The sequence below is a fragment of the Rhinolophus ferrumequinum genome, chromosome 4 (genome assembly GCF_004115265.2).
Source record: "Rhinolophus ferrumequinum isolate MPI-CBG mRhiFer1 chromosome 4, mRhiFer1_v1.p, whole genome shotgun sequence".
NCBI lineage: Eukaryota > Metazoa > Chordata > Mammalia > Chiroptera > Rhinolophidae > Rhinolophus > Rhinolophus ferrumequinum.
In genome coordinates this window covers 34584325-34656413 of record NC_046287.1, presented here as the reverse complement: position 1 = coordinate 34656413, position 72089 = coordinate 34584325, and positions in this window count along the sequence as shown.

Here is a 72089-nt window from a genome sequence, read left to right as displayed (position 1 = left end):
GTTATTTTTATAGTTTCCGTAGAAGTGTAGAAAATGCTACTCAAAAGAGAAAGTCTTGTTCCTCAAATATGCTTTTTAGTAAGCCTATTTATTTGGAATACTTCCACATTTTATTAAATACACTTAGATATAGGTTTATTATGGAACAATAAAATTCTTATATTTTTAGAAAAAGCATTTGTTCAATTCAATGTGAATATAGGTTTTATAAATAAATTTCATAACTTTTTATCTACTTCTTATTATTCACTAAAAAATAAAATAGGGGAAATAAAACAGTATGCAGATCATTTCGGATTGGCTCAGAGATCATTTAGAAGTGAGGAAACTTTGAATAATTAAATAATCCTACGTTATCCCACCAACTAATTCAATATTAAAATTATTTACAGTGGTAATAGGTTTTACCTGATAGCTAATGAATTCAATACATATGGAAAGTGGAGAGAGGAACTGAATATTCAAATACATTTTTAAAGAATACATAGTAACTATTGAAAGATAGAGAAAGCAGCTATTATATAACATCATCAAAATGTTAGATTTTGAATGTCTGACATAAATTATAAACTGTTCTTGGCACTTTGTCTGAAGTTCAAAGGGCTCTTACTAACAAACTTGTTCCATATCCAGTTTGAAATAATTATGCGTGATGATCATAATACCTATTGTTACATAATACTATCAGTCACAATATTGCATAGAAGCAAAGAACTGATAATTACAATAATTATAATACAGAATTGTATGTCAAAAATAGAATCAGGGGCTTTTAATTTCCTTATGTACACCTCTCTTTATGTTTCAAAACTGTTAATTTAATCACATGTGATTACACAAAAATTGGATTATCTAGTGTTATCAAATTAGATTTACATAAATCAGAGATTTTACCAGTCTCAAGCTTTATTAATTTTTTTTAATTATTATTTTTTAAATTTATTGGGGTGACAATTGTTAGTAAAATTACATAGATTTCAGGTGTGCAATTCTGTATCACATCATCTATAAATTACATTGTGTGTTCACCACCCAGAGTCAGTTCTCCTTCCATCACCATGTATTTGATCCCCCTTACCCTCATCTCCCACCCCCCAACCCCCTTACCCTCTGGTAACCACTAAATTACGTTCCCCAGATTAATTTTCAAACCCCGTGGCCATCCTGTGGTCACCGACTGCCCTCCAATCCCCTCACCCTCAATTAATTTTTTAAGAGTATAAATAACTGCAAGCCGCAGGTGAAAAAAGAGAGGAATAGGACTGTTAATACAGCTCCCCAGGTCTATTCTTGTACGAGAATTCAACTGACTCCAGTTAAGACATGATGTTCTCATTGGTGTGAAATGTGTCTTTTCCATTATTAAATATCCCTTTTTTTTTACTCAGTTCCATAGCTTAAATAAGATTTTTCAGGAAACCACGCCTTATAAATTATTTCATTCTAAGTTGTTTGATGTAAGTATTCCTAGGTCAATCTGCTGGGAATATTTAGCCCATAGATTAGGATTCTCCCTCCAGGAAATATCATTAGTTTATTTGCCAAGAATTCTGTCATTTGTATGATTACAAGGAGATTGAATAAACTACCTACCTCTTTTTTTTTTTCTTTCCCAGAAGTGATTCCATAATAAAAGGAGAGGTTAGATAGCTATACTAGTACTACACAAGTTGGGACATTGGCAGTGTGTAGAAAGCAAGGTTCTCCAGAGAAAAACAATGAAGCCAGTAAGTTGAAAGGCCTTAACAACAAAAATTGAATTTTCTGGAAGAAAAATTCTGCCTCAGAACACCAGAATTCACTCCATCTCAGTTCCCAGTCTGTGGGACTGCCTACAGATTTAGAATTTTCCAGCTCCTACAATCACAGGAACCCATTCCTTAAAATACATCTCTTTTCAAAGGTCAATTTTTGCTCTTCATATCTTTCAATTAATTGAATATGTCCCACTTACATCATCAAAGGTAATCTTATTTAAATTCAACTGATTATAGATGTTAATCATACATACAAAACAGCTTCACAGGAAAACCTAGATTAGCGTTTGGTTAAATAACTGGTTACTATAGCCTAGCCATAAAACTTATCACAGAGTGTGGGCCTTCTACTAATGCAAAACAATCTTGCATTAAAGAATTATTTCTGCTTGATTATGAATCCACTAATACCACTTGATGACGGATTTCTACTGGCAAGCCTGATTTCATTATATGATTGGTTAGAAAATATTTTGTTCACTGTGTTCAGGTATAATCATCATCAGACAACTCTACTGGTGTCCAAGAGATGTTTCTTAAATATATTGTCTATTTTGTCCAGCTTTGCTCTATGTGGCATATTGCATTTTTCCAAAGAGGGCCACAGTAATGCCTCCCATCTCACATATTTTCTATAATTTGTTCATGGCAATTTGTCCACTGAGAATAACTTAGAGAAAAAAGCTATTATATAATTTAATAAAATATTGGTATTGAAATGGATGCCATATCTTGATGTTAAGATTTGGCATTTAAATAATCCAATTCATTTTTTTTAATGACATGTCTTTCTTTATGTTTTTGTTAGATTTATATTTTCCATTACCCTTAAAACTTAATCTAAAATTTTCAATATCCTTTCCTAAATTAATGGACTCTATTTTAAATTTCACCACCTCTGAAGTATCTGGCTGTTCTCTGGTTGCCTGCACTTTATTTTTAACTTTACCACTCCATGTGACTATGAAAAGCTCAGAGCTTTTGGCTCCTTATGACATTCATCTCACGAACTGACAAATGGCTCAGGGAAACTGACTCCAGAATGTTAGTTTTTTCCAATGTTTTTTACTTCTCTATAAGATTTTGTTTTCCACTGCATTTCATGAAAAATTTTTGTTTGCTTTTTGATTTTATTATTGCTTTATATCAAACTGCTTTATTATAGGCAGAACCAGATTTTCTTTTTCTCTTTGATGTTAGTCATTATTTCTTAAAACTTAATGATGTGTCATTTTCTGCCAACGTATACAACAAAAACATTATAGAAATGAATAAAATTTTTGCGTATATGTTGTCAGTGGCTTTTTTATGTAGCTTTTTAATTTTTTCCCAAATCCATCCTGGCCAATGAGTTTTTCCATAGGGCATTTAGATATTTTCAAGTAGGGAATCATAAATCTTAGTGTAGTATAAATACCTGGCTGACTTGTTCTGGGTTATGAGAAGAAAAATGGGACTGAGATCTCATTCTTTACCTAGTTTCCTATTTAACCTTTTACCACAAAGCTCTCTTCCATAACTACATTTTTATTTTATTTTATGAAATAAACTTCCAAAATGCTTTTAGATTTGCTTATTTATTTTCACTTTGCTTCCTTTGAGGAGGCATTTAAGATTCTAACTGATACTTAAAAAAAAAAAAAAATCAACATGCCTATGTTCTTTCCAAATTTGAATTCCACCTTTATGAATTAAGGACTCGATACCTCCAATTTGTGAGTACTGGGTAGCAGGAAAAATAGAATGTCACTTTGGCAAACCGCCTACCTTCCTTGCCTTGCCACTCCTTGTCAGCTAAGATTAAATCTTTCTCTATGTCTGATAACTTTATGTATCGACTTTATATACTTAAGATTCTCATGATACCCCTTCTGCTATCTTCTACACATACATGTATGCTGTTGGTTCTTGACCATTATTTTTTGTTTTACAACTAGTTATGGCAGTAAGTTCTGTGAAGGAAAAGATAAATGCCTATATATAATCATCCATAATTAACTGCTTGTCTGCCTCAGACTTCCACTCAACTTTTATAGACCAAAAAGAAGAGCAAAATTACAGAAAAATTTAATTTTCAGTTATACAGGCAATAGTCATGTCATAAATCATTTTATAACTGAGTCCACATTGAAAATATGAATCAAAACTATTACAAAGAAAATGTGAATCAAGTAAAACACGCAGTTATGCAGAGGCGTTGTGTTCTGTCTTTTCTTAGATTTGGTATTTGTGTACTTGGGATCTATTAATTATAAGGCCAAACGAACAGCTAAAGTTGTTTACATCTCCCCTGCCATCTAGAGCCCATAATCTGAACCACCTGCTTATCTGTCACATACCAAGTCAATGTTTCTACTGCTCTAAATCACTCCGACCCAATGAGAGACCACCCCTATAGGGCAGAGCCCATTTACATTATTCAAACTACACAGTCCCAAGCTGATTTCCCTGCCTTGCCGAACCATTGGTGCAGAAACCTAAATAAAGGCTCTAGCCTACACTTCCTCTCATTCCTCCTTTCTATTTCCTGACCAAATCTGTCGCTTCCCCATGTATACCTGCATGGCACGGCATGTTGTGCTTACTCCTCCTGGGAAATGAAAAGAAATTCTCCTCTCCAAAGCATTAACCTCCTCGTGTAATCATTCAGTCACCACTATAAATTAATACCCTTGAGGATACCATGGCTACACTGTCATAACAAGAAGGATCGTGAGCACTGAATCCACTTCAAACAAAAACCAGTTTTCGGAAACTGGGGTCTTTCCTAAAACAGAATTTGTATATACTTGTTCTCATGCATATGAAAGAATGATAATAATACCATAAAGACCTTGGGATATAGTATTGCTCTTTAAAATGTAATTAGAAACCATTTGTCAATATCTAGTTTAGAAACACATATTGAAATAAAGATGTTAAAATTCTAAAATTAGGATGTCTCCAATACTTTTTATAACCTCAATAGAAATCATTTTAACCATTGATACACTATGCAATGAAACATTTGCATGAATTTTGGAAATCCGTTTATCTCTTCCAAAATACAAATATATTTAATATATAAAGTCTTAAATACATAGTATCATTATTTCATTCTTTAAAAACCCTTCTTCCCTCCATCAATTTTCCTCTTTTATTGTATCTCCCTTTATCGATAAGGGTGTTTTGAATGTCCCTTATAGAATGATATCACTGGTGACTTCAAAGGGACTGCACTGACCAGATTTACTTCTTTTTGTTTCTGATATTTTACTATTGTTTGATAATTTTCATAAGCCTGAACTTCCTATTAAAAATAAATTGATTGTATTAAGACAAAAGATATCTTCTTCAAGGTGGTTATTGAATTTGGGAATAAGGGAGAAATGGAAATAACATTGAGTTTAGTATCTTTGCAAAGTAAAACCGGAGATGAATAATTAAATGACACTACATTAATTATTAAATGCAGTTTTCAAGAGGTAAATATCATCACAATTGGTAATGATGATAGAGTAACAGATATGCCCTTAACTCCATGCTAACTGCTAAAGTGTCATTGGGCTAGATTTAGGTAAGTCCCAAAAGTTGGCTACACACACCTAATTAATGCCCAAGGATTTGGAGCAATACTTATGACTGATGCTTATGTGGTAGACGCTTATCAGCAAGACCAGTCCCATCTAGAGATGCCCCATTGAGGAACACAGAATGAGTTTACTATTACTGCTCTTGACCTCACTCCATCTGCTCTCGCTCTCTCTCTCTCCAGTTCTAGGCTATTTTACTTGGAAACATATGACTGTCGTTTATTGTAGAACTTAAATTCTGATGCAGGAAAACTGTGCCACTCCACATCACTGTGACCATCCTTCATGCTGCTCAGAACAGTAATTCTACAAGGAGGCATTTTCCAACACCAGAACAGAGCAAATATATATGATCAAAGGTTTATGTTTTTCATTAAAAGAGTTTCCTCATCCAAAAAGAGCTCTGCCAATTTGAGTCACTACAATTTTAATCTTGTCTTTTTAAATTTTATCTTTCCCAATGTAGGAAGAACACTGCTTAATATTGCTGACAATGGACCATGTATTACTAATCTGTGGGACACACATACATATTTGTAGAATTTAGTTGCTGGCTAGATATAATTTTATCCATAATCATGAAAGTATAAATAGAAATTAGCTTTTATAATATAGTTCAGTCTTTGAAGATACATTCTAATATTCCATTGTCAGAGAAGATATGTAATTTCCTCATTAAAGCAAAACTACATGGAATGAGTCTTTAGCAGTAGCTACAGAAGCCAGTCACTTATAAGATACTTTGAATAGCTTGAAGCCACTAATTTCAGATCCACTTGTCTGACATGTTATGAATATCTTGACTGTCCAAAAGGGAGTGCAAAATACACCACATAAGCTGCTGCATTCTTATTGGGATATCGAACAGAGAACTAAAATATGTGATATTTTCTAAATGTTCATGTTTCCAGGTTATGGTATAGATATCTTATTTATCCTTACTTTGATGACTTTAAAAAAGTATATTTTACTTTAAATGAAAACAGATACAGTTGTTGAGTGATGTCACAGAGGAGAAATGTGAGACAACGGATATAATGATAAGGTCCCAGAAAGTTCTAGGAAAGGGAGTTAAGGTGGAAATAGTTTGGAGTACCATGTAAGTGGAACAGGTTTCAAAGATTGAAGTGTCAGTCGATAGGAGCTCCTAGAGAATTCTCTGTGAGATAAATATATTAGTAATATCGGGCATAGGTGGCAGAACAGTGCCATATAAAAAGGCAAATGTGTTTTAGAAGAGTGGATTAAAGGCTTTGGGGACATTTTTGTTAGTAAAAGAGAAAGAAAGAGAGAACAAATGATGCAAAAAACACTGCAAGAAAGTGAAAGAAAAATGGAAAGACCAAAAGTTTTGTTAAGAAAAGAAAATACAATTTTCCTATGGGTAGGGGTCCAGACGATTTCCATATTTGTCACAAAACATGAGATAGGTATGACATGCTTCCTCACCAGTGTTCCTTTCCCTGCTTTATTTTCATGTACTTATTTATTTATTTATTTGTTTTTATTGCTTCCTTTACCTCTACTTTTTCTTAAAATTTCTGGCATTTGGTCTATACCATTTGGAAATAACTGCTGCTACTGAATTTTGTTTAGAGAAAGTGACAACACACATCTGTGACTATGACATTTAACCCACTAAATAGAAAACTAAAAGAGCATATTAACAAATGTCATCAGCAACCTAAAAAACAAGAAAAGATTGGCTTAGGGTATATTGAGAATATTTGAAAACATGAATGTACTATAAGCTTGCAAATACTGAGTGCTTATGAGGAATTACATTTTATTAATATTCTATGTTAATCACTGTAAGAGAATAGTGATAAACACTATATGTATTTTATGGAATTATAATTTTGGTAATTAATTCTTTAAACTTGCTTACCACTATAGCTTCTCTGATTTGCAAAATTATTTTATATTCCATTATAATTATGCATTACTGGGTGGGGTTAACACGTAATTTATATTGATTTATGTCAGAAACTAAGTGATATTATTTCCATGTCAGTAATGAAATAAATCATTGAGAATCAACAAAAGTTAATTCTGTTGCTGAGGTCTTAAATATTTGTTTGCTATGGAGACAATGTGCATGTAATTCAAATATCTCGTTCCTATAACGTAGAAGGGGATTTAATCCTGACCACTGTCTCATCCATTGGGCTTTAGGAATACTTGCTAGGTAACTTCATTTATCTATCGCAAATTTAAACTTTAACGCAGACTCACTGAGCAATAGAATTTAACACTTTGCAATAAACTGGGATTTTAAAAGGAAGCAAAAAAAATGTTATTATATGTGTATACAAAAGAAACAAATAAAGGCTGGTCATAACCTCCTTACTTCCTACTTCTTGGCACTCATACTTGTGTTGGAAGATTCTCATAGATCAGGAATTCTCTTTCATGGGAGAGATGTGACTCTCAATGAAAGAGTTGCTTAATAAGAGAGTGCCTTCTGAACTCTCTCTCAACTGTGCAGAACCTTATGTATCTTAATAGGATAGAACCTGAAGTGTATTTGGTTCTTATTTTATACTAATGTGATTAATGTAAAGCCAACTACAGCAGCCAATCCCTGTTTCTAGGCTCAGAACACTATATCTTCTCTCAAATTTTAGATATTTAATGTTAAAATACCTTAGGAGGAAACAGCACAGATGTGCACGGGGCAGCTCTTATTGTCCTAGTTTCTGCTAATATTCCGGGTAGAAAGAAAACCTTAAGAATGATTTACTCAACTGCTTCCTATCACTTAGCAACTTATAATTGATAAGATATTACATTAGTCTGATTTAATCCTGCTGCAATTTCAGTTGGCCTATTTATTAATCTTGCCAGGCCTGACAGGAAAGAGCTGACACAAACAAATAGTCTATTTAAAGATAATTTCATGCATTTACTATTTACAGCCGTAGACGAAGAGTTGAGTAGAAATAAAATTGATGGTGAAACTCTCAGGAACTAACAATAGCTAGAAGCTATTATCCTATCTAGCTTCACAGAGAAGAGACTCCTTTTATCAGAGCTCACAGTGTTACAGTCACGGAAGTGGGGACACTCAAGTGACACTGTGGTCATAGGCAATGCAGCCATTGACAAAACAGTGATCCAACCTAGAGCATGTGGACTATATAACAAGCACTCTCTCTCTCCCCTTACCCTTTGGCCAAAACTGTAACCAACGGGCAAGGGATCTAAAGGTTAGCCTACTAGGGCTCAGAGAAGTCGAAAGGGGCAAAGCATAATTCTGCGCACCAAGCTGAGTGAAGTCATCATGGAAATGTACTAAGTTCACACACACTCTATATCTAAATATTAAACATTTAGGGTAAGAAAAGCTCATACATATATTAAAACTATTTTAATTACAATTTATTTTTCAATGTTAAATGATGGCATGGTGAATTTTAAGGAACATACAATTTACAGTTTCAAACAATTTGAGAATTTCTTATGTTCATTATAATTTCAACAACAGTTGCCTAACAGAATGAAAAGAACAGACTACTTCACAAGCTACCTTAGATTCCTTTCTTATAAAGAGAATGAACAATGATATATATATATATATATATATATATATATATATATATATACATACACACACACACATATATATATACGTAAATTGCCAATAGCGCTTTAATATTAGATAACAAATATTTTAGATTTTACTACATTTTAAAGTCAAGTAAATATTTTCTAAAGGACCACATAGAGTTCTTACAGTAAATTTAGAGACAGTATATATATATATATATATATATATATATATATATATATGTATATGTATATGTATATAGATATAGATATAGATAGATAGATAGACACAGTATCTATACATATACTGTATCATACAGTATATGATATACTGTATCTAAATTTACTGTAAGAACTCTATGTGGTCCTTTAGAAAATATTTACTTTAAAATGTAATGAAATCTAAAATATTTGTTATCTAATATTAAAGTAGCGCTATTGGCAATTTACTTTAGGAAAAATGTCAGACCCAATGCACTGGATGCCTCTTACTGAAAAATGATAGGATGCTGCTAAAACATAATTCATAACTCATAAATTAAATGAACCCACATCTGAGAATATTGAGCAGCAACCACATGAAGATGGTGTGGTTGCTTAAATGGTATAGGATGTAGAAACGATGAATGAATAGAGGGAAGCAAGTAAACCCACACATACTTTATATGGCCACTAAGGTTTTGGACTACACTTTCAATCTGAGACAACCCGTCATTTCTTTTCCAAGCAAAACTACTGTTTCCTCCAAACAAAAACTACACCCTGTGTACTTTGTATACAAAGTTGTTCCTCTCTTCCACTGATACTTTTATTATTCGTATATGTATATTGGTTACAAGTTTTATCCACAGTAACTTCTCTTTCACAGAGAAAACTGAGAGATGGATCACTGTGAACTGTCATACACCAGCACTTTGTAGCAGAATGGAAGAGCTTATGAACACACACTTCACAAGTTTTTATGGAGCTACGTGTCCCTTATATTTCAACTACTCTAAGTGGGAAAAATGAACAGGGACACTAACAACCCAAAATATATGTATTCTATAGAATAAAAGCAGTACAATGTATATCATTTGTAATATTACAAAGTTTTCAAACAGATGATGCTTACATGTAATTATATATTACATTTTTAGAAATGAATATATAATTGTATTAAATATTCAAAGCAACCACTTTAAGTTCTTGTGGATTTAGCACGTCTTTAAATTCAGGACAAGGTGTTTGCTGTGTTTCATTTCTACTTCTTCTTCCCCTGCTCTTCCCCCTCCTCCTCCTCCTTCTCCTCCTGCTTCTTCTTTTTCTTCTCCTCTTTTCTTCTTCTTCAGCAGTGATGTTTTTGCTAAACCACATAATTATTATGTACTCAAAGCTAAATTTTTGGGAATGGCTTCAGTATGAAAGAAAAAATAAAAACAGTTAACTATCATCAACTGCTTCTGTTACCTTATCTATAGCATTTATCTGTTTCTATATGTTAACAGAAGCACATAAGAACCCTGTAAAATCTGTGAAAATATTATTTAAAGTAATTTGATTACTTTAAAAAAATAAGCCTATGCCTTTCTTTTTTTCAAAAAAGAATTCCATTAATTTATGTTGCCATTAAGGTACAAATGAATCTCAAAGGAAATATTAGAATTAATTTTTTTTTCAAGTTTATAGCTGAGATATTCACAAGCTATATCTAATAGTCTATCTTGGGAACAATTACTGGTAATGGGCATCCAAGGGAAATTATTGCCTGCTGCTATGAATTAGGAGTACACAGGTGGTGTTCATCAACTGGAATGGGACGGAGGAGAGTAGCAGCAAAGCCAAGAGTGCTTATGCCTGATTTGTGGAATCATTGTTTGGGGATGCTTCAAATATCACTAGGCTACTTATAAAAATGACCTATATAATTTTCATGGAAAACAAAATGATGTATAAAACAAAAATTTAGAATCATGCCTTTACTGCGTGACAGTGTAATGCTGTCATGTTTTGGGGGAAAAAAAGCACTTTAAGGCAGGTTTCTGAGTAAATACAGCAATATTAAATTACTGTTAACAATGGATATTGCAAGTCACTTTGGTTTATATGTGCATGGAATTAATAATATTTAGCAAATTGCATTAACTAGTTACATTCTGGTAAGTGCTGATAAATATTTCAGGTGTCCAGTGAATATATAAATAGCACTATTAACTTAACTCCACTATTATTGTTATTTATCACACTATTTAGGGACAATTACAATATATCTTCAGTAAATTCCCTTAGTGTAATCATTGACTCAAAATAAATAACCACACAGATGCTACTTAGTTGGTTGTTTTTTATAATATTAAAATACCTGAATTTAATCTGCACAAATTTTGTTTATTGGAAATATACAACAGAGAAAATGAGTTTTTGAGTACTGTCTAGTTATATGCATGATTAGCTTAAATATTCCTGAATAGATGTTTTAATAATTACTTGATTATAAAAAATATTGAGAGAAAATATTGTAGATAAATATCAATTCAGTCAGCTAATTTAAGTTAAATAAAATATTAAATGCTAACTACATTATCCCTATGAGTCCTGATAATTTTACTTTAAATATAAATTTGAATTTGAGAAAAAAGTGAATACACACAATATACCATATGAGAAATGAAAAGAATTGGGGTATTACCACAATCAAAAACAAACAAACAAAACCGAAACTGGAAGGTCCAATTACAATCTGATGTTGATTCCCATTTCTTTCTATAATCATAACCAGTCAAACATGCCAAATACAGCAAAACTAATTAAATTTTGTTTTGAGATCTAAGATAATTTTCAGCTGCTTTCCAAAGACACACCAAGCACATCATGAAAGGAAACTATCTCAAAATATGATGTAAAATAAAAGAGAAAAAATGAGAATGTTAAAAGAAATTCAGATGGGCTAAGTAAAATTTTAAAATACAGGGGAAAAACATTAAAATTTCCTGAGCATAAATGGTTTTGCATGATATTTGCTAAGTTTCATCTATGATAAGTCATCTATATAGCGCAATAGCATGTTGAAAAATGAAAATTACACCTTTGCCAGTAAAATAATTTACTTTTTTAAAAAAGGTAAATAACTTGAAAGTTATCTGAGTTGTATGAAGTCAATTAAATATGATTAAAACAAAATGCACTGAAATATTATTGCAAGAGAAAGACACCAACTTAGTGACACAGTATGGTGGTTAATGAATTTTCTCAGAATTGCTTAAAGTACTGCAATGGCTATAACAAGATTTAGTCAACACTAGTGAAGGATCTTGAATTAAGAAGGAACAGAAACTTCCAAAAATCTCTTTGACTACCGGAAGTGGAATTTACTTGCAACAACCCTGTGATCTAATGGTAGCGATCCCATAAAATCATTACAGTGCTTCAATAACAATAAAATCTAAAAAGATATTAGTAAGATAGTTTTAGATAAATACTAATTTATCAGTGAATGTTGAGTGAGGAAAGAAAATCCTCTGGTTACTGATTAGTTTGGGATACAATGAGGAAAAACTGAGGGTTGCTAGATGGGCGGGAGGGGTGGGGGGTAGGGGGGAGGGTGAGGGGATTGGAGGGCAGTCGGTGACCACAGGATGGCCACGGGTTTGAAAATTAATCTGGGGAACGTAATTTGGTGGTTACCAGAGCGTAAGGGGGTTGGGGGGTGGGGGATGAGGGTGAGGGGGATCAAATGTATGGTGATGGAAGGGGAGCTGACTCTGGGTGGTGAACACACAGTGTGATTTATGGATGATGTGATACAGAATTGCACAACTGAAATCTATGTAATTCTACTAACAATTGTCACCCCAATAAATTAAAAATAAATTTAAAAAAAATCCTCTGGGTATTTAAAAGAAAGGAAATTTAACACACTGGTTATTGATGTGGTAGGTTGAGATCTTGAATCAATTTCCGTGAAGCAATCCAGCGTCTAGTAATATGATACTTTTTGACTCTTAGGGGAGTGACAAATGGAACATGTAGTGTTATAGGAGCCAAGAGACCAGAGTCGCGGCAAAATCTTGAGTCATGCAGACCTATCTTTCGTGAACTATGCTGTATAGACTGAAAGTTTGTGTGTGACCTCCCTGCCCCAATGCATATGTTGTAGCCTAATGCCCAATGCAGTAATATTTGAAGGTAGGACCTTTGGGAAATTATTAGGTCATGAGAGTGGAACCCTCATGAATGGGATTAGTGCCTTTACAAAAGAGAACCCAGAGAACTCCCACGCCTCATTTCCTATGTGAGAGCACAGGAAGAAGATAGCCATCTATGAACCAGAAAGCAGATTCTCACCAGATACCCAATCTGACCTGTACCTTATTCTGCCCATGCTTCAGAACTGTGAGAAACAACTGCTGTTCAAACCATCCAGACTATGGTGTTTTTAATATAGGGGACCCAACAAAGACAAACTACAACCACAGACTTTACACAGCTACTGCTAGAGATACAATGAAAGGTAAAGAGGGAGGGGAGAACCCATGGGCTCCTCTGCCATATACCCCCTAACTTGTCACACCTGTCTCACAGTGATCAAACACTGCCAGTTGCCAGCTGAAATGGGAGGAAGCTAGTCATCCTGAGATAAAGTGCAGAGCAGGGAAAGAATAGGACGATAGCCAGCCCCAGCAGAGGTATAAAGAACACACAGTATAGGAAAGGGCGGAAAGAAATTTGAAATAGAGTAGTAAGGGAAAGCCTTTCTTAGCAAAATATATTGAGGTGATCCTTTCAGGGGGTATCACAAATTTTACTTAACCATTCTTTCATTGTAAGATTGGTTTCAAAGTTCTGTTCTCCTAAACTGTGCTGTACATGAACAAAACTTTTGTTTGTTTCCTTTAATCAGTCTCTTCCTCACATAGAATGACTGGTAATTTTCTTTAGGATCTTCACATATATCTTATGTGATTTATCAATTCAAACTCCAAATGCTAATGTAAGAATGTGTCAAATGAAATATACAATATGTTCATCATTGATTTAATTATATACAACCCCCCCTCTAGAAAAAAAATATTAAAATTATCCCCATAAAGAATTGAAGACACTGAAAAAAAATCAAATAAATGTTAAAAATAATTGAAGACTCTACCTCTTTCAAGGCTCTGAAATAAGTTGTAGATATGATATTTATCCTGTCCTGAAGATAGTATTGTAGATGAAAATGTCAAAAGATAGTTCTCTATAAAATGACATCCCTAAGCTTAGTTCTGAAATACCTGTAAAATTCACTATGGTACAGGAATCTCTTTGGGAAAGGTTACAAAAGAATTCACTAGAGTCAAAGAACAATGGCACTTGAGCTGTTCGACTATTTCACTAAAACGACAACAAATAGAGTATTATTAGTTATTTCTATTAAACCTAATGGTTTTGAATTCTCTCTTATTAGAGGGAGGTGAAAGATGTGGTGAGACACATTTCTTTCCTTCAGCAGTAACAAATTTGGATTTGTCCTGCAGATTTAACCAATAACCACAGTTGACCTTTATCTCAATGTATTGCTCACTGTTCATCCATAGTAAAACGTGCCATGTTGGTAATCACTTTCTTTTGAAATCATTTTAGTTGTCAAAAAGGGCAGGTTTTAAAGACCAGTAACAAACCCTCTTAGGAATCCTTAGGGGCTTTACAGAGTCTGCCTTTCATACTATTCAACCTTTTACTTACAAAGGGCTCTTTTAAACTCCAAGTCTCACGCCAACTGCATCAAAGAGAGCATGAGACAATGCCTTCTGCCAGTCATTTCCTTGCAGTTGTTGAAGGCACTCCCCATTACGAACTGCATGTTTGAAAATAAACCTGCTGAGAGAATGTCAGTTTTGTAAGTCCCAAAAAAGGACTTCCCAATAAGTGGGAATTTATATCATTTGGATGATATTTATGCCCAAATTGGTGAAACCACATGCTATAGTCAGAGGAACAGGATATGATATAAATCCAAAGGACATTTATTCCTCAAATTTCCTATAAAATGTTTTCTCTTAATTTCAAATATTCCATGGAAGTAGGTTTATTTTGCTCTTTTGGGTTGGCTTATGATTCAGGATTCTGTTTTTCATATAGCCAGATTTTGACTGCAAGAAAATTTCAGTTTGTGGCAGAATAATATGTACAAATCAAGTCGTGAAGTAGAAAAGACTAAGGCTAGTGTGGGGAGTGGCATCGATGGGCCAGTTTAGGGTAGAAGGTAAGGATTAGAAACATGCGCAGACCATAAAGTAGTCTGTGTGAGTTTTAGGACTTGAGCCCAAAGACTGAGGTTGGATTTTACTCAACAGCTTCTATGAATTGTTAAATGAGAATTGGCTACAATTCAAATTGCTAACTATGGACAAATACATTTTAGTTTGTTATGACTATGTGCTATATATGACTATAGCAATGACACATAGAATGTATTACTAAGGATCTATAAATGCATCATATAAACAGATCAGAATTATTATAACTCGGAATTTTAACTAAACTTTTCAAAAGAACTTAGGAAGTCAATATAGATAGAAACAGATAGTCTATTTACAATTAATTTATGAAACCAAACCATTGTAATGGAGTTTATAATAATCAATACTAGCTTCATTTGAAGTACAATCATGCAAGGCTATAGTTTGTCAACAAATATCATAAGAGGATTAAGACACTCACTCTATCTCAACACCTCTGCAGACACATGAGAAAAACTAACATAGAGGAAAACTCAATATAGTTTAATGATTGCTGTATAGAAAGCATATGGTAAAAGCAAAGTTGCCAATAAACTAACCTTATTTTGATCAGGTATTCTCAGAGAATATTTGAACACATACTCAGTAATTTTTACTCCACATATATTAATCCAATATAGGTCAAATTGCAATGATACATTAGAGGTTATTACCTAAATTTTCTAACTAACCCCAGTCAGATGTGACACTACATTAATCCAGATCGTTTTGAAATTTATCTCTAATCAATGTTTAAATGAACCAGCAGTGTCAGACTTCAAAATAGTTAGATGATAATCAGCAAACTTATTTATATGAAGATGTTTGTGTGATAATGAATATATTTTTGCATCGTAATGTATTAATTTATTTTTTCATTCATACACTGGGTGCCAAAAAAATGTGTACACATTTTAAGAGATGTTATCTATGTTCAAGCAGCACTTCACCATAATCAGAAGTATCTGGATGCTGATGGTAACCACTTTGATCACCTCTTGCAATTGCAGAAGTCAAATGTGACTTGTATTCATCTCTTGTTATCGATATATATTGAGTATTACAATTAATACTGTTTTTCCTTTCTTAAAACGTGTATACACTTTTTGGCACCCTTTGTATTTGTAAGTTAATTCCAAAATATTTATTAGGCACTCTCTACAAGCTGGGTACAATTAATGTATTCAAAAATGTACTTCCATGTAAGTGACAATGGAAAATTGTGTCTCACACAAATATCCATGACTTAATCCATCCAATGTGTTGACTTTGGATGAATTATCCATGAACATGTTATTCTGAATAACTTGCCCAAAGAAGCTGAGATCCAATGTATTCAATTTGCTTATGCAGTATTAAATTAAGGCAACTATCAATAAGACTTCAAGGAACAGGATGCAGTCATCTTGTTATATTGACTTCAACAACCCCTCAGGTAGAGTTGCTAAACTTGGCAAATAAAAATGCAGAATACCCAGCTAATTGGAATTTCACATAAAGAATTGTTTAATATAAGTTAATCCTACATATTACATTGAAAATACCTATGTGAAAAAAATATTTGTTGTTTATATGATATTCAGATTTAAATGAGTATCCTGTATTTTATCTGAAAAGCTTATTTGCCAGATCTCCAAACTAAACTAGCTGAACAATTCACGTACTGCCTGAGTCTATCTTGGAAATCCAAGAGACTTTCTTTTAAAGTTCTTGTATTGATCTTGCCCTTGGCCCAAAGTATCAATCCAGGTAAAGAAGGATATATCAGCAATGCATAGACTTTTCCTTGGCTCAGGAAGAAATCTAGGGAAATTTGCCATCCATTGTAACTATGAACAGAGAATTGAGATTAACCTGAATAACTTTCATGGCCAAGATGAGATCAGTCAAAGAAAGGGACACATTTTTTACCATACTTTTAAACAGCAATAACTTCCATGATAGAAATACCTGCTGGCAGTTATTAGAAAAAAAAAAAAAAAGAATGAGTCAGTTATCACTCCAGGAAGCTCCTTAGAGTAACTAAAAATATCATCATTTTGGAAAGATCTCCATATTCTTCAGAGATTCTACTGTGATATTTTTTTTAAACACTTAAAGTCTTTTGTGACCACTCCTAAGGTTCAAGTCACTATATGTTCAAGAAAGAGAGAAGTTAATGTCTGATTTCTATAGAAGAAATAAAGATCCAAGATATTCATGCTACCCCTGAGATGAAAGAGTCAGTCACACTTTTGAGAATCTCCATAGTGATACCTAATCATTTTGGGGGAACAGATTGGCAATACGTCCAATTCAACCTTCCAGAAAGGTGATAGGTCTTAGGATCCCCAGTTCAGTTTTAATAATTGAGTCTGGTTCTTGTTTTTAGAGAACCAACATGTTTTGTTTTTCCACTATTATGACAGATGATATTTGTTTGCCCCAAGGGATGACATCCAAAGCATTGATTTGACAGGTGTTTGGTTAGAGGGGCAGGAACTGGGGCTATTGTTTCCTGTTTCTGAAAGTCTTAAAATTAGGGGAATGATGATAAAATTATGATCAGAACTGTCTGGCGGGGGATAGAAAGCTTAGTGGTCATTTAAATTTAAGTTTCATGAAACATGTTGGAAGAAATAATCCAGGGTGTTTTCCTTAAGGAGGAAAGGTTAATACTGAAATACAAAGATCACTAATGGCCCTCTTTCTCCTGTATCTCCCAGGGATTAAGGTATTGCTTCCCACTGACAAAGTTATTGTTCTCACTCTACAATCATTAACTTGATATGTCTTATTCAAGTAGCTAAACATTACCCTTTTCTCAATCATTCCTTGCTTGTATCTTAAACTTCGTTCTGGATTAATCAATTTCAATTATTTGCAAGGGCATTTTTATAAAACTATTGATATCCATTAGGACCAATATAGGAGAACATGATGAGCAGTACATACAAACAAGATGTTATCCTTAATAAGACCACGTCAATCCAGTAAGAGAATCAAGATAGAAACAGAATTATGTTTGAATCCCCTCGGTCTCCATCTGGCTAGGCTATCACCAGTAAAATGTAGCAACCAGGCCAGTTTATGGTTGGTGTTAACGCAAAGATAGATGCATCATGCCCCAAGTTGATGATGGTGGGGAATCTCAAACATTCAACATTGGTTTAGAGAACACAACACCATTTTTGTTCTGATTATTACATAGGAAGATGCCTGGAAATTATTTCTTTCTGTGGATATCCAAATTAAACAACTAAACTGCCTTACTTATATACGTGAACCAGGAAGAGATAAATGAGTTCAAGGCAGAAATAATTTTAGTTGATTTAGAAATGTAAGGAGCATAGAAACTTCCTTGAACATCATGACTATAAGTTTATCGTTGATTGTTTTCTGCAAAAAAAGATATAGCTTTGTCAGATCTAAAATGGTACTGATAGCTGAAAACATGACTCATTAGTTTAGAAGATTCTAACAATGTTCTGGAGTTTGTTGTCAGATTGGAATAATAATACTGTAAGTTAAAATTGGGTCTACAGAGATGAGCTCTAAAAAGAGGTCAAAGTTGAAGATTATCCGTCAAGAGAAGACAGGGACCACATTCCATGCAATGTGGCCTTCTGTAGTTGTCTATATATCTGAAAAAAAGGTAATTCATAAGAGAATGGAAAACTTACCCAATGTTATTCAAATAATTCTTACAGTAAGTCTTCTACCCTAAAAATAAATAAATAAATAAAAATTTTAAAACAAACAAACAAACAAAAAATCCCCAGTTCTAATGTTAAAACCAGACGAAAACTTAAGTAATGTTACCATAAAAATGTATCAGCAAATGTCCACATTAAGATGGAACTCTCCAACAGGTCAACTTTTGGCAGAGTCCCAATTCTTGAACAAAGTAGTAGATCCTTCATCAAAAACATAAGTCTTTTATTTTTGCTCAATCTATGATGGTGGATCATTCCCATGTCTCATATAATAGTGGATCCAAAGAGCAATAGTAGCCATCTAAGTAATATAGGTTTAATTTGTACCTTAATTCCAGCCAGATCATCAGAGAATGGGTTCTTATTTTGGGATTGTATAAGTGTGACACACATGGTTATATTAGCAGCCATAATTTGTTTCCAAAGTTTGTGGTCCCAAACACAAGTGACTTTAATCTGCTAGGCAATCTGTAACTTTCCAAGTGGCAGATCAAACAGTTAGAAAATACATATACTCTAAATGTCAGTAAAAACATAAGTTTTTTTTCAAAGGGGTAATGTTTAAAGCAATGAAAATGGCCTGAGTTCTGCTTATGGAGAAGAGTGATTCTATACATTTTCTATTCCATGGAAGTGGCCACGAGGTTAAGTATCCATAGCAGCCTAGTGGACAAAATCTGGTTACAATTTAGACAAACTAATAGTACATCAGACACAGGCATTTGGGAACATCTGAGAATCATGGAATCCTTTGATTCAATAGCTTTGCTTTCTGCAGTATATTTTCCCAAAAAGATAGCCATTTTTTTTTTTTCACATGAAGCCAGTGCTACTGGGCTGCTCACTGTTCAACCAAATCAAATTCCAATCCTCTGTGTCTATGCAAAACCTTATATGAGGCAGCAAGGCAATCATTACTGACCTGATTGTTTCTGTTTTGGGAATCTCTTGATTCAAGAGCTGTAACATTTTGTTTTCTGGCAGCAGGATTGTAGGGTTTGTGCCTTATGGTTAACATGGGTTGGCTCACACAGTAGTCATATTTTTTGAGGACCCTATCTTATTCTGGGTCATTTGCTACTACATGGTCATGAAAACTTCTCTCAATATTTTATCAGGTTTTAATATAAAAGGAAGGTAAGTTTTTCAGGGTGAAGGACTGACAGTAAGAATTATTTAGATTTTAAGTCATTCTCTTGGGGGTCATCTTTTTGTCAGAATGTAGACACAGTTCTTCATCAGCGGTTTTAAAAAAAGTATTTTTGTTTGCTTGTTTGTTTTTAATTGCAGGAAACTCACCCTGAGGGAGCTAGAACTTACTAGCAGAAGAAAGTGTCCATTCAAAATACTCTGAGCACATTTTTTTGTTACCTCCAAATGGATCCAAATTTGGAACGTTAGACTGTAGGAGACTTTGAGCCAGAAAACGGCCCAGATGTTGCCATTTTTTTTTTTTTTACAAGTACTATGTTCTTTTCTTTCTCATCTCCAAGCAAACCAACATATCTATGTAAATGTCATCTGAAAAGGTATGCAATATTAGTAATGGACATTACAATGGAGATATCTTGATGCTGACTGCCAAATTGTTGAAGAGGTCCCTACCACCTAAAACATAATGAGCGACAAACAAGCTATCATTCAGACAGTTGTCTGATCCTAGTTCCTAACGATTCACTTGTAACCACCACCCTGAAATATTCTCATTAACAGCCTACAGCATAAAGCTCCATTTACTGCTCTGTGCACTGTACAATTCAATACTTCCATTAACCATTCACATATAGACTTCCCTCAAATCCTATTCATTGACTCACAAGGACTTCATCCTTCCTCTTCCAGAAAGCCATAAACTTTAAATGCTTTATCTTTCTTCCAAAAGTATCAAGAATTATGAAAAGTTTCAAATTTTATCCTATTTGAAAGTTAACAAGTTACTTGTCATGGTTTAATGGTTACCAGCAGAAGGCATATGACTCCTGGGTCAGAGACAAAGGACTTTATCACTTGTAAGCATCAATATATTTGCATTGGTTTCTTTTGCTCAACTCTCCCACTCCCCGACCCCCAATCCCATGAAGTGACACAGTTGGACCCAGATGTATGATGCATATGGAATGGATTGTTTTCAAGGAGAGAAGCCCTGAGCTTAGGAGACCTGAAAATTTTATAATGGCAGAAAGCATGTTTGTCCTTTGTGCTGCACAAAGACAAAACATCAATCATCCAATGCTCTTTGCTATACAATTTTTCTTGAAAAGACAGTTTGGAAGAAAAGCTTGCAAGGTGTAAAGAAACATGAGAGATGTGTGAAGAATTAAGTCCCAACATATGATTCTATGTTAAGCATGCTGTAGAATCAATATGAAATTACTTGTCAAAAGGTTTATTGCTTCATAAATATGTATAGTAAGCATTATATTACCCTGTATATATTCATTATTTTCAGTATGCTTACATATATCAAAGCCTTGGCCTGAATCCCCTGTTGTAAAAATTGAAGTATAAACCACATTATAGTAGGCTCTTACTAAAAGCCTAAGTGGTGAAGGTGAGAAAACAGAAAAATCATCAAGAAAATATATATACCAATTTAATCATGGTATTACTATGATGGCTACTACTTCAAAAATGAATTATCACACACACACACACGGAGAGAGAGAGAGAGAGAAAGAGAGAGAGAGAGAGAGAGAGAGAGAGAGAGCGCAGATCACTGAGAAGGTGTGTCCTATCAGTGTTTCTCTTTAACTTCTATTATGGCTCATCAGTTTGCCTGATATTATTTTATATTCTTGAACATTTTGCAGCTACATACAGTTGCCAGATATCAGAATTTCACATATGTGAGATTTCACACTAGTCTTGTAGAGTGTTTTTATTTTGCCTCAGAATTCATAACAAAACATATTTATACTGCAAGCAAACATACAAATTTGAAAATAAGTTCTCAGAACTTTTTAAAATGAAAAGCTAAACTATGCTCTTAAAATATCTTGATATAGCTTCTATAGGTAAGAATGTAGGGTACACGTGATACATTTTTGAAAATGCGAATAGTAGCTAATATTTATTGGTAACTTTATAGGCTGTGTACTTCATTATGTAATTCCCATGTTTTAATTCTTTATCATAAGACCATAATGTGACGCTGATGCTGACTGCCAGATTGGTGAGGAAATCCCTACCCAACCCACAGTGAGCAACAAATGGGCACATTTCAGGCAGTTGTTAATTCCTTACTTTATTAGCTACTTATTAGCTATTGAATTTAGCTATTATGTTTTCCTTATTTATGGCTATTACTTTCCTACCCTAAAATTAACACACAAAAGCACAAGAAATCATAATACTTATAAAATGCAGTTTTATCTGACTCCAAAACATATGTTTCTCTCCACATATTACTCTATGAAAAAAACTATAATGTTTTCAGTAAATGTTAAATATTTTGATTTATCAATAAATTTTTGCCTAAATATGTTTTATTTTATTCAATCATTAAGAGTGATCAATTTTTTAAATATAATTTATATGCCATGTTAAACTAAAATGTATCTTTAGATACAAAATAGAAAACAAATTATGTAAACTAAGTTTAAAAAATTAAAAAGGTAATTTTCTAGGATATTAAACAGATTATAATAATTATTTCTATTTCAGTAATGTGAGGCTCGGGAGTCTTTAATATACCCAAATCTATTACACCCAGTCTCCGGGCCTCTGCGATTAAATTATCAAGGCAGAGATCCTGACTTTCAAGCATGGATCAAGTGTCCCTCTACTTTTTTCAAGGGGGAGGAAGGAGACAGACTGAAAACAGATGCCAAGCAGGCAGCCCTTTACTTTGATCAAGCATCCTCAGAGAAAGGCTGAACAGATATGCCAATAGTGTCTATTACATTAATATTAATCTAATGTATGACAAATTATGAGAATAAGTAGAAGAGCAAAAATGTATATGATCAGAAGTATTCTATGAAATCTAATAAATATGTACTTTGAGGTAAGAGTTTCAATTGTTATCTCTCAGCAACTGCAGAAAAAGAGATTGTTTCGTTTATTTTATTTTATTATTTTTGTTAATTAAAGTTTATTGGGGTGACAATTGCTAGTAAAGTTACATAGATTTCAGGTGTACAATTCTGTATTACATCATCTATAAATCCCACTGTGTGTTCACCACCCAGAGTCAGTTCTCTTTCCATCACCATATATTTGTTCGAGAGATTGTTTTGAAAGTAATTCTACATTAGTAACAGAAATATGTTTGAAAGCTGTATTCAAAGACCAGGATACGTGATTCAATGACTGTATATCCACGATCTTAGTATGCCCTCATGCTGTCACTGAATCAATTGCAATGTCTACATTTTCTATTTCAAAGGAGAATTTTCCAAATTATTTCACAAAGGGCCAATTGACTTCAATGGAATTGTTTTTTCTTGGATGATGAATTTTACCTTAATTTTTCAAATTTCAGTAAATTTCAGTATATTAATTTTTAAAATTTCAAATTTCAGTATCAGTATACTGATATTTTTCAAATATCAGAATTGTCTCTCTACTTAGATCTGGAATAAGCATTGCTTTTCTTTAAGTTGAGTAAAATATTAAGTCTTGATATGCAGATATACTGTTCGAATCCTTGTAAGAAGCAACCAAACTGAATATTAATTCTAGAATTATACTATGCAGATTTAAATTATTTTTTCTTCTTTGCCAATGTGTTCCTTTGGAAACATATTTTATTTCTTTGTGTCATAGTTTCCTCATCTATAAACTAGGGTAATAATGATGCATCCCTTAAAATTGTATGTTAGGTATTGATTTTGTTTCTATAAAAAGTTCATGATAAAGAAATTATTTTATTTACTGAAGAATTTGCCTAATTTTTAATTCTTAGAGATTAAATAAATTTACTCCAACTTTGTGTATAGTGGTGCATTTTCTTGTTTTTATTTAGCCATGATGATTAAAAATTACAATGTACAATGATTTGTTAGATTCCTTGAGGAGAGATGTATTCACTACCATTGATGATTGATTGAGTAATTGAATCTCCCAGAGGTCATAGCTTAGCACTGAATCCATTAGTAAGATTTTAAGAAATCCTTGAAATTCACTTTAGTTCGAACTTAAGGAGTAAACAAGTGACTTGAAAGAGTTAAAGCCCTTTAAAAGCTCATGAAAAATAATCAAAGTTTTATAGGTGTTTTTCAAAAAAAACCGAATCTCTTAATTTATAATAGAGAATAGATAAAGAAATTTGGATGGGAAAGACTTGTATTCTTTGAATACCTGGCAGAAAAACCAGGGAGAATAAATAAAACAAATAACAGAATTGGGCTGCAAATCCCACATAAATGTCATTACTTAATTTTTGCTTGTCTTTTCCAATTAACATACTAGTTTAAAGAGATCCGATAATTGTTTGTTTGTTTGTTTGTTTGTTCCATGCTATAGGTCCAATTTCTATAATGTGACCTAGTACATGACAGGTACTGGGTAAATACTTATCAAAAAAATGAATTAATCTTTGCTCTTGAAGTTCCTATAAATAGGTAGACCCTGCATCAGACAGTCAATTTGTAATCAGACCTAATTTCATGTATCTATTTCAGTAGTCTTTACATTTCTTTCATTGAAGTCAACATTTTTCTTAATATGAATATAATTATAAAATAAATGACAAAAGGCTTATGTTTAAAAATGTGTATATATATACACATACATATGATGCATATATACACATATATGTATGACGATATATATATATATATATATATATATATATATATATATATATATAGCACAGATATGTACATCATATGTGTCTCATTCATTAAATTTACAGGTAAATAAAATATTGTAAAATTGTATGTTGAAAACTTAGAAAACATACTCCAGCACTTAAGACGATATCCATGTTACTTTTGGTACATGATAACATAGAATTATTTACATATTAATACTATGATTTGTTGTTGACCATTTCTGTGGAATATTACCAAAGACAGATTTTAATGTTTTACTTTCTTTCAGAAGTAAAGGAAATAATGTGAAAATACCAATATCTACATGCTAATTATTAATTTCGAAGTATAATATAAATAAATGTAATGCCAATCAACTAATTCATTGCTATATAATCATCCTTTTAAAGGAGACAGTCTTCCTAAAACATTGTAAATTATTAAATTAATCTTAATGAGGTGCCACAATTCAAGAGCGTAAAAACATAATGCATGTTTTATGAATCTTAATAATATAATCAATATTAGTATAAAATATATTTTTATTATGTATATATTTATTAATCTTATATATGAATTATGGAAATACAATGTGTATTTTCATTAAAAACTTTGAGAACCAGGTCTACCATGTTATCATTCAAAACTATAAAAATATATTTATTATGCTTTTGCACACTCCTTACAATAAATTATTAACATTGTTGAAATAAATACAGATATTTTCTTAGGTCATCTTAAATACTATTACTCCTCACTTAGAAAAAAATATTCTAAAAAGTCAGATAAGTTTTGATTCCTCAAAGCAGAGTTTGACTGTGTGAATCAACTAAGATATGTATCTGGTTACATAGGAATATAAGTTTTAGTGATTATGTGATGTGCCATTAATATTTCTTTCTGCATACAATGAAAATTTATCACTGCCTCTTACAGGATGACATGTGTTTGTAGGGGCGAGTGGTTGTCTCGATGGAGAGTGCTGTATGAAGAGTTCAGTGTTTATGACTGCTACAAGAGGATATTCCTCAGTGGCAGTGACTAGATAAGCCATAGTTACAGGAAGCTCTTCCTGTCATGCGCACAGATAGCTTCTATATTTGGCTTCTCTATTCACCAGCATGGCCACTCTCTGACTTCCTGAATTTATGACTTGTGCATTTGATGAGCAGCTCTGGTTACAGTCCTTTTTTATCCTCTGGTCAACTCCTCAGTCTCCATGATGGCCCAGCAGCTAGATAAAATCTGCTTTCCAAATAGAGTAGACATTTTGCCACAGAAGATATGGGCTTGTGTAACCGAAATAAAGGGGGTTTGTTTTGCCCATGCATATCAAAGCCAAACAAAACAGGAAAAGGGTTTGCAGCAAAGAAAGAAAAAGTTTACTTAAGGAAATTATGCCAAGATCAGAGACACAGGTGAGATAGCACTCAAAGACCGGGTTGTCCAGTGGCCTCAAGGGCATAGGTTATATAGAGGAAAATTTATTAGTCATGGTCACTAATGGAGTTGGGGTTGTGGCTCTACCGATTGGTTAGGGCTAAGGTAGGAGGTAGTGGATTATTGCATCAAGTCCTGATGTCAGTCATTACGTCATTTTGTCTGGTTTCAAAGGGATACCTGGAGGGTTTTTCTCTTTCATAGGTCTGGAGCAAGAAAATAACTAAGGTTAAGATGTTATCGTTAGTTTGACCAAAACTCTGTTTCAATAGTTTGACCAAAAACTCTGTGGTCAATAGACCTGGGATTTGTTCCTACAACTGGTTGATGCTGACCTAAGGGCTTAATGATGAAGGGTGTGCTCGTGTAGGATTTGCAAAGGTAGAAGGATATGGAAAGAAAAGAAAGTGAGTCATGGTGCTAGTAGACTAGACAATGCCAGTTTGAATCAAGGAGAAAGAAAAGAGAAAAAGTCATTATAAAAAAGGGAAGTTTTGTCACACTTACAGATGCTCCAGAATTTTACGAGTCAATGTGGTGACTCCATTATCAAAGTTTGACATAGACTTCAAAGAATATCCTCATCCACCACTACAAAGCATCATTGGATAGCTGGATGGCCCAAATTTCGAAGGAACTTTACTGCAGCCAGGCCTGCTGCAAAACCTCCCTTACAATGGGACGCACTTAATTCTATGAGGCTTTGTTTCAAGTAATGCATTCAGTGCATCAGAGCATTATTCCAAAGTATGAGTACTGCACTTACAAAGTATAAAAAGACAGCAAGGATGTCCTAGGGCATAAAGTGAGAGAAAGTGCATTACAGCTCCGTGTTTCATATTGTCTCAACCTATCAATACCAATGTTGTGGCTGGACCAGCCTTTGTGGTTCTTATTGTAATCGCAAGATGCCATTTAGCAACAACTATCAGGAAACTTTGAAAATAGACAGGGTTTTTACCTACAAGACATGGAAATTACACTGCATACCTGGGGCGACACAGTGAGTTCTTAGGGAGGGAGGGAGAGAGAGAGAGAGAGAGAGAGAGAGAGAGAGAGAGAGAGAGAGAGAGAGAGAGAGAGAAGGGGCCTAGGGTTGTGCTATTATTGAAGTCAAGGGGAGGGGCTTAGGTTTCACAGGCTCATTCTTTACTGGTGAATTTATAACATAAGTGTGGAAATTTAAAGCATGGGAAGAGCAAACAAAACAAAACAAGTAGCCGGATTGATCAGTTACTGAAATCAGCCAATATCTCTAAAATAATACAGCCTCAGTAGGGGAGGCAACATGGCTCTTTATCTAGTTTTATAACTGGCAGTGTGTTTATTTGAGATAGCCCACTTTGTTGTAGATGCCTCTTTGAAATTGATGCCTGAGTAAACAAAGCTTAAGTCAGGCACTTGCATTACAAAAAGAAAAGGAAACAAAAAAACAGAGTCAAGGCTTACACTACATCCTGTTAGGCTGAAAATGTGGCATGGTGATGAATAATGGCAGCAATGAGAGTAAAGAGTGGATGGAGATTGTCTTACACATGGAGGCATTATTATTCTTAAATTTTGTTTTCAACTATTATATTACTTCCTGTTGCTTCATTGTATCCAGAAATTTTATTCCACAGGTACAATTCCTCGAACAAAATGGATTGTCTACAGCTACAGTATGGCATTTTGTATACCAGGTCAGACAATTAAGTTTATGAACTCACCCTAGAAAAAGTGCTACATACCTCATTGCTGAATATCACTACAGTCACGTTCAAAGTACTCCCCTTGGGAAGCTATGCTCCTATGCCAGCACCTAGTCCACCTTTCAAAGCAATTTTGGAACTCTTTATTTCTGGAATGGCCATCAGAGCTGTCATCGTATTACACTTGATGTCCTGAATGTCATCAAAATGTCTTCTTTTCAATGTTTCCTTTATATTTGAATAAAGAAAGAAGGCATTGGGGGCAAGATCAGGTGATTAAGGTGGATGTTCCAATACAGTTATTTGTTTACTGGCTAAAAACTGTCTCACAGACAGTGCCATGTGAGTTGGTGCATTGTTGTGATGCAAGAGCCATGGATTGTTGGCGAAAAGTTCAGGTTGTCCAACTTTTTCACGCAGACTTTTCAGCACTTCCAAATAGTAAATGTGGTTAACTATTTGTCCAGTTGGTACAAATTCATATTGAATAATCTCTCTGATATCAAAAAATGCTAGCAATATTCTTCCAACAAGTTTACAAACTTAATTGTCAGAACTTCCTGTGTGTGTGTGAGTGTTTGTGTGTGTGTGTGTGTGTATTTTTTCTCAAGTTTCATCACATTGCAGTTTAGATACTCCTTAACTTGCACTGGGGTTACATCCTGTGAAATGCAGTATAACTTGAAAATATTATAAGCTGAATATGCATTTACTATACCTTACAGATAGAACACCATAACTCAGAACACGTATATTAGACTACAGCTGGAAAATCATCTTGAGTTTCATCTCAAGAGTAATTGCCTTCCTCTTCTCACCAGAAGAAGAGACACAGAAAGGGCATTTTGTAGACAGATTGGGTGTGAAAACACAAAACACAGTATCCAAAAAATGCTGGCAAAACAGTACACCGAAGAAGATTGGTTATTTACTTGCAAGATCACATGGCAGAGCGGGGAGCTGGAGTTCCCTGGAGCTGCCCAGCATCGGAAGAGAGCATTGCATTTTGTATCACTAACCTGAGAAAAGATCAAAATTCAAATTTTGAAGTAGTTTCTCTTGAATGCGTAGAGCTTTCGCAACATTGTAAAATTCAAAAATCATAATTGAAACATTTTCAGTCAGATACCATCTATACTTTGAGTCAGATGACACTGATGACAGTTTCTCTACTAGAAGTAGAGATGTGAACATTTACTACACTCTTACCTACACAGAGACACTATAATGCCTTAAAAATGACTTTTTATTTCTATCCCACGTATTTATTTTCTTCTGTTCTGGTTCTTCTTTTTTTTATCTTTGTAATGAAATTCATGTAACATAAAATGAACCATATCATACTGTTATGTAACCAGCACCTCTATCTAGTTCTATTCATTTTCATTACCCCAGTAGAAAACCCCATATTCATTAAGCAGTATTTCCCATGCTTTTCTCTCTCCGGCCTCCATAAACCATCAATCTGACCACTCTCCATAGATTCACTTATTGTAGATATCTCATATATATAGAACCATAAAATATATGACTCTTTGTTTCTGTCTTCTTTCACTTAGCATGTTTTCAAGTTTAATCCACATTGCAGCATATGAGTACTTCATTACATTTTTTTTGATAATGTCCCATTGTATTTATATACTACTAAAGTAATTAAATAAGAAGGCCATTAGCTGGGGTTGCTCTAATACATTGTTATCCTATGGAAGCAAAATGAAACATAAGCAAGGGCCAATGCATTTTAATGCAAGAAAATGAAACTTAAAAATAACCAATCACAAATGATTAAGTAGGCTTTCCCAAATAAGGCAACTGTTTACGCAATAGCCAATCAAATAATTTCCTTGTTTTTTTTCACATTTTTCTATTAAAAAAAAAAAGCGAACAAATACACAAAAAAAACCTCTTCTGTAGCTCCTGTCAATGCAGTACTGTTATACTGTTAATAATGATTATAGGAGGCAATTTAGGTTTTACAAACAAACTTTATTTAACACTTCATGAATTGGGCTGTCTCAGTTCCAAAGGTCAAGGTAATTGCAAAATGGTGTAGAAGATGGGAGCTTTTATAGGATAAAGAATAAGAAACAAAGAAAAGAAAAAAATGGAAAATGGATAAGGGACAATGAAATAAGTATAGAGCCTAGAGTTGGCTTGGCGCTGGACACTGTCTGGATATACTATGTTTTTGGTCAAGCAGAGCATTTACAGGGACATGAAAGTTATCTAATTTTCAATTCACTGACATGGCATCCAGGCAGAAGTGGCTCCATCATGGGCCTGGAAATTTTTGGTTTGGCACTACACAATTCAATTACATATTTGCTCAAAGAAATATTCACCTAATTAAGGACAAAATGAAGTGTAAAAATAATGTTAAGCTATTTAGAGTAAGCATATTTTTTACAATGGTCTTGATATTATTATTCTGATATTGGCAACACGTGTTGTTGAAATAAATGAGTTATCGTGTGGGTATCATTAGTAATTGAGATTGTTGGCATGGGAAAAAGAAGGAATACAGGTACTACATTACATAAATAAATCAATATATTTAAAGGTAGAATTTTAAAGAAACAAACAAAAGTATATCATAACCATTAGGTATGACATATAAAGATTTCAAAACAACTTTTCATTAACTATCTAGTTTCATAAAATTAAACCATTTAACACAGCATTATCTGAAAGACTGGCACATTTTATTTTACATTTTTATAAATAATTTTTATTTTCGTAACATCTACATTATGATTTAATAAAAATGATATATTTCTAAAAAAAATTGTTCTGATGAAATGATATGTATGTTCTTGGCAACTTGCTGTCATGACTATGAAGTCTCCTGACAATTTTTAATTCATGTAACCGTAAAACGCATTCCTACATCTAAACTATCACAGTCATCATGCATATTACATTTCAAATTCCAAATAATTATAATCTGTTGCAATGAATCTTTATTCAGCTTCTGTCTACAAACAAAAGATGTTTATTTTTGTAGCTTATAGAACATTCATTGAATTGTTGTCCAGCAATAATCACCTAAATGTAATATCTATTTTGAATATTTCAAACATTGTTTCTGTACTTAATATATTTTGAAATGCAATTTTAGAACCACTGACAAATTGAACTGGAATAATGATTCTCAACTACCTTCTGATTTACTGTTAATTTCTCATCTCATAAGCAAAGAATGTTTTGTTGCTACAGAAGAGGTTTTTTTTGTTTGTTTGTTCGCTTTTTTTTTTAATAGAAAAATGTGGAAAAAAAAACAAGGAAATTATTTGATTGGCTATTGCATAAACAGTTGCCTTATTTGGGAAAGCCTACTTAATTATTTGTGATTGGTTTTGTTTTGTTTTCCCCACTGGATTATCTGTAATATTACCTGGTTCATAACTACTTTTCTATCAGACTTAATTTACTTATTTTTTTAAGCAACTGTAAAATCATTGTTTTTGCAACAGGAGCTGCAATATAACAAGAAGACCCAGGTGGTCCATGTGTGGAATAAAATAAATGACTAACAAGGTAGTAAATAATGCATATTTTGACAATGTTTGGAAAATAAAACCTGATGAACTTTTGTGTCATGAATCACAAATAGATAATATATGGAAATGATATAATAGGGTAGGAAATATTGGCTCTACACATTAGCTCTGCATATTAAACAAGAGAAGAAAATCTCATGTCAATCTAATATGTGATCACCTATACTGACATTTAAAGAAACGATAATTTAACCCTATATCACTCACAGCAGTTAGTCAATTTCTTAGCCTCATTTTAGAGATATCTCCATATGTGGAATAGAATTAGATTTATGGGAAATTCCTCATAATTCTGTTTATTTATAAAAGCATGTAATATATCCTCACTACCCCAACGCTAGTTGCTATTGCCTATTTTCAAAAGCTTACCATAATTAATATGTATGTATCTAAAGTCTGAAATATTGGGTTAAGGATTGTTGTTCATCAAAAGATATTGTTTTTACTACAACTGTAAGAGTTGATTTAACTGATTGTTCAAATATTCATAATGTTTTTATTGATGAACAATTTCAAATATGCCTTAGTAACTTAAAAGTCATAATCTTGGCAATTAATTTCAAAAATTAAGTAATGTTTAATATATTCACTTTAGCTAATTCTTAGTAAAATCAATTAAATATTTATCATTATTTAAGATTGTTTCAATAGATAAAAACAAAAGTCATCTTTATACTTTTCATGGGAAATTTTCTTTCAGACTCAAAATAAAGTTGAAGAACTTTAATAATTGTTCCTTAACATGATTTTATGTTAATTCATTAATATAACTGCTCTTTCCAGCTCCTCATTGCATAAATTTATTTAGAAGAATAATATACTTTTAATTTTTCTAAAGGGTTAGGTAGGAAATCAGACTTCCCAAATTCAAATTATGAATTCATTAAAACATCAGATAGAGCATGCTTGTTAATTTTTCTGTAATTCAATTTCCTCAACTTTTGTATGGGTATATGAATAATATTTATCTTACAGACGATGTATTATGCAATAAAATATATCAAGTTTGATACCGCCAGCTCTAATAGTGCTTAGCACCTAGTGTATACCTATTGAATAAGGAGACATTGACACACATTAAACACACACCCACACTCACACACACACACATACATAAATGCACATTTAAAAATAACCTGAATTGAATAATCAATGAGAATGGAAATAAAACATATCTATAATAGAAGAATAATGAACATTGATTAAAATTCATGGTTTGAGGCTAATGAGCTAATGATATAGAAATAAGTGAATTACAGCCTGTCAATAATTGCATCAAAAGTCTGAAATTGAAAAAAATGTTTGGTAATTAATCTATTTTTGCTACATTTATTAGCAAGAACATATCTGCAATTTAAAACCAAAGGAAAACGATTCATATTCACCAGGCTAAGAAATTTTTAACAATATTCTAAGTTATAGTGAGTGTGTAAACCAATGAGAACTCTTTAGCATTGTTGAAGGAATTGGAAACTGGCACAACAAATTTAAAGACCAATCCAGTAATGTCTATTAATGAAGGTCGATGTATTTTGTGAAACAATTTCATTCCTAAAAACATGTCCCAGAGGAACTCTTCTATATCTATATGAGAAGATGTGTGCAAAGATATTTATATAATTGTTTATAAAAGCAAAATTAAAAAAATGGAAAATATGTAAGCGAAATCTTACTCTCAAGGCTATGCACAAATATGTTAAAAAGAGTAAGGAGAGGCTTGCTCATTGTCATAACTAAATGCAAGATAGAATTATCTCTGGGTAGTAGGTACCAAATATGAGAATATGATTGGAGAGTGGTACTCACAGAAAGTGCCAGCTTAATTGTTATCATTGTATTTCTTCAGCTGACTGTTTGGTACATTATTATTTGTTGTATTAGTAATATCTTCATATAGTCTTTTATTCTGCAACATATTTAATAAAAATAATAAGATTTCCTGAAAGGACAAGTTTTTTTGCAAAACTACAAATTTAAATAATTAAGGCAAAATTATTAGTTTTTTAAAAAAATATTCACACTATTTCTGAACCATTTATAAGTTATTTTCATTTCAATGGAAAGAATAGAAATTGAATAACAAATAAAAGCATATGGTAACTGCTGTTGTTATAGAAACCTGAACTTATAAACTATTTCTGGAAAGAAGTACTACTTACCAACCTGTCTGAAAAGTAAATGTTTTACTCTTTTATCTTTTGCTCAACCAAGTATGTCAAGATAAAAAGCATCATTCTGCTCAGATTTCACTTTTCTGGTTTTAAATAAGCATAATACCTTATGCATTTTATTCCATAATATTTGCCACATAATTTTCTAGTTAAGAATTATATCAATTTTCAGCATTCTGTTGTATAAAACCTCATTATGCATTAGAATTAAATGGTTCTAATAATGCACAGATGACAAGTTAATGTAGCATCTGCCCATTTTTATGGCACCCATTAAGTGACACTTTAATTGTTGGTTAGTTTTATTATTCATTAGCAATAACTTCTATAATATTTTTACAATCAAGATTATCATCAGCATAATGTATGAGGTCATATATGAGTTGATTTTTCCTCTCCACAATAACTAAATAACTTTAGTTTTCTCAAAACCTAACTATTAATACTATAAGTGAACCTTATTTTATATTAAGATTGAGCATTAAATCATTTTCTAAAGATTCATTGCTGAGCTTAAAGAAATAACACTTTTCTATCTATCTACCTATCTAGAGATAGGGATATCAGGAAATATATATGTAATTTGACACAATGACATTTTATTTCAGGAAATAATAAGCAAATTATACCAACATTAACATGGAGAGATATTGTCTTTGTCCTTCCAAACTGCTATTACAAAACACCACAGATTTGGTCACTTATTAACAATGTACATATATTTCTCAGAGTTCTGGAAGCTAAATATGAGACGAAGGCATCAGCATGTGCCTGTGGGTGAGGATTCTCTTCCTGGTTCATAGCTTGCACTGTCTCATCATGTCCTCACATGGTGGAAGGGCAAGAGTTCTCTGTGATGTCTCTGTCATAAGAAAACTAATCCTACTCTTGAGAGCTCAACTCTCATAACCTAAGGTGTTTCCAAAGGCCCTACCTCGCAATACTATCTCATTAGGCATTAATAGGTCAAGGTATGAATTTGGGGTATGAACATCCAAATTACGACAGATATCAAAATAAGATTTTTTTTTTTTAATGCAAGAAAGATATACTAGAGAATCAATGTGAAATATATATAAGACAATCATAGCATTTTGTTTGAAAGAATAGGTATTACATATATAAAGCTACATATTATTTATTTGGGAAAACCTGTTCTACACTTGTAACTAATGTGCTTCATTTTTTTTTTAATCTCAAAAAATCTTTCAGAATAAAATATAAGTATTTTCTAAAAAAAAAAATTGCTACAACTTTGGTGCAATGACACATAAACACATGTATATTAAGGAATGAACATGGACCATGAGAATAATTGCACAAAAAAATTACATTAATAATAATTTAGTTTGATGAATAAAAATTATCACACACAAATAAACAAAAAATAACTTTAAAAGAAATATTTGATTTTACAAGTAAAAACAAAATCTAATATGAATGGCTGACTGTAGTTAAGAAACCTTTCTTGAGAGCTACTGTTATCCCATGTTATAAAATAAAACCAAACCAATAAAAGACAGATAATACTAACACAATGAAGAAGAAGTAGAAGAGGAGGAGGAGGGGGGAGACAAACAACACTTTGTTTTATTTTGGGAGTAAAGAGAACTGCATGTCTCAATTGGAAAATATATGAATTGTTTATATTTATGCAGGTAATAATGCATTTTGTGTGAGCAGGAAGCAATTAAAATAAAAGCAAAAAAAGGGACAATTTTTCAATGTGGAGGAAAATATTATGTTGAATCATTGTTGGTATTATAAGTTAGTAAATGAGTAATTCAGTTAATTAAATATGGTTTATGATATGGAACAAAAAAACCCCAGAAATTTACATAAACAATATGAAGAGTAATATAAAGCTTTTAAAATACAAAACTAATTATGATTTTTAAAGTATAAGCAAATATCTCAGTGTAAAACCCAGGAGAGAATTTTAAGATTGAAATTTGTTTTTGTAGCCTGCCCCCCTTACACTCAAATAGCCTTAAGTTTGGATTCTAATGATTAAAAAGATAAACAACAAATCAAATGTGCAGTCAAGCGTCAAGAGAGATCACAGAAACACAAAACAAGCTGAACCTATGAAACATGGAAACTCTGTAAGAGAGAATCAACTAATCATACACCAAAACTATACCGAAAAAAGAAGATGTCCAGGAAATCAGAGTAGATAGGGTAAGACAAAGCAGGGCAAAATAATTGAAGTTTCATTGTGTGCCAATGGTTCAAAATCATTATACCATTGATAATAAAGCTATATAGTAAACAAAGCTTGATTCACATTGCCTAGTTAGTGTGTGTTCTGATAAATAACTTTGTTGAAGACAAAAAAACAGTGAAATGGAAAGTAGACAAAATTAATTTTTAAAGAGATATCGTGGGATTAAAATCTAACATATACATTGCTACAATATATTGCTATTATATAGATGAGTATACATTGTTATGAATGAATAATGGAAAAGAAACACAAATTTACTTTTGGACTGTCGCTCAGTCAACAAAAGCTAAATGATTCTCCAACTGTATTCTATGTGAGAAGTGAAACCTGAGTAGGTCTGTTCATTAATTGGAAGTTGCATTCTGCTTTGATCTACCCTCACTCCAGTATCCACCTCTATCTGCAATGATTAGCTTAAAGAAAATTCAAATCATCCCTTTGGTTTCTAGATTGTGGAAAGCTGCAGACTTCAAAGGACCAGAGACAGGTTGGGAGTTAATGTACATGTTAGCATTGCTGCTAGAGTTGTGGGTGACAATGTGGTAGCAAATCTGCATGAATATCACATTATCTAGTGATGAGCTGGGGTCCATATATCTAGTGGAAGTTTGACAGATTTTTGTTTGCTTGTTTCAATTCTTCTAAGTTGCCTTAAAAATGATGGGGCTGGAAGAGTGCATTAATAGCGTTCTGATGCCTTTCTCACTCTCTTAAAAAAGATTCCTCTTCTTCCAGTATTTTACCTCGGAATGAATTGTTAGCCTTGAGGGTGGTTCGCAAAATTGGAGAAAATGTTTAATGCCATGATTTTGACAAGTCTCATGTGGCTTGTCCAGAACTGTCAAATAGGACTCCCTACAGTAATGAAAGAATTTTATAACAACACTATCCAATAACCATTAGCCATGTGTGACTAGTGAACTTCAGGGATCAAATTTGTTATTCAATTTAATTTTAACTAATGCAAATTTAAATTTAAATTCACACATTATCTAGTGGTCACCATATCAGGCAATGATATTCCCATAGAGTGGCAGGCATTCTATGGAACTTCAATCCAATATGCAAGATGTTAACATGAGCATTGGGTCTTCAATTTCAATAACTGTAATGTACATTATGTCAGGCCAATCTTTACACTATGAAAAACCACAAAGCTAAAACAATACATGAAGTGGCTGTTAAAAGTAATATAAGAATAAGGATAGGCAGGTTGAAGGTCCAACATACGTGAGAAAAGAGTGGCACACACATGAGAGTTGTATATTCACCTCTTTTTAAAAATTTTGATATGGTTCATTTGTTGATTCATGAGTAAAGGAACTATGGAAGAAGCTGAAAAGAGCAAGACGGAATTGCTCTATATGAGCCTTGTCACTCTCTATATAAGGAGAGGATACAGAATATGGGGTTAGGGTTTCCATGGAGACTGAGATTTGAAGAGGAGAAAGTATCTCTGGGAAGGAACCCTAAAACATGGAGAATTATCTCCTCTCAAGTGCTTGTTTTTTTTTTAAATCTTAAGTAACATTTAAAGTGTGAACCTTCCAGAAATCAAGAGATCAATGGAAAACAAACAAACAAAAAATGCACACTTAATCAGTAAATTGTATGTCTTTATCAGAGGTCAGTGGCATGGAGAGACACATCACGCATCAATAAAACAGCTCAGCCTAATCCTAAGCCAGTTAGAATTTGTCCAACAACACACTGAAAATATAAGAAGCCAAGTAAAAATTTCAGCTGTCTTGAATTCAGGCTATGACAAATAGGCAGGAGTTTGAAATGTAACTGGATTTCAGTTACAGTTACTGTGAAGCCACAGATTTCTGCTGGTTGCCAAGATGGAGTAGTAGACCCAGGTTTATTCTTTTCCCAAACAATCAAAAAATAAATAAGTAAATAAAAATAAGTCTATGAAGATCAGTGATCCTAAAGACACAGGAAGCAAACAAGGTGAGTGCTTATTCACCCAAATTTATTGCCTTGAGAGAATTTCCTAGATGCAGATCAGGGAGGGAGAGCCAGGTAGAGTCTAGTGGCTCTCTTTTTTACTGAGTAAAAAAGATGTTGTTAAGAATCTGGATAGGAGAGAGCAATAGAATTCTTGGAAAGAGTAATGCTGCACACAGAGAGAAATCTAGCCATCTTCAGAGTGCTTTCCTTTGTTGTGCATTAGAGTATGGATCAGAACATGCATAAATAAAAACTACTTGAGACTGGGGAAGAACCCCCCAAACCAATTAGAAATTATATCTCCAAGCATCCACACAAGGCTGGGTACATTTCCTGTTCTCATTAGCCAGAGAATAAAAACTTCATGACTCATAGATCTGAGAACCTCAACAAAGCCCATGTACAAGAAATGTGAAGAAAATTACACCAAGGTGCGTCAAAATCAAATTGCTCAAGACCAATAATAAAGAGAAAATCTTAAAAGCAGCCTGAGTAAAAAGACACCTTACATGCAAAAGAGCAAAAATGAGGATGACATTGCAGGTAGGGCTTTTTGGCTAATTCAGTGTCTTTCTGTTGCTTCTACATGAGAATGTATAGTAGTAATTGATGTTCTATATGCTTATTATTCCCCACCCCATAAGTGTGAGAAAAAAATTATATTGATTGGGGGGAAGTGCTACATGCAGAGAACTGCATCCCTTATGACTCCTTTGAGTTTCAGATCTATGAGACTAAATATATATAGATCTGCCTACTCACAGGCATCCTACTCACAGGCATCTCTTTGGGTTTGGGCTCCTAGTCTTCTTGATACAACTCAACTATTAGCTTGGGAATGGGGTCTTTCTAGAATCATAATGGCAGGCCCATGGAGATCTTGTGATGTTAAACATCTGGCCTGATATTTAAATTCTTGGGTCAGAATGGCAACAGCTTCCTCCAATTTGCCTTTCACCATAGAAGAAGGTTGTCATCCTAACCTCCAAAAACTAGGTTGGCATTCTCATCTTACTTAGAAGAGCTCCCTTAGACTGTCCAAGACAACAGACCCATGAAAATACCAGTATATTGAAATTTCTCTGAATGCTCAAGTGATTTGTTTTTTTGTTGCTGGCTTTAGTTTATCTTTAGAGAGAATCCAGATTATCTAACAGTCATTCAGGTAACAACAAATCCTTTTTACCAAAACTGGTTGAAATGTTATCAATTTAAAGGTCAAGCATATTGCTATGTGGTATGTCAAGACAATCAAAGTTGCCCTGGACTGTAATATGAAAGACAGCAGAATAGTTAAAATAGTCTTGAGGCTAGACAGTGAAATGCTGCTGTCCTTTTGTATTTCATTGGAAGACACACTGCATTGCTTCTCCCTGCTGAGTATTTAAAAGAATGCATTTATAGAATCAATTCCTGCAAATCATATTCATTGATTCATTCAAGTAAAGACAACATATCCAGCAGAACAGAGCAGTAAGGACAAGATCTTGTGTTTATAGTAAAAGCCATCATCTGCCTTGACCCATTTGGCTTTCACAGAGAACAGACTGTTGAAGACAAAGGAATGCATTGGTGGGGGAAGAACCAGTATCATTAAGTAGCACAGTGGTAGCTATCTTTTGTAGAAAAGGGCTGAAGAGATGTGGCTACAGAAGTGGTTCCCTGATAGTGATGGGCATGATAAGATCCCCCCAGATAATGGAGGCCAGGTGGTTGTGCTTAATCAAATGAAGCCAGGCAAATCCAGTTATTGTAATGACCAGATGTAAAACTGGCACTTACAAAGTCTTGACCCACAGAGAGCTATGGAGATATTTAATAGAACATGGAGTTCTCACGAATAAGATAGATGGGCAGTCAAAAAAGATATTATTCTACATAAAACACAAAATAAGTCCAAGATGGATGATCAGGAGGCAGCAGGCAGCATTACCACTAAATTGGCTTAATTCCTCACCCTGTTCTCCAACTTGAATCAATTCTTCTCCCAGAAACACACTGACTGAAAGGAAGGCTGGCTTTCAATGAGAAAGGATGCTGGGACACTGTAGCAAGAATGCGCAATAATAATCCCACCGTTCTTCCCACAAAGTGACCTAGGGCCATTTACTCAGGTAAACATATGCCAAAACAAAGGAAATACTAAACATTTAACAAAAAACAAAAACAAACAAAAAAAACCTATCGAACACAGTGTTCAATTAGACATTGATAACTAAGGACACAAAGCACCTGTGTGGCTCCCTTATTGGAGTAGGAGTTTACAGGGTCTAGGTAATAAATGGAGTATAGTTCTGGAACTGATTCACCGTGAATTCACTGAGTCCATGGCACACTTGAGGGCAATTTTACCAGTGTTTAAATATATCATTGGAATGGGCATAAAGGGGACTTGGCAGAGTCACCACACTGGTTCCTTGGTCTGTTGGGTGAGAGCTAGAATACTGAAGACAATCAAATTAAATCTACTTAAAATGACTTCCCATGCCTTGGCTAAGAAAATAAAAATAATAATTCCATGTTTGTAGGAAGGCAGTACTTACTGTCACCTTAAATTACTTCGTGCAAGTGTGGAAATCTCGTCATAGTTTCATTTAAATCATCACTTTGGCATAAACATAAACCTAACAGATCTCTGTCAAGCAAAAAGAACTGTGTTCACATGAGAAAGACGATTATACATTCAGGACTAAATTAACTGTCTTCTGCCCTATTTCCACCTTAATATGATCCAAACATCTTGGAACATCTGGACTTTCTATAGACTATCACATTATTAAATGTCCTCATGTTATTTAAGTAGATGCCCAAAGGGTGTAAAATCATGGGAGGATTTTTTTAAGACACATGAGCTACAGAGAGTACAGAGGGTTGGAGAAAAACTGAAAGAAATTTTGGAGACCTGCCATACCAGTGGAAATGTTAGTGTTTCTAGTTGTATAATCAAACATGTTCTTCAAAGTAAAATACATACTTTAGCATCCTTTACCTCCCACCACTAAAAAAGAAACACACCTAGATGGGCTCTTTGGGTTTTGGAAGTAGTAACATAGTTTACACTCAGAATTTGTATGTAGAGATTATTACCGATTTATATGTAAAGAAAGGCTATTAACTTTGAGTGTGGTCTATAAAAGAAAAGGATTTTGTTGTAGGTCCAGGTTGTGCTGTAAAGCAGACCTGCTGCTTGGGCCAAGGTATGAGTCAAAACTTATGGTTTTGGATGAATCTATAATGAAATTGGACGCCCTGTAGGGATTACAGAAATCTCTAAGAAGAGAATCACCAAGTAGACGTCTTGGGTTTTAGAGCAAAGCCATGCCATCTGCTGCAAAGAATTTTACACCATTTTTTAAAAAACGTTCATGACATGCCATTGGATTCAACAACAACTATATATATATATATATATATATATATATATATATATATATATATATATATATATCAAGTAACCATGATATCATAGTGTCTTCTCATGAGTTTTATTCTGTCACACCCACCAGATTAAAAGATTTGCTAAATCAAGCAGCAATCCATCGTAAGATAAATGTGTTGCATTTTTAATCAAGCATGTACAAAGCCAGAGGGCACAAGTAAGGTTCATGATTAGATGGGCCAAATTCTCATGCCATTTTTCGTAGTTTCCACCAGAATTTTCCCCTCAGCTTGCCTCTTTGACCATATGGAGGGGGAGTGAATGACTGACTAACAAAGGAAGGTAATTGCTGAGCTTGGTTCATGCATTGGCAAGCTCAGGGTATAGCTGAAAGCTAAAAACAGACTGTTTTATACAGCCTTACATAGAGTGCCTCAAAAAGTCAGCAGTGGTGGTCAATCCTTCCAATGAGGAGAGCTTTGGGAAATTTACCTGGTCTTTACTTTGGACGGAAAGATAATAGTCCAGAATTAAGAATATATATGGATATATTGGGTTTGAGTACATACTCTTGAGAACTGACAAATTGTTGCTTTATTAAATTCCCTTTAATGTAATGTAAAAAAATAGTGTCACTAATAGTGCCAGGAAATAATGCCTAAAGTGATAGGACCTGCATTTTCTCCTTCATCACCAAAACTAAAAATAAATAAATAAATAAATAAATTCACACTTAATATATCTTCTGTATGATGTAAAATTTATAATTTTCAGTTGAAGGCCTTGTATGCATAGGAAAAGCTTACCATTGTATTTCCTAAATTGTAATTACAGAAACGATCCTGTCATGAAAGTTTTCCATTGGCATCCAAATCCTATACAGGGGCAATTTCTTTAGGAAAAGCATACTTTAGTAAAATCTATAAAGTCACAGTGTGATACATGGAAAAAAAAATATTGAATTTCCAATTCAAATGTGTCAAATAAAATGTTACTAGAATTTTTAATTCAAATTATACTTTGAAACTTTGAAAATGAGATCTCTGCTTTATTTATTTTTATACTACCGATAGGGAGAAGAAAGTTACTTTATTTGTATCCTGTGTTCACTGAGTTACCAAATAAAATATATTATGACAGATGTGAAGCATAAATGGCCCTAATGTCACAATGAATTTTCTCTTGATAGCTGATAAAGAAATCACTAATCTATCTGAAGAACGTTACCACATAGTTTCAAATTAGAATACATCTGCTAAACAGTGAAACGAAGTTGTCCTAAAGGTTAATAAAATGACTTTTAAAGGTAGTTTATAGAATTTTCCTATCTCTACAACCTGTGTTATTAAAGTTGTAAGTAAACAAAGATTTTACGAAGGCACTGTCTGCGGCTATATATCATCCTGGAAATTAGAATCAGTTAAGGGTTCATGTTGACAGTTCCTGAATGCCATAGCTGGGGTGGCAGTGGCAGTATGGTATCACTCTGCTCTCCCTGATGCAGCCAACTCCAATTGATTCTAGTAGATATAGATATAGCATATCTTTTTTACACTGTCTTTGCCTGTCATTGCTACTTTCTTATCTAGTTTAATTTCCTACTTTTATATTTGTGTGTCACAGTGATTTTTGTCGCCAAAGGACAAAAAAAATTAAAATACAATAAGGTTATGTTCAGTCTATCCGAGGTTATACTGGCCACTCTGATGCAAATTTGAAAATATTTAATATATACCAGTATATTGCCAGTCTGATTATAAATTTGTATCATTCATAATAATCACATACATTCTACCCAGGGGAGGGTGGAAATACAGGTAACTGCAGATTTATTTTAATGTATAAAATACTCATGTACCAAGGTTTAGAATATAAATGATTTCCAAGCATATAAAATGTTTTAAAGTCTGACATTTTAAAAAAGCATATGCCATTTTATTTTCTTAATATGGTTTTGAACTACTATCTCAGCTGAATTATAGAAAACAGTGATTATTTTCTAAGCTATAATAGTTTAAATGCCTCTGTTCTCTTTCTTCCTCTCTCTCAATAAGATTTTTTTTTGATTGACCATAGCCTCAGATAGAACATATAAAGGGCATTATGTTTAAAATATTAAGAAAATTAAACATTAGTTACCTCATACTTACAAATTATTCTGAAACAATGTTATCACTTAAAAGTTACAATAAAATTTTTGAGACCATACAACAGGAAATCCATCCAACAGGAAATGATGTGAACAAATAATTCACATTAAATGAAATTGCTATCTTACAAACCATTCAAACATGAATAATTAAAGAAACATGAATAAAAATAATATTACAAGGTAAACTTTTAACTAATAATCCTAGCAATGATAATAATGTTTTAAAATTTAAAAAAAATAAGTTTTGCAAAAGTATAGCTATAGATACTTTCAGAGACTCATGGTGAATACACAAATTGCTACATCTCTTTTGCAGGTAGATTCTCTAATATTAAAAATGCACATGTGCTTGAACTAGAAGTTACACTCTATGTTTTTAGTTCTATTGATACACTCCTACATGCAAAAAAAAAAAATGCCAATATGTGTATTGCAACATTGCAATACTGTTTTACTCTCCGAGATTGGAAAATAAACTGAAAGTCCATCAATAAAAATCTGACTAAAAATTGCATTTCATTTAAAATGAGACACTATTGTAAATTGCATTATTATTATGTGTACTACTAACAAGTGAACAAAAAAAAAATAAAAAAAAATTATCAATTATACCAGAAAGACACTATCATTATAAAACACAACTTAGCTTCAGCTGTTAAAAAAGATGCTCTTTATATCAGTGAAATATAATACACAGTGAAAGGTCAAAGGATAATATGAATATATTAAAAGAATAGCATACACAACAAAGTGAAAGGATCTTAAAGTGTTTTGTTGAAAGAAAACTGAATGGAGAGTACTGCATATATTGTTCTTACACATATATTTTTTGAAGTAAATCCAAAAACTTAATCAGAGCTTGCCTTTTGAAAAGTCATTTTCAGTCCAGTAGGTGGATGAGTGTAGGATAATTTATTTTATTAAAAATAATATGCATTATTACATACATTGCTATATTTCCTTTCAAGTAAAATCACTGTAAAGGACTCATAAAGTAAATGAACATTTTCCCACCTTGTCGACTCCAATAGTTACTCTTACACAGACAACTTTCAGTTCAGCAATTTCTCCTTTGATACACTTCTATGTTTTTCACTAACAAGTGTGCTTTGGACTGAATCTCAGTGGACTCCCCAAATTAATGTGTTTAAGCCTAATGTCTAATGTGATGGTTATCAGGAGGTGGGGCCTTTGTAAAGTGTTAGGTCACAAGGGCAGAGCCTTCACGAATGGGATAGTCAAAACTTCAGTCTCTGTAATTATAATCCTTTACCCCAGGAAGGAATTCTTCCCAGGGAATTGAGCAATATTGTCACTAGACTGAGTGCCATTAAGGTGTGCATAGCTGGTTATTAATATTTAGGATGTTTAGTCCTTTTATTTTCAGGTTTGTATACTTATTATCTCTGATAAAAACTTTCATGAAAGTAAATTTTCAGTCTTCTGCTGGAATAGGATGGGTATTGTACATATTTCTCAGGATGATTGGGAAGGAAAATCTGAAAGTCTTAACTGCTTCTTATACATAATTTAAAATCAATAATTTGATTTGAGTGTTATCTCTATTTTCTTTTTCACAGGTATCTTGGTACTCCAAGTTTTGAGACTTTTGGGTTTGGGGTACTATGACTTGTCTTAGGCTCTGCCCGATTGGGGCTCACATTTCATCTTCCTCTGTTAAAGTTAATCAATTACCCTGTTCTTTCTCTGCCTGAGGTTGTGTGTGTGTGTGTATGTGTGTGTGTGTGCGTGTGTGTGTGTGTATGTGTGTGTAGCTTCTCCTTTCATTAATTTATTTACTTTGGCTATTTATGTTACTTCATAATTTAGTGAATTTAATGATTTTCTTTTTACGAATTCTTGGAGTTATCAGAGGTAAAGTGTACTTTAATTCCTTTATATTTTTTGAAAGCTACACGTCATTTTTAATTTTAATTTTTTTTGGAATTTCATGAAGTATGGGTCTTTCTGCCCTATGCCCTCAACATATTTACTTATTTATGTATTTCTTACTGAGTTATAATTGACATATAACATTATACTGCATACTGATTCAATATTTATATAAATTAAAAAATGATCACACGATAACTCTAGTTAATTTTCCATCATTATACATAGTTATAACATTTGTATTTTTTTTTTCTTTTCTTGTGATGAGGACTTTTAAGATTTACTCTCTTGGCAACTTTCAAATATGCAATATACAATACAGTATTAACTATGATCACCATGTTATGTTCAATTTTAATATATTGATATAAAGTAAGTTAAACAAAATAAGATAAATTAATGAATTGTGAAGCAGAAATAAACAAAAATACCAATTTGTATATAATTCATTATATGCAAACTAAAGTTAAAATAAAGAAAATAATAATTTAGTTTAGAGTGATTTACATGTGGCATGTTTTGTGATTTCCAATCCTTAATTATGTCTCTTCTCAATATAGTGTCATATTGGTTACTTCAGATTCATAAAGGATACACAATTTATCTGTTTTAATAATGAAGAAATTGAGACAAAAATCTTTATAGGGCATCTTAAAATATTTATTGAGTTTCTATTAGGAATTAAATTATTCACTGGTCCCTCAAAGGATACATTTATAAAGGTATTCCTTTCTCATAAGGAGGTCAGTAATTTGGTAGGCAGTAAAACAATTACAAAATAATTTTCAAAATTTCATGCTAAGACATTAGATAAATATATGAACAGAGATGATGAAAAATAGATATAACGATTCTTGTAGCATTTTCTACAAATTAAATGCGTATCATACAACTTAGCAAAGTATCTCATTCTCTAACATAGAAAAATGATAGGAATGCTTGTACCCTGGTAATTATTCAATGATTGTGTACTTACCGCGTGGGTATGCTCTGCACCTGAAGACCCACATGCTATTCTTCCCATCATGCTCTGTGTCTCTGAAGGAAAACCTCTAATGACTATTTGAACTTCAGGAACATCAGGTTCCGTTTGCCTTTTAGTTTCATGTTGTGCGACTTTCTAAGGATCTACCAGTAGGAAAATAAGGTGATTTACTCTAGGGCTCCTTTCTTAAGGGTCCATGTTTTGGCATTGACTGTGTGCCACTAAAGGAAGCCACAGCTGCTTCCAGATAGTCTCTTACTTCCAGCTACAGCTCTTACTGAATTTTAGCTAACAACTCAGCACCCTTCCCCACCAGTGTGCCTTAAAGAGAATGAAAATGGTTTCATACTTTTTTTGATCTTATAGTGCTTTACTATTCCTATTGATTCCCTGACTCTGTTCATATCGTTAAAATGTTTTCCCTTTATTAAATACTTAACAATGATCCATCTTGAAATTGACAACTTTTGAAGGGAGGGCTAGGGGAGGTCATTAATTTGACTGCTAGTATAATTTGTACTAAAAGTGATCCTGAGAACTACAGAACCAAAGTTAAGTTTTGGAATTGCATATCTCACAGTTTTGGTGAAAATAATTAAAACATTCTGTGAAGGAGAGAGAGAGAGAGAGAGAGAGAGAGAGAGAGAGAGAGAGAGAGAGAGAGAGAGAAGCACTAGTACTCACTGAAATAAAAAGAATCCAACAATGGCACATGATAATTGAGAAAAGAGAGCACAACATGATTGACTATTATGTAAATCCTACAGTTACACACCAAGACAAATACTGTGATTATAAACATTATGACATAAGCTGGCTGCTTTTTTTGACTTTCGAATGGCAAAAGAAGAAAAGAATAAATTGAAGCCTTTCAATATCCAACTAATGGCATGGAAGGAAAGTCAGAAAAATGTAAATGAACTATCTTATCTATGTACAAGGTGTGATCAAAAAACATGGTGAAAGAAATAAAAGGCATCGAAATTGGAAATAAGAAGTTAAATTGTCACTCGTTGCAGATGACATGATGTTATATATAGAAAACCCTAAAGACTCCACCAAAAACTATTAGAAACAATAAACAAATAGAGTAAAGTTGCCGGCTACAAAATCAACGCATAAAAGTCCATCGCCTTCCTATATACTAACAATGAAATCTCAGAAAAAGAAAAAAAAAAACACAATTATTTTTGCAACTGCAACAAAAAGAATAAAATACCTAGGAACAAACTTAATGAAAGATGTGAAAGACCTATACACTGAAAATTATAACATCCTTTTAAAAGAAACTGAAGAAGACACAAGAAATGGAAAGACATTCCATGTTCATGGGTTGGAAGAATCAACATAGTTAAAATGGCCATATTACCTAAAGCAATATACAGATTTCATGTAATCCCATCAAAATTCCAATGGAATTTTTTTTAAAGAAATAGAACAAAGAATCATCAGATTTGTACGGAACCACAAAATACCCCGAATAGCCAAAGCAATCCTAAGAAAAAAGAACAATGCTGGAGGTATCACACTCCATGACTTTAGCTTATACTACAGGGTAACAATAATCAAAACAGTATGGTATTGGCAGAAAAACAGACACACAGACCAATGGAATAGAATTGAGGAGCCAGAAATAAACCCACATAAATATGGACAGATAATTTTTGACAAAGAAGCCAAAAACATACAATGGAGAAAACACAGCCTCTCAATAAATGGTGCTGGGAGAATTGGAAAGCTCCATGCAAAAGAATGAAACTAAACTGTTATCTGTCACCATGTACCAAAATTAACTCAAAATGGATCAAAGACTTAATCATAAGATCTGAAACAATAAACTTCATAGAAGAAAACACAGGTACTAGACTTACGGACCTTGAATTCAAAGAGCATTTTATGTATTTGACTCCAAAGGCAAGGGAAGTAAAGCTAAAATAAATCAATGGGGCTATGTCAAACTTGAAAGTTTCTGTACAGCAAAAGAAACCGTTGAGAAAATAAAGAGGCAACCAACTGAATGGGAGAATATTTTTACAAACAGTGCCTTTGATAAAGGGCTAATATCAAAAATATACAAGGAACTCATACCACTGAACGATGAAAAAACAAACAACCCAATTAAAAAATGGGCAGAAGACCTGAAGAGACATTTCTCCAAAGAGGACATACAGATGGCAAACAGACATATGAAAAAATGCTCAACATCACTAATCATCAAAGAAATGCAAATAAAAACCACAATGAGATATCATCTCACATCAGTTAGAATTTCTTTCATCAACAAGACAAATAGAAACAAGTGTTGGAGAGGCTGTGGAGAAAAAGGGACTCTCATACACTGTTGGTGGGAATGCAGATTTGTACAGCCACTGTAGAAGGCAGTGTGGATGTTCCTCAAAAAATTAAGAATAAAATTACGATATGACTCAGCAATCCTTCTCCTGGGTGTCTACCCAAAATATCTGAAAACATTTATCCATAAGGACATGTATATCCAATGTTCATTGCAGCTTTTTTTATGGTGGCCAAGACATGGAATCAACCAAAATGTCCTTTGACAGATGAATGGATAAAGAAGTTGTGATATATATGAACAATGGAATACTATTCTGCCATAAGAAAAGATGAAATAGTACCATTTGTGACAACATGGATGGATCTTGAGATTATAATGCTAAGCGAAATAAGTCAGACAGAAAAAGCAGAGAATCATATGATTTCACTGATATGTGGCACATGAAACTGAAAACAACAAAAGAATAAGACAAACAAATGAAGGAAAAAAACTCATAGACATATACAATAGGTTAGGGGTTACCAGAGGGTAAGGGGGGAGGAGGCCTCTAGAAGAGGGTAAACGGAGTCTAATATATGGTGATGGAAGGAGAACTGACTCTGGGAGGTGAACACACGATGTGAGATATAGATAATGTATTACAGAATTGTTCACCTGAAATCTATGTAACTTTGCTAACAATTGTCACCCCAACAAATTTGAATTTAAAAAAAGAAAAAGAAAAAAATGTGAATATTTAAATTTAAAAAAGTTCTTACAGTAAAAGACACATTGCCATTAATCTCCCTCAAAATACTCCCCCTTGCTTCAAACACACTTATTCCAGCGTTCTTGCCACTTTCTGAAGCAGTTCTGGAAATCCTTTCATGAATGTCTTCAGTTACACTGCTGTGGCTGCCTCCATGTCCTGAATCACTTTGACTTTGGGGAAAAGCCAGAAGCCACAGGGTGCCAGATCCATTGAATGAGATTCATGAGGATACACCATAATGTTTTCATTTGACAGAAATTGCTGTATACCAGAACTATGTGTGATTTGGCATGTTGTCATGATGGAGGATGAAACTGTTTGCCCATTTCATGTTAATGTGTTTGTGATCCATGATTTACTGCACACTTTAAAACGTACCTTCACTCTACCATAGCTCAGACCCTACTGACTGCCCCAAACAAGATGAATCTTGTCACACACTGTTAGTAAGTTTTGATGCTCCCCTTTCCGTATTGAAGATTCCTTCCTTTCCATTGGATGGCACTCAGAAGCAGCATTCGCCGTATTTTGTGATCACGATGGAAAGGATCTGTGTTACACATTGCCCCTGGTATGGCAATTTCTGTCAAATAAAAACATTATGGTGTGTCCTCATCCACCTTATTCACTGGATCTTGCATCCTGCGACTTCTGGCTCTTAGCTAAAATCTAAATGACCGTGAAAGGTAAATGCTTTGAGTCTATTCAGGACATCAAGTCAGCCAGGACAGTGCAACTAAAGACACCCATGAAAGAGGACTTCTAAAACTGCTTCAGAAAGTGGCATGAATGATGGGAAAAGTGTGTTTGAAGCGAGGGGGACTATTTAAAAGGAGATTAATGGCACTGTGCCTTCTAGTGTAGTTTTCTAATTTTATTTAAAAATTCATGGCATTGCTTGTTATCACCTCATAGTCACAACGGAGATATGGTTGGAAAAACAAATCTAGGGCCCCTTTGGAATGTAGTTATAATGTTATGTAAATGTGCAATACCAGAGAATGTCTTATCAGGACAATGGTGGGAATTGGTGGAAACCTAATATATGGGAGGGGAACATTGGTGAGACACAGAACGAGCTGAGAACATCAAGCTAATTAAAAAGCAGGAGGGTCACTGGTCAATTCTACTCTTATAAATTGAAGAAATGCATTTATAGCAGCTGGGCCAGTTAGTAACCTGACTTCCCCCTACTGATACAAAGCAACATTCAGTAGCAATTTTTATCATGAAATTGAAAAAACACAACCACAGACATTCCCCCTGAGAAGCGAGGGGTCTGAGCCCATATCAGGCTTCCCAGCCTGGGGAACCTGCATGAGGAAGAGGAGCCCCATAACATCTGGCTTTTAAAACCAGTGGAGCTTATATTTGGGGGAGCCAAGGGGCTGTAGGAAACTGAGACTCTACCCTAAAGGGTTTACACACAAACTCATTCACTCCGAGTTTCTAAGTTTCAGCACAGAGGCAGCAGTTTGAAAAGTGCCTGCTTTACATAAATACTGTGGGTAAAACAAATATATGTTAAAGGTCTGATAATAGGAGCCAGGTTTGTTACTGCCAGAGAAGAATCTTACAGATAAAACAAGAAAGAAAGTGTAGAATCATTCACATGGTGCCAGATTAGAGTTGTAGACAACATTAGAGTTGCAAGACAACATATATCTAGAAACTATTATATACATATATACATATATATATATATATATAATATATATATATGTAAATATGTGTATATATATGTATCTCCTCACTATCTATCTAGATGTAGATATATATATATAGATGATATATAGATATAGATAGTTAGGATATACACACACATGCGCGCACACACACACACACATATATATATATATATATATATATATATATATATGGCTAGGATATACACACACACATTTCCTAATTCTGTCCACTGAGAGTGCCTAAAAGTTTGAAACCCTAGGAGCAATAAGCACACCCAGCACACAGAGCTTAGTTTCCAAATCCTATTTTCAAAATAAAGACAAACAAAATCAAAACCAAACAAACACAAATAGAGTTCTTTGGTAAAATGATTAATTCTATGACCAGAGCAGGGAAGAGTGCAAGATTGATCTGGAAATTCTTCAAGGACCTGAAAGTCATGAATTGCTCAAAAAGTCTCAATGGTAGCATGACAAAAGGACACAAAGGCCAAACTAAAAGAGTTTCCAGTGGTTAAAACTAGAACAATTTGAGCAACAAAGTAAAGAACGTAGTAAAGGTCTGTAATTAATAGTATAAAGTACATATACATCAGTCCATAGTAATATAAATAAGTGACTGAATAAATTAAATACGTTGTGAGGATGAGACAAATCTTTCTTACAGAATTCCAAACAATATCCAAAGATATTTCCCCCTCCAGGAAGTATAGCTTTATTCCCGCCCCCCACCCACTTGGCAGTGAGTTGGTTTTAGTGAATCGCTTTCTATGAATCAAACAGGGAAACAGAATTTATAGTTGATAAAACTGGCAAACATTGCCTTAATTGAGTGACAAAGGTCAATAATACCAGGAATATCATGTGCCTCCTGTGATATAACAAAGTGATGTAACAAAGAAAGCCCTTCATTTATTTTGTATAAATGAGAAAACCAGTCCTTCTACAGAGATTACCTGACTAGTACTTTTTCAGACTGCCAAGATTATGAAAAACGAGGCAAGATAGGGAAACTCTCACTGGCCAGACAGGAGGACCAGAAGAAACTATGGTACTAAATGCAATCTAGTAGCCTGGATTTGATGTTGGGACAGAAAGAAGACATTAATGAACACCTGGTGAAACCCACAGAGTCTGGATTTTATTTAATACTATTGTGCTGATATCAGTTTCATCATTTTAACAAATGTTCCATAATAATGTAAGATTTTAGCAATAAGCAAAACTGAATGAAGGGTACCTGGAAACTCCTTGTACTACTTTTCAACTTTTCTGTAATTTAAATTCTCTTAAAATTAAAGAAATAAAATGTATCCAATATTCAAATTACAGTAGATACTGAAAAAAACAAAGAATTGAAAAGGAACTGAAATGACCATAAATATGTATTACTGGAAGTAACTGACAATAGAATACTATCTTTAGATACAACATGTGGACACACACTAACTTGTGTTGGAAAAACACATTAACTCATTGAGTATGTTTTTGTTTTTTCTTTTTGTTGTTGTTTTTCCTTGTGAATGCTTAACAATAAATATGCTCTCACATGGATTTGGGATGAAAAAGGTCTGCTTATATTTTGTTGTTTTTCACTGAAGTATTTGGACGGAAGCACATGGAAAATGAAAATCAGTGACAGAGTAATAATCTTTAAATTCAGACCACAAAGAATACCATGATACTTTCAGACTGTCAACAAATTAGACCAATGCTGAATAAATACATATAACTTCTTTTTTTTTTTATAAAATTCACTGAAACTTTAGAAGATGAAAAATATAATCATGGATTCAATCTAGAGCCTTTTGCTTGAAAAATTTCTACAGAATAGCAAATCAAATGCTTATAAACAAATGTATAAGTAGATTTGAACTAATTTAATCAATATCTACCCCATTGCTCTTTATGGTCTTATTCTTTATCAAAATATTTCTTTATGCCTTGTAGGCCTAAACTCAAAAAGATTCAAAATATTTAAGTTTGGTGAAATCAAGAAGTGTAGAAATGGATCAAATATATGTTTAAATATATTTATTATATTTTGCAACTGATTTATTTTTAAATATACATTAAATGAGGCAGACTGATTTTATATGTAAGAATTACTATTTAATACTGTCATTTTTTGTTTTTGTTTTTGATGGTCCCACTCTGCCAATAATTACTTTCCTATAAATCATTGGAAAGCAGCAATAGGAGGCTTTTATTGTTTTTAGTTGATGCCTTGTTAACAGTACACAAAAGACACAACTGGCAGTAATTTTAAAAATATGAAAATACATGTGAAGTTTAAAATGTTGAAAGACATAAGAAATGATAAAATATTAACAGAGAAAACTTTCTCCCAACCATCAAAGAAAACTTTCTCCCAACTAATGTTACAATAAACGGAGCATTTTATTAGAAGAAATGGTCTAAATGGGAGATTAGAAAAAAGAGAACGTAATCTCTAGTTAAAACTATTTCACGTTTCAGAACTCACCATATTCAAAGACTAAAATAATTTTAAACATTTTCATTTCTAAGGCATTTTAACTAAACCAGTTAGACCAGAGGGCCTTTTTATGATTAAATGAAAGCAGTAACTTTTTTATAGGAAAACCTGAAATCAAAAATCACATTAGGAAGATTACATTGTCAATCTCATTTTCACTAAAATACTACTATCATTATATTTCAGTTCTTTGATGGTACTAATAGGTGTTGCATTTAAAACCAATGTTACAGAAACTATAAAATATTTTGTCTATGTGGTGTAAGTAAAAATATAAGATAGATGTAGTGCTGAATGGCATCTGTTGTTAGAATCCCTTGTGATTTTTTTCCCCCGAGCTTGGAAGATAGAAGCAATGTTTTATACATATTGAATTTTTTTATAGCCTACAAAAAATTACTTTTGACTCCTATGTATCATTAAGATTCCATTTACATCATCAGTTATTTTTCATATATCTTGCTAATTTTCAAAATCAAACAGGTAATTTTGAATTTAAAATGAATTGTTTTTAAATATGAATTTTTAAAAATGAGGATTTTTTTTATTCTAAAGTAAACCTGACTGTATATTAGTGATTATGAAGCCATGCACATATTGTTCATGCCATAGAATTAGTGACTTGGCCTATAATTTATGGCTGGGGGTTTTAAACAAACATGTTTTTAGCCAGGAGGTGGAGTGTAACGGAAATTGATTTGGCCATGTGGTAAAAACAGGCATCTAAATTAGATCATATACAGTTCTTAAGTCTGCAGCTTCTACTCACTTAATAAGGAAACTGACTATATTTTTTACAGTATATCGAATAAGTTCATGAATTATGAAATTGTCACCTATTAATATGAAGTCAGGTCATTGGTAATAAAACAGCAATCTTTAAGAATCATATAAAATGATTCATATATAATGAATCAATTTTTTTTAAATAAATGATATATGCCACAAATATAGCTTTATGTTTGTATTATACATATAGTATATTACATTAAGAACACATTAAAATATAATCCCATTCCTAGATATAAATAAAACAAACATTTGAATGTTTATATGGTAGGTGATTTGTCTTATTTTTATGTTTACCCTGGAGAAAAGCTATCCCTTTTGTAACTTATTCTGGTTATCACTTATTTTTAATCATAAACTCCATTCAAAGTAGTGCTCTTGAATTAGTAGTAAACGTGGATGTCACATTTCAGGAGACATTGAAATGCAAAGAGACTCATCACTGCATCATTACCTAGCAGGGACTGACTTATTGCAAGGACATGGGGATCTCAATTAAGTCCTCTTACACTCAGCTCAATTAGACATGAAAGGCTATACACAGCAATATTCGCTCCTTTTAAATGAGAACTTAACCAAAGTGTCTTGCAATGTCTTTTCTTTTTGTTATTCTACTAGATATCATTTTACGAGAATAATATGAAGACAGTGATCAGAATCTGGAAATGTGATGCAGTAGCTGGCATTACCACAGGAATATTCTGGAATATTACTATACAGATCTCCCAAATTCTACTGAGAAAACTGACATATTAAATCCAGATTTGAACTAATTTAATCACTGTGTACGGTGATGTAGAGAAGTTACTTCAATTATTTCATGAATGTTCCCAAAATCTATCATCATTTCCTCCACTTTCCCAATCCTAGTGACACAATTTCACCCCCATTAAACAAATCTCATAATGAATAACTTAGTACTAGCATGATTAAAGTGTATACATGCCCCTGACATGGGCTTTTCTATTAAAAAAAAAAAAAAAAAAAAACTAGATGAGGAAGATGTATAGATCGGTATTTCAGTTTTGCAGTAGTGGTAGACATATGATTGCATAGTACTGTGTTTAAAATACTCCCACAAGACTTTATTCTCTATTCATCTGTATCAAAAGACAATATTCTAGTAGTTCCCCATACTATCATTTCATCAAACTATACTTTTTTGCTTAACTTTTACCAAACCAGCAACTTTTGTTTGTATACACAAAGGGATCTCCTGGCATTCCTAGTTTTCAATTTGAAAGCTTAGTGTTTACTTTGTATTGTTTTTGTGGATACCTTATAGGATACATTTACCTAGGAAAATCCTTTGGGTTGTTTTTGTTGCTAGAAGGACTGCTGTGAATTGCATTGACTGGCAGTGATTTTCCAGAGGCAAACACCTGCATGGGAAACACCTGCAGTTGTCTGCCTTTGGGAAGTAAAACACTTTTAAGCAGAAACTCTAGGAGTCAGAATGAGTATTTCCAAACTGCTGTATGAGTAATCAAAGGGGAAAGGGACTTTTAAAAAATGTAACATCTACTATATTTTTATTCATTTATCTAGGTGTACAGTGTGGATTATTTGGTAAAAATGCTCGTAATAAAGCTGCAAACAAGCAAATATAATAACACAGGACAATGATTTTGAAAAATGTTTACAAAATATTAATATAAATTAAGTCTTTGAAAAGTACATGTCATACGTAATTGTTTTGTCTTTCAATAATGTGTAGACGACTGGATTTTTACACATTCACAATTTTTAACTACAAATTTGAAACTGAAAGAAAAAGTACAAATTATAAAATGACTGTTTAATAAAACCAATATCATTGCTTGAGGTAAAGTATTTCAAAGCCAACACATTCATTACAGTAAATGTCACTTTTTAAGTTTAGAATAAAAGTCATTTTAAGGTAGAAAAATAAACTTTATAGATTTAAAACACAGGTGAAATAAACCTTTATTATATTCCGATTAAATATCTTACTAATTTTGAGATAATGAGAGAATATCACTAAATATATTGAGTTCATTTGTCATAAGAACAAAAATACCACTAATTTTAATATACTTGGCATAAACTTAATCAACATGCAGTAAACTCAGCTCTTTCCTCTATACGCAATAGACTAGAACAAACATCATATAACTCTAGCAAGTAAAAAAAAACAAACGTGTCAGACTATCAATATTGGCAAAACAATCCTTCAACATAATTTATTACAGGAAAACTTTCCAACTGTGGATTGATTATCCTAGTTAGACCTGTTACTTTGAAATAGAATTTATATATTAATCTATTAATTTAATCTGTTTCAAAATTTCAAGTATAGTACACAGAAATTTTTAAAAATGCTCTCCTCTTTTAAAATAGAAAACCACAAACTGACCTCCTGCTCTCAGCATACGATTAAAATTCTAATCAATATATGAACTCAAAAGTTTTAAGAATAAAAAATAATGTGAGTCACCATCATTCTGCTATAAATTCTAGAATATTCCTGAATAAACACAGTGATAATAGGATAAGAAACACATTTCTGTATAAGTACATTCCTATATGTGATACTAAAATATAAATGTCTTTTGTCTCATTTAAGTTTTAGTGCATTTGTATTGGTGGTATAAGTAAACAGGTAATCTAGCATTAGCATATGTAAATGAATATTCTGAATGAGAAATCAATTCAGTATATTTTGCTTATTTAGCCTAACTGTAAAATCTTGATATTTTATCAATAAAGAGTACTACATAATCTATAGTGAACTATAGATTGTGTGTGTGTGTGTGTGTGTGTGTGTGTGTATATATACACTATAGATTGTATGTGTATATATACTATAGATTGTATGTGTATATATACTATAATATATAAATACATATAGCATACAGTACATAGCATGCTATATATAATATACTACATGTACTTTGTATACTATATGTGCATACTATAGTATACTATAGATAGTATAGTATATGCAGAATACTATCGCTACTATTACTGTACACTCTTGTTTTATACCTAGCAGCATATATGCTTTTAATTACTATTCTTTTAAAGCTTTTGTCTACCGCTTAGAGTTTGTCTTCAGTTTTTCACATTTTTTCTACTTTGAGCTTGGTTATGCTTTTCTTCATTTTTTTCTCTTGGGTTTGTACTGGTTCTTGAAACTGGAACTTATTGTGGTTTCTCATTTTGGAATAATATCAGCCACTATCTCTTCAGATGTGTTTTCTGCCTCATTATTTCTACCCTCCTGGGATTTAAATCACACGTGTGTGAGATGTTTCACTACATTTTGCATGGTTCCTTTATTCTTTTCTATATTTTCCATATTTTGTCTCTTTTGTTCTTGTACCTGGATTTTTCCTTTTGAAGTATATGCCATTTTACAAATTAGCTCTTCAACCGTCTCATCTGCCTTTAAGGGCATTCACTCATTTGTTAATTTAAACATTTGTATTTTCAGCTATATAATTTGCATTTGTGTTCATTCCATAATTTTTAGTTCTCTGGTGTTATTCTCTATTATGTCATTTAATATTTTTTATATGAATTATAATTTTAACTTGTGTGACTGACATCTCCAATATTTGAAACTATTATGCATTTGTTCTGTTTTGCTTTTTCCACCAAAAAAATAATTTGTATTTGCTAGCATATTCCTTTTTATTAAAAAGTAGAATTCCAAACAATGTGAAAGAAAAATTCTAAGTAATGTGAAATACTAAATGTTATTAATTTTCCCAAGTGGATTTACTTTTACTTCTGGAAGGCAACTCGAAGAAAGGCAAATTTTCTTGATAGACTCAGGTATTAATACAATTTGAAGCAGAGTTTCAATTATTGTGGGACTAAGTGTTTATTACTCATAGGGTATGGCTCTTGGGGTCAAGTCCAAAATTGTGGCATGTTTACCAGAGCCCTCTCAATTCCTGAGACAGATGAAAACTCTAATCACCTTCTCATTCTTTCAGTCAATACTCTTTCTTCTGGATTTTTCAATTGTCCTGAGGGAAACGCATCCTTACACTCCAGAAATAGTAAGTTCTTTTACTTTTCTCTCCTTCCAAATATTTGTCACAAAATTTCTTATTTCATTCAATCTTCCTAAAACCTTTAAAAATAAGAAATATATCTATATTATGTCCAGCTTTTTGGATTGTTCTTTGTGAGAATCTTGGCCTGAAAAAATTACCGATCCCTTGCCAAATGCAGAACTCCTTTAAATTAATCTTATTTATAATTTGTCATCCAGATTAGGAACTGTATTGATTATTGGCTTAATAAGGTGGCTTCTAGCCTTTATTTATCATGTCATTATAAACATTGAGGAAATGATTCATAGCATAGTATTAATTAAAGATCATTTAAGTAAAAATTATTTGTGTCACAATTTCAATTTAATTAAAACTCTTAAAAGGACATTCCTATTTCCAACTGAGTAGTTCTCCTTTTAAAGAAAAGACTTGCTACTTACATGATTCCATTTTAAAATTTATCTCATAGGATTGGTATCATTATTAATTGTGAAGCATGGTGCCTGTAAAATTTGAAATATGCTATTAACTCAAAAAAAAGGTCCACTATAAATAATTGTGTAATATTGCTATCACTTCATAGTGACGTTAAATATAATCAGAAACATTTACCAAGATTTTGTTGTTGTTGTTGTTTTTAACTCCATTGATTTTAACTCCATTGATTGTCCTGTTAAAATCCATAGTTATAAAAAAATGGAAATAAATGCAATTTTACTTAAATGTGAATCATGATTCTCTGAGACACTCTTATTAGATTGCTACCTTTCTTTGAAACAGTAGGAAAAAAATAAAAATTAGAAAAAAAAACACTATTTACTATATATAGTTCATTCTACATCCTTTGATTGGATCTGTTCTGAAAGATACTGAAAGAGCTTTGACATCCACAGAGAGTATACAGGATGTAATATGTCAGATAACCTCATAGAAGCCAGAATATTTGTTATCAAATAAAAATGTTGAACAGTGAAATATCTATATCCTATTTGATGTGATAATGAAAAAATCTAGTGATCCAGGAAAAGAAGAATTTTTCCTGGGCCAAGATACAACATTACTGCTGGAGCTGGTTTATATTCATTTCATAAATCAATGACAGTTCACGTCCCTGAATGCTTCTGGAAGTCAGCCAATAAGCAACAGCAACAATCCATTACACATACTTCTACAGATAGAGGTCAACCATTCCTAAACACTTTCGTTTCTGAAAGTCTGCCAATCCCTGAACTTCATTCATACTTCTCCAACCCCTACAGAAGATCAGCACTATCTGCTTTGCTCAAAGAGACTGTGACTCACAAGCCTACCTTTCCTTTCATAAATATGGCACACGTTCTGCTTTATGTTTAAGATACTAGAGCTTCAACAACTCAGAGTTTCACCAATATTATGCTTTGCTTTGTTTTGTTTTCCTCTGTTTTCAAAATCATCTCTTTGCAGTTTTCTTCTCAGGGGAAAAAAAAAAAAAAGTGCCCACAAGTTCCTTTGTGTCCCAACAGTGCTTCAGATTTGCTGCCAGAGGAGTCTTTTCAAAAATTTGAGCTCTTCTTTCACTGATATTTGTTTCATAATTTATTTTTTTTAATTCTAGAATTTACAAGCAAATAGGCCTTTGTATAAATTAATTAGATCACTGGATTGGAAAAGCACTACAGTCATGTGCTAGGTAATGATGTTTCTGCCAACAAAAGACCACATACAGGATGGTGATCCCATAAATTATAACAGAGCTGAATTTCTTATCAGAAATGGAAGAATATGTGGTTCGAGAGGAATTTTTATTTTCTTCTAATGGAGCAATATTTGTGGGGGTTGTCAATAGATTCACTCTCATTCACAACACCTCAACTTTTAAAATTAAATTTATGGAGGTGACGCTGGTTAATAAAATCGTATAGGATTCAAGTGTACAATTTTATAATACATCATCCATATTGCAGTGTGTGTTCACCACTGTAAGTCAAATCTCCTCCCGTCACCATATATTTGACCCCCTTTTATTCTCTTCTACTTCCCCTTCTTTCCCCTTACTCTCTGGTAACTACTAAACTGCTGTCTGTATCTGTGACTTTTTGTGTGATTGTTTGTCTTGTTCATTTGTTGCTTTCAGTTTTATATCCCACATATGAGTGAAATTATATGGTTCTTGACTTCTTCTATCTGACTTATTTCATTTAGCATGATAATCTCAAGATCTATCCATGTTGTTGCAAATGGCAACATTTCATCTTTCTTTTTTTAAAATTAAAGTTCATTGGGGTGACAATGGTTAATAAAGTTACATAGGTCTCAAATGTACCTTAACATAATAAAGGCTATATATGACAAACCCTCAACTATTATCATTATTAATGGTGAAAAACTGAAGCCCCTTGCTCTACGTTCAGGAACAAGACAGATCTGTCCCTTATCACCACTGCTATTCAACATAGTATTGGAAGTCCTAGCTAGAGCAATCAGGTAAGAGAAAGAAATAAAAGGCATCCAAATTGGGAATGAAGAAGTCAAACTGTCACTTTTTGCAGATGACATAATACTATATATAGAAAACCATAAAGATTCCACCAAAAAGTTATTAGAAACAATAAACGAATACAGTAATGTTGTTAGCTGCAAAATCAACATACAAACTTCCATTGCATTCCTGTATACTAATAATGAAATCTCAGAAAAAGAAATTAAAAAAAAATTGTTTTTGCAATTGCAACAAAAAATAAAATACCTAGGAATAAACTTAACTAAGGTTGTGAAAGACCTGTATATTGAAAACTATAAGACATTTTTAAGAGAAATTGAAGACGACACAAAGACATGGAAGGACATTCCGTGTTCATGGATTGGAAGAATCAACACAGTTAAAATGTCCATTATACCCAAAGCAATATACAGATTTAATGCAATCCCCATCAAAATTCTAATGGCATTTTTTAAAGGACTAGAACAAAAAATCATCAGATTTGTATGGAACCACTAGCCAAAACAATCCTAAGGAAAAAGACAGTGCTGGAGATATCACACTCCCTGACTTAATCTTTTCTTATGGCCGAGTAATATTTCATTGTATATATGCACCACATCTTTTTTATCCTATCATCTATCAAAGGACACTTTGGTTGTTTCCCTGTCTTGGCCACTGTCAATAATGGTGCAGTGAACATAGGGGTACATATATCTTTACAGGTAAACATTTTCAGAGTTTTGGGATAGATACCCAGAAGAGGGATTTGCTGGGCTGTATAATAATTCTATTCTTAATTTTATGAGCAACCTCCATACTTCTTTCCATAGTGGCTGTACCAATTTACATTCCCCAAACAATGTATGAGTGTTCCTTATTCTCCACAACCTCTCCAACACTTGTTATTATTTGTCTTGTTATTAAAAGCCATTCCAACTGGTGTGAGGTAGTATCTCGTGGTTTTGGTTCACATTTACCTAATAGCAAGTGGAGTTATCTGTCTTTTCATATATCTGTTTGTCATTTTATGTCTTCTTGGGAGAAGTGTCTGTTCAAGTCCTCTGCTCATTTTTTAATTAGATTGTTTGATTGATTTTTTTGTTGTTGAGTTGTATGAATTCTTTATATACTTTGGATGTTAGCACCTCAATTTTGAGTGCACAGATTACATTCTAATCAGTTAGCCACTGACCTTTTTCAGCACAGAGGAGCCTGCCCCCGCCAGCCCTATATATTCAGAAGATGCTACTGTCCTCCCAGATCTAGCTTGATGGTCTTCAGAATATATTGTTGTAATTTATTTCTTGATGACCTAAGATCCCGTAGAAAGACTCAGGTCCATAGGAGCTATCTTAACAAGTATTAAGTGCCACTGGCCATTTAATGAAGCTTTCTGCAGTAGTGTGGAGCCAGCCTGTTCCTGTACTTTGGAAACACTTTCGGGTTATAATGATATAATGTATACGTAAGTTTTATTTCCCCCATCAATGCAATGCCAGAGAGAGCCCATTGTGGTAGGTAAGGTTGATGGAACGAAATACAAATTTCCAAAGTCAAAATATTGAGTCCTCACTTCTACAGTTTTTCCATGTTAATCACCCTTTTTTAAAATGAATACCACAAACTCCCTTAATGTGACCACTGCTCTGACATGCAAGAGCCAAAACCACATTGCCACGACAATCCCCTGGGTTCCTTTATTTATCAATCTTGATCTCTTATTCCTACTGATCCTTAGGTGACCTTTCACTCCCTCTTGACAGTCGCTATTAGGGTGATCTATACATTACCCCGCCAGTTTCTCTTCAATACTTCTAATCAATCTAGCCCACATTCCTGTTCATGGAACAGCATTGGCAAATTCCATGTTCTATTTCTGACCCTGACAGAAGGAAGCAGGTAGAGGGCTTTGGGACAAAGTCTATTGTATAAAGGGCTTTGGTATAAAGTCTACAGTGGTATACAGTCATGTCCTAGGTCTTCACATTTCTCACTCCTCCATCACTGACTCACCCAGAGCAACTGCCAGTCCTGCAGCCTCCACTCATGGTGAGTACCCTATACAAGGGTACCGTGTTTCATTTTTCGTACTATATATTTACTGTAGATTTACTATGTTTATTTACAAAAATCTTACCATTTGGTTAAAATTTCCTACCATAGTCAGTACAATAACATGCTGTACAGGTTTGGAGCCTAGGACTAATAGGCTATGCCATATAGCCTAGTAAGCTATACCATCTAGGGTTGTGTAAGTGTACTCTATATTTGTACAATGACAAAATGGTCTAACAAATTTTTCAGAATGTATCTTCGTGATTAAGGGACGCATGACTCTATTTGTAAATATTCTTACCATTTTTTCATTTTTTTTCTTGCTTTTTTAAAAAAATAAACACTTTAATTTTAGATTAGTTCTAGATTCATTGAAAAATGCAAAGTCAGGACAAAGAGTTCCCATGTACTCCACACTCAGTTTCCTTATCAACATCTTACCTTACTATGTCACATTTGTTACAATTAATGAACATATATTGAGACGTTATTATTAACTCCATAATTTACTCAAATGTCTTCAGTTTTTAGCTAATTTTCATTATCTTTTCTGGGAGCCCACCTAAGATACCTCATTATATTTAGTCACAATGTATTCTTAGGCTACTCTTGGTTGTAAAAGTTGATACTTACTTTTTGTTTATCTAGTTGTACAACATCTCATTTCATGTATTTGGCTTAGAATTTAATTATTTTAATCTGTTAAGTTTGTGAGGCAGCGTTCCAAAAGGAATGGATGAAGAACTATATCAAATAAGTCTCAAAGCTAAGCAGGTGCAATGAGTAATATTTTAAGTGTATTTATGTGATGACTAATTCATACAAAGGTAATTGCTCAAACTTTTCCTCAGGTACCTCAAAAGAAATTTCAGAATATTCTCTGATTTCAAATAAACAAAACATGGTCACTTTTCTTAGTGTTTATACAAAAATAGGTGATTGTTGAGGTATTAATTCTAATTTCAGTTCTTGCCTCTGCTTTGCTGAGAAATAAAGACTCCTTTTCAAAGTGTACATGTCAGAACTATAGTGGTTTATTTCCCGTGTGTCATGATTTCATCTACAAGAAAGCTATAGTCACCTTCTGGGAAAATAATATGTTTTCCTAAATACACTTTCAATAAAAGCCCAACTTCTTTACTTGCTTTAATATAAAGGCAAAATTTCACTAAAGACACATAGAATAACAATTTTGGCAGCTTTTGCCATGTTAAAAAAATACCATTAAAAATAAACTTTCTAGAGAAGATGGGAAGTCAAATAGAAAACAATCAATGGTCTTTTTTTTTTTTCATTTGCATCCTGAAGCCTCATAATGAATATCATCTTCTCTTCCATACTCTCTAGTAATATCCTAAAGACTCTCTAACAAAATTCAAAAAATAATTCACACTCAAATAATTTTAAACCTACATTTTTTAAACCCTGCTTTTCTCCATTATTATTATTACTTTTCTTTTTGCCACCCACTTAATCATCTCCTCTTTTTTCTGTTCCTTTTCTTGGTCACCAAAAATGAGCTATATTTAATTATTTTTTGTTCTAAGGAGAAAACCAAGCTTATTGCACATCTTCCATGAAGATTTCTGAACTAAATGCTGAGTCTATACAAGTTGCATTTAAACCCTGATCTACACCTAAGTCCAGGTCAATAATTAAAGATTTTCTTAAACTTCAGGAAGACAGATAAAGATTTGCTTCTGAATTAAGGATTTTGTTAATACTTACTTAATCAAATAGTTCACTCAATCATTAGTGTCATAGCGGGAAACATTAAAAGCAACAGAGGGCATAAAGACTGTATAAAATTTAAACAGTATAGTTATTTGTTATTCAAACAAATGTTCTTGAAAAGTATGATATGTAACATATAAAGTTATTTCAGAAACCTTTCCATTAAGAGTAGACAGAGCTGATATTTTAAGTTGTGAATGAAATAAATAATTAATAAATTTGTAAAATATAACTTCAGAATAATTTAAAAAATATTCTGAGTGGAACTCAACAACTAAAAGAAAAGAAGCTTCTCTCCATTTTGGTAAATATCTCTGACATGAAATAGATCTTCAGTAAGGAAAAAATACAGAATGAGAAATTAATATTTGAAACATACACCTGAACATTTTCAAAGATAGTGGAAATTAAACAAGCTGGAAATTAGAGTAAATTTGTTACTCACTAGATAAAATAACTGTCTTCCAAATAAGTAGAATACGGAGAGGTCCCCTCTTTCCTATAATTGTAAACTTATTCATTGGGATTCCTGATAATATTCTAGCAAAAGGGCCACTAGAAGAACCATTATTCCATACTGACTAAGAAACAAGAGGCCTGCTATTAAAAATAAATTAAATCATGCTATTATAAGAAGAGCAATACTCCCTGATTTCTTGCCATCTTCTTAAAACCCCAAGGATGGTTGTCTATAGATTAAACATAAAACAATGTAGTTTTCTGTATTTATCATCTATCTCACTAGCATAGAACAAAAGATTTCTGTAAATACTAAAAATCTCAGGGGTAGACATTTCTAACAATTGCTAAGTCCATGCCTATCCTCCAAAGTCTAACTGATGCATTGGAACCATTATAATTAGAATATTCCTCTATTCTTTATGATACATTCTGTAAAAATCAAATAGATAGAAATCATCTTTTCAAATAGATAGAAATCCATCTGCAAATGGAAATACCAGATTAAATACACTCTATTTTCATAGATACAGATTCTTCTAGCGCATGATTAAATTACAGCTGACCTATAAATTAATACACATACACACACATTATACATAAATAAAATAAAATAAATAATGAAATTAGCTGTGGTTCCTAAATCTGTTATGAAAAAAAAATTCCTGGGACATGGTTAGAAGAGTTGGAACACAGAGTTAAAATTGTTGCATCTAAACTATTTGTCAAATTTCCTCAATATCCTCTTAAAGGTGATCTTAGGCCAATTATAGCCAATTTAAGAGAAGGAAAAAAAAATAGTTCTTTTAACCTGACCCTGTAATTCCCTTGTTATACTTTCTCAAAATCTAATAATCAAGGGTGTAGATCTATCCAAATTCTGTAAGCAATTAACAACTACTCTACCGTAGAGTCTAACCATAAAATCAGTTTGGAGAAACCTAAAGACATTTTTAATGTAATAGCTCTGCATTGAACTTTCTTTAGTGTCCCAGTTGTTGAACATAGTGACAATTATTTGCTTTAACTTAAATAGTTATGCACTAGAAATATACTGTAGTTCCATTATTTTTCCAAATTTAAAACCAACATTTTTTGGACTTCATGAATAACTGTCCAGTAAAATGAGTTCCCCTATCACCAGGTAGATAGTTTGGAATGCTACAGATAGTATTTTGATTGTGGGAATCAGTAGAAACATTCCTCTGTCGAAAAGCCACAACACACCCAGTGACCAAGAAAAGCACTTTTTTTTCTTCCTGTCTGGCGTATTCCAACTTACCCATCCAGAGATAGGGAACTCGCTTTACTATATAATTATTTATCAATTCTACAAGGTTTTGTCAACCTATTCTTCTTACCACCCCCAATCATCTTGTTACAGGAAATGTTGTAGAATTTGCAGATAACCTCGTAAGTCTGAGTTTTTGATAAACAAAAGATAGAAAGAAGCAGGGGTCATTTCCAGGCCTGGGCATAAATTCCACTATGTGACCAATCATGCTCTTTGTTCCTCTTCCATTGAAAATGATGTGTTCTTTTATTATTGTTTGCCAAGTTCTGTGAATGTCAATTAGGTCAAATTTTTGAAAGTGCACTTCAAACTCCTATATCTTTACTGTTTTGTTTTTTTTTTTAACTTCTACTAGTAATTTTTTTAAAAAGTGTTGAATTCTCCATGTATAACTTTGGATGTATGTCTTTCTCACAACAGTTCTGTTTTTGCTTTATATTCTTTGGAGAACTCTTATTAAGTACATAAATATTTAGATTTGTTGTGTTCTTTAGAAGAATTTTTCCCTTTGTCATTATAAAAACACCTTCTTTACTCTTAGTAATACTCTTTGCTCTAAAATCTACTTTGTCTAATGTAAATATAGCCACTTCAACTTTCTTTTTATTAGTGTTAGCATGATGAAACATATCCATCCTTTGACATTTTAAGTATTTCCTCTTTATATTTAAAATACATAATTTGTAAGAAGCATATAGTTGGGTCTTGCTTTTTTATCCAAACCTGACAACCTTTGTTTTTAATTGGGTTATTATATTAGTTACGTTTTGTGATTACTGATATTGTTGGCTTTAACTCCACCATCATGTTATTTGTTTCCTTCTCATGCTATATATTTTTTACTCTTTTTTTATCCTTCTGTCTATCAAATTTTGGATTACCGTAGTATTTTCAAAATTCTATTTTATCTCCTTTGTTGACTTGTTCAGAACAACACAGAAGCCATGGCATAACCAAAATTCCATCTGTTGTGGGATCAATTGTATCCCCCACCCAATTCATATGTTGATGTCCTACTCCTCAGGACCTCATAATGTGACTGTGTTTAAATATAGTGTCTTTAAAGATATAGTTAAGTTTTAATGAGGTTATTGGGGTGGGCCTGGATGCAATATAGTGTGTGTCCTTATAAAAAGAGGAAATTTAGATACAGATACACAAAGAGCGAAGGCCATATAAAGACACCAGAGGAAGAAAGCCATCTCTAAGCCAAGGAGACAGTCCCTAGAAGAAACCAACCCTGCCAACACCTTGATTTGAGACTACTAGCTTTTAGAATTGTGAGAAAATAAAGTTCTGTCATTTAAGCCACAGAGTCTGTAGTATTTTATTATGTCAGCCTTGGCAAATAATATACCATCTTTATATTTTTCTCCCAAGAATTAAAACCTGAACAAGAGCTGAGCTGACTCTCATAATTTCTTTATCTCAATTAATGCAGGACAGGTTTAACTAAACAAAATGATACTTGACTTATTCATTTAGCAATTTTGTTGCATTCTCTTCAAAGATAGATTTTATTATCATTTAGGTGGTACTGTTCTGTGAGAAGTATAATTCTGAGACCTTGCCTCCAACTGCATTTCAACTTAATTATTTTGTTCAAGAAAGAGTGCATGAGTGACATGCACCAAAACATATTTATTCCTTACATTTAAACATTTTGAGAGAAAATCATAACATATCAACTGGTGTAGAAACTGGACTTTATTTTTTCTCTTGTATTTAGCCTCATCTTCTCATTTGTATAGATGTATAACATATCAGTTGCTTAACATTTTAGTATGATATCTTTTATAATTTTATTATAACAGTATCTCTATTACATACAACTAAACTGATGCATTGTATTTAAAATATGTCATAACTTGTATTAGTAAATCATTAGCCTAAAACTACAAACGACAACATTTATTCTAATGCATTTTGGGTATGGAATTAGCTGTGTCACTAACAAGCTGTACCGCTTTAGACAATCACCCCACATTTCTGTTTCTTTTTTTTTTTAATTTATTTTTAATTTATTGGGGTGACAATTGTTAGTAAAATTACATAGATTTCAGGTGTGCAATTCTGTATCACATCATCCATAAATCACATTGTGTGTTCACCACCCAGAGTCAGCTCCCCTTCCATCACCATACCTTTGATCCCCCTCACCCTCATCCCCCACCCCCCAACCCCTTTACCTTCTGGTAACCACCAAATTACGTTCCCCAGATTAATTCTGTTTCTTAAATTCTTCATATAAAACCTGATGACAAAAATAATACTCAACTTAGTGTTGTGAGCCCAAACAACTCAACATAGGCAAAGGACTCCAAAGAGCACCTGGAATCTGTAATCAATCAATCAATCAATCAATCATATTAATCACTAGCATAATCACCAGCATCATATTCAGCATCATTCTAAATATAGACATTAATAGATTTCATTTTATATTAGTTAAATAAATTATGTAGCCTATTTTTAAATGATAAAGTGATTACTTTCGATCTTATAATTTATTTTCCCTTACTTAGCTAATTTTATTTTAATAGTAGTTTTATTTTAATATTCACCACAGCTTATTTTATAAACACACACACACACACACAATGCATACATATATAATTTTAATGTTTTTGAAGATGACTGGTGAATTTTCAAATCTGATTTGAAAAACTTATTTTGATTGCTTGAGTAATGACTTACATATTATAAAAATACAGGTAACCCCTGTATAACATGGAACTTCCATAACACGGTCCGAGAATTGGGGAAAACCCTCGTACAACACGGCATCCTAGAACACGGTTTCACTCTAACACGGTTTGAGAATTAGAGAATTCCCTGAACAACACGGAGCATAATAAGAGCTTTTAAGTGCATGACATATCTCATTCGAAATTAGGGAAATCCCCAAACAACACAGAAAGTAATAAAAGCTTAGTAGTGATGACAAAGAAAACGTTATATAATACATATTAATGTTATACATTTGGTAAAACTTGCTTTAATAGGGATGTTTATCTTAATGATAAAAATATAATAGCATGTTTTTTTTAAATAAATTTTTGGAAACTAACCCCCTTTTTTGTACTAGTTCTTTGTTTCATGTAACTTGGATTCGCATAACACGGCATTTTAGGAACCTAACAACCGTGTTATGGGGTTTCCTGTACTTTTCCTTTCTTATGGGGTAGAATTTTCCGTAATACATCAATATTATGAAGAACTGATGGGGTGTAATTTGCATAATGGTGCCACAGGTATTCACCCACATTCTGGAATAGACTTATCTCTGTGGGAGTGAGAGGTAAATCCTAAAGCCAGAGCCAGAGCCAGTCTTGCTTGAAAGGATAACAATTGTAGTATATAATATGATGCATTCCAACATTTTATATTTGGAAGAGAATAAAAGTGTAAGGGAGATATTCTCAGGTTTAAAACTAGTCCAAATCTCCCTGTAGGTGTCAATGGATTAAAGAAAAAAAATGATATTAACATTCAGCATTCTTCTAATTCTTGTCATTGGATAAAAAAATGTATCATTTTTATTATTTCTGTTTCAAAACTTTAATGAGGTGAAGATTTTTTGCTTTTTTATGTTATAAATAATCTCAGTGGACACACAATGAAATACCAATAGTACTTCCAGTAACTCCCAGAAATAAACTATTTTATCTAGGTCAAATCATCAGTTTAGCAGCAATTATAATTACAGAAGTCCCATGAAAGAAAAAGTCAATTATCAAGTAATTTCAAGTATGATTGTTCTGATGTCTTATACTGAGTACTGCTGTTCATATTTTTCCCCTTTATTATATTTTTTCTTCTTCCTTTTTTCAATCTGAAGTCAGCTGTGGCAAGACCAGGGTTGTCAGAAGTGTTTTGAGGTATAAACGGTATTGGAGAATGGAGTCCTCTCTGCCCTGAGGTCGGAGTGGCAGCCTCTGCTGTATTGCAGTTACTGTTACCTGCCTGAGTGTCTGCCTGAATGTCTGACTCTGAAGAAACTAGGACTCAGTTAACATGAGTTGGAGTCTCAGACATGTCTAAAATGAGTTAATCATTTAGCACCTTTTACTAGGTCTCATTTTCTGTCAGTCTGCCTAATTAAACCTGGATAAATGATTATCCAGGATTCCAGTGAGTTAATTATACATACGGAAAACTCAGAAATTACTAAAGATGCCAAACCTTTTTATAGAACAAAGATAATTTTATAAGTCAACATGAAACACTTAAGGACAAATATCTATGCCTAGAAAGATAGAAATAGCTAAAACTTTTTTTTGTTTTGTTTCTTTCTTTTTTTAGACTGGCAAAGAGAGGTGTAGGCTCTTTCCCTCAATGGGAGAATCAAAGGATATTAGAGGTCATGGTCACACGGAAGTAGGTGCAGCTGTAAGTACAATGCACTCTGATTTACAGATGGATATTATTTTATTTTAAAATGGTTGGGGCATTAATTCACTTTTTGAGAGGATTCCAAATAACTGCCACTGAACTATGTTTGTATAATTGTTTTTATTTAAGTTTATTGGGGTGACAATTGTTAGTAAAGCTACATAGATTCAGATGTACAAGTCTGTAAATAATCATCTATATATCCCATTGTGTGCTCACCACCCAGAGTCACTTCTCTTTCCATCAACACAAATTTGATCCCCTTTACCTTCATCTCCACCCCCCTCCCTCCTTAACCTCTGATAACCACTACACTGTTGCTGTGTCTATGAGTTTTTGTTTCTTCATTTGCTTGTCTTGTTCTTTTGTTGTTTTCAGTTTTATACACCACATATCAGTGAATTCACATGGTTTTCTACTTTTTCTGTCTGACTTATTACACTTAGCATTATAATCTCAAGATCCACCTGTTTTGTCACAAATGGTACTATTTCATCTTCTCCTGTGGCAGAATAGTATCCCGTTGTGTGTGTGTGTGTGTGTGTGTGTGTGTGTGTGTATATATATATTTATATATATATATATATATATATATATATATATATATATATATATATATATATATATATCTCATATCTTCTTTATCCATTCATCTATCAAAGGACACTTTGGTTGTTTCCATGTCTTGGCCACCATAAATAAAGCTGCAATGAACATTGCAGCACATATGTCTTTATGGATAAATGTTTTCAGATTTTTTAGGTAGATATGCAGGAGAAGGATTGCTGGGTCATATGGTAATTCTATTCTTAAATCTTGGAGGAACCTCCACACTGCCTTCCAGAGCAGCTGCACCAATATGCATTCCCACCAACAGTGTATGAGGGTTCCTTTTTCTTCACAGCCTCTCCAACACTTGTTATTATTTGTCTTGTTGATGATAGCCATTCTGACTGGGGTGAGGTGAAATCTCATTGTGGTTTTTATTTGTATTTCTCTGATGATTAGTGATGTTGAGCATGTTTTCATATATGTATTTGCCATTTTTATGTCCTCTTTGGAGAAATGTCTCTTCAGGTCTTCTGCCCATTTTTTAATTGGATTGCTTGCTTTTGTTGTTGCTGTTTAGTTGTAAGAATTCCTTATATATTTTGGATATTAGTCCCTCATCAGAGGCACTGTTTGCAAAAATCTTCTCCCATTCACTTACTTGCCTCTTTATTTTGTCGATGGTTTCTTTTGCTGTGCAAAAGCTTTTAAGTTTGATATAGTCCCATTCATTTATTTTAGCTTTTACTTCCCTTACCTCTGGAGTCAAATTCATAGAATGTTCTTTGAACCCAAGGTCCGTAAGTTTACTACCTATGTTTTCTTCTATGCAGTTTATTGTGTCAGGTCTTGTGCTTAAGTCTTTGATCCATTTTGAATTAATTTTGGTACATAGTGACAGATAGCAGTTCAGTTTCATTCTTTTGTACGGGGCTTTCCAATTCTGCCAGCACCATTTATTGAAGATGCTGTCTTTTCTCCATTGTATGTTTTTTGCCTCTTTGTCAATATTTATCTGTCCGTATTTATGTGGGTTTATTTCTGGCTTCTCAATTCTATTCAATTCTATTC